This window comes from Bubalus kerabau, chromosome 10, assembly GCF_029407905.1.
Source record: "Bubalus kerabau isolate K-KA32 ecotype Philippines breed swamp buffalo chromosome 10, PCC_UOA_SB_1v2, whole genome shotgun sequence".
NCBI lineage: Eukaryota > Metazoa > Chordata > Mammalia > Artiodactyla > Bovidae > Bubalus > Bubalus kerabau.
In genome coordinates, this window is record NC_073633.1 from 85934552 (window position 1) to 85995499 (window position 60948).

At 40.6% G+C, this 60948-nt stretch overlaps 1 protein-coding gene across 6 annotated transcripts; it reads left to right on the forward strand.

Moving 5' to 3' along the window:
• The first annotated feature begins 8368 nt into the window (after nucleotides 1-8368).
• On the forward strand, nucleotides 8369-60359 carry EXD2 (exonuclease 3'-5' domain containing 2). Of its 6 annotated transcripts, XM_055538436.1 has the most exons (10): nucleotides 8369-9128; nucleotides 19596-19683; nucleotides 28587-28972; nucleotides 40806-41062; nucleotides 46991-47117; nucleotides 52760-53091; nucleotides 54251-54357; nucleotides 54612-54747; nucleotides 55841-56197; nucleotides 58539-60359. In XM_055538436.1, exons 3-10 carry the CDS (start codon nucleotides 28634-28636, stop codon nucleotides 58753-58755), a joined length of 1872 nt encoding a protein of 623 aa, XP_055394411.1. In that variant the 5' UTR covers nucleotides 8369-9128; nucleotides 19596-19683; nucleotides 28587-28633; the 3' UTR covers nucleotides 58756-60359. The 6 variants fall into 6 exon arrangements, with proteins under 6 accessions (XP_055394411.1, XP_055394410.1, XP_055394413.1 ...); XM_055538435.1 differs by lacking the exon at nucleotides 19596-19683 and having other exon boundaries at nucleotides 8370-9128; XM_055538438.1 differs by lacking the exons at nucleotides 8369-9128; nucleotides 19596-19683 and adding an exon at nucleotides 9285-10502 and having other exon boundaries at nucleotides 28587-28873.
• The last annotated feature ends 589 nt before the right edge of the window (nucleotides 60360-60948 follow it).

The following is a 60948-nucleotide window of genomic DNA, read 5'->3' on the forward strand; positions in this document are numbered from 1 at the left end:
TTCTGCAGGGGCCAGGAGGGGAGTGACTTGGGAGTAAGAGAGGAAGTCTGGTGTCTGCTTCTGAAGTTCATTTTTAACCAATTATTGTGCTTTTAGTCCCAACTTTACCCCTACTTCTTCTTCTTCTTTTTTTTTTTTTTTTAATTTATTTTTGGCTGTGCTGGGTCTTTGTTGCTGCTCAGGCTTTTCTCTAGTTGCGGTGAGCAGGGGTCACTCCTCCTTGCGGCGCATGGGCTTCTCATTGCCATGGCCTCTCCCGCTGCAGAGAACGGGTTCCAGGGTACACGGGCTTCAGCAGTTGCAGTTCTAGAACATAGCTCAATAGTTGTGGTGCCTGGGCCCAGTTGCTCCACAGCATGTGGGACCTCCCGAGATCAGGGATCAAAACCGTGTCCCCTGCACTGGGGACGTCTGCATTGGCAGACGGATTCCCCACCACTGAGCCACCAGGGAAACCCCTACCCCTGCTTCTTGAGGTACCTGGTGCTGCCCGTTTTCAAGTCTTTTGGTGGTTCTTTGGGGGCAAATGGGGCTTTCTCTTGGCCTGTCTGTTGATAGATGATGAGTTTGCTAAGTCAGTTCCCACCATCCTTCTGCTTTCCAGCTTCCAAAATGTTAGCAATTTCATCTCCTCTTCTGTGAAAAATCAACCATATGAATGGACAAATAGCCATTCCGTGTATGACAACAGAACACTGAACCAGAACCTCCACAGCAACCGGCCTAGGAAGCCAGGTGGTTAGCATCTAATTGGCATGAGAATGGTCAGAATTTATCATTGAGTCAATTTCCTTTTACCTTGCCCCCACTTCCAATACAGGACCAAACAGAGAAAGCCAAATCAATCACATAAGAAGCCTGGCTTCCAGTTAGCCCATCCCTATCTTCCCTTCCAAAATCACTGCAGATGGTGATTGCAGCCATGAAATTAAAAGACGCTTACTCCTTGGAAGGAAAGTTATGACCAACGTAGGCAGCATATTAAAAAGCAGAGACATTACTTTGTCAACAAAGGTCCGTCTAGTCAAGGCTATGGTTTTTCCAGTAGTCATGTATGGATGTGAGAGTTGGACTATAAAGAAAGCTGAGCATAGAACAATTGATGCTTTTGAACTGTGGTGTTGGAGGAGACTCTTGAGAGTCCCTTGGACTGCAAGGAGATCCAACCAGTCCATCCTAAAGATCAGTCCTGGGTGTTCATTGGAAGGACTGATGTTGAAGCTGAAACTCTAATACTTTGGGCACCTGATGCGAAGAGCTGACTCATTTGAAAAGACCCTGATGCTGGGAAAGATTGAGGGCAGGAGGAGAAGGGGATGCCAGAGGATGAGATGGTTGGATGGCATCACTGACTCAATGGACATGAGTTTGGGTAGACTCCAGGAGCTGGTGATGGACAGGGAGGCCTGGCATGCTGCGGTTCATGGGGTCGCAAAGAGTCAGACACAACTGAGAGACTGAACCGAACTGAACTGAACTTCCCCAGGCACCCATTCAGAATAGATCTAAAGCCTTCTTGTTTTTTTCATTATAAAGATTCCCCAATTCTCTGCCTGCCTTTGAGTCTTTGCCAAACACGAGTGATGGTGGCTGACTCCCTCCTATAGCAAGTTCAAGTTCTGAATAAATAGCTTTTGTTTTTTTCTCATTTAGGGGGTTTTCTTTTTTTTTTCTCTATCTTTTTACCTTGAAGGTTTGTGTTTTCCCATTTTTAAAGAGAGATTTCAGGAGGAAGTGGAGTTACATATGGCTCAATCCATCATTTAACTGGAGGTCTGTTTCTGTGCTCTTTTCTCTGTGACCTAGATGTTAGAGTCTACCCTACTTTTTACCCCCAGATCCAAAAACCCCCATAAATAACGTTTGTCTTTTCCTCCTGCAAACCTGGATGCAAAATTCAATTCCTGTTCAAATTCCTCTAATGAATCTCCTGGAACAAAAGCATTAGAGAATGATACAGACGTTATGGACATCTACCTACGAGGAAGAGATGAGGTTGCATAACATGCACACACTTCTCATAAGGAACTTAAAATCCCATCTCCGAACATTTTAAACACTCTTTCTCTCCCACAGTCTCTCCTCCCAGATGTCTTTCTTCCAGGAAGATTCAGCTTTCAACCCCTGTTGTTAGATGAACTTGCCTCACTGTGGGGGTGTATGTATCTCAGCCTTACTCTAAGGGGCCTTCATGAATTTCTTCTAAATGAATATGGGCATTTTCCCCAAGAGATAGTCTCATTCCACTTCCTTAGGAGATAAAAGAGTTCTGATTCTCTAAATCACCAAGAAAGGATGCCTTTTCTCACTTGCTGACAGTAAAGTCCTTTTTTTGCGTCCCCAGCTAGCTTGTAAACTTCTTGAGTGCATAGCTGCATATTTTTATAATCTGTATAATACCTAAAATATTAGAAAAGTTTATAGAAGGGATCAGTGGGCAGAAAGGAATGACAGAATTTCAATAGAAGGAAACAGGATACTGAATAAGCCTATTTAGTGGTTCCCTCTAAGTTTTGACCTTTATCTTCAACACACTAAACAAATCGAATAAATGGTTTTCACCTTTATTGTACATCTACTAGGCACTGTATTCAGCAGCTTTTAGTTGACCTGTGTGATATGCATTCATTATTAGTATCTTTCATTTCCTGTATCACTTAGGGATTGGGTTCTATTCGTAGTAGCAAAGATGACTGCATGACTTAAAAAAAAATTAATTTTCTCATGTAAAAGAAGTCCAGAAGTAACCTAAACTTAGAAACTGCAGAAGACATCAGAAATCCAGGCTTCTTCAACCTCTCCACTCCCCCTTTCTAGGCATCTGGCTTCCATCTTCAAGGTGCCCCTGTGGTGGCAGGGGGCTGTGGAGCTCTAGCCAACAGGTTTTAGTCTCAGCAAGAAGGATAAAGATAAAAAGCACCCCGTACCACCAAAAAGGACCTTTTTAATAACTTTACCCAAGGTCAAATGCAAAAACTCATTTATAACTTGTTTATACCTCATTGGCCAGAACTTAGTCACATGGCCACCATACCTAATCACAATGGAGACAGAAAAATGTATTGTTTAATACATGTAATACACTGACTACTGTTACTAAGCAAAGAGGAGAATGGATATTGGGTAGGCCACTAGCACTTTTGCCACAGTTCCTCTTGAATTTTCCGTACATGACATCCCTGTGCTTGGCATTAAGTTGTCCTTAATTTACATTTCAGATAAATCAAGCAGTTCACAGCATGATCACTCTTTTGTAACTAATTGACTTTATTTATAGAGCAGTTTTAGATTCAGAGAAAATTCTAATAGAGAGTACAGAGTTCCTATATGCCTTTCCCCCAACCCCTACAGTTCAGTTTAGTCACTCATTTCATGTCTGACTCTTTACAACCCCATGGACCACAGCACTTGAGGCTTCCCTGTCCATCACCAACTCCTGGAGCTTGATCGAACTCATGTCCATCGAGTTGGTGATGCCATCCAACCATCTCATCCTCTGTCATCCCCTTTTCCTCCTGCCTTCAATCTTTCCCAGCATCAGGGTCTTTTCCAGTGAGTCAGTTCTTCACATCAGGTGCCCAAAGTATTGGAGTTTCAGCTTCAGCATCAATTTTTCCAATGAATATTCAGGACTGATTTCCTTTAGGATTGACTGATTTGATCTCCTTGCAGTCCAAGGGACTCTCAAGAGTCTTCTCCAGCACCATAGTTCATAAACATCAATTCTTTGGCCCTCAGCTTTCTTTACAGTCCAACTCTCATATCCATACATGACTACTGGAAAAATCACAGCTTTGACTAGATGGACCTTTGTCGGTAAAGCAATGTCTCTGCTTTTTAATATGCTGTCTAGGTTGGTCATAGGTTTTCTTCCAAGGAGCAAGCATCTTTTAATTTCATGGCTGTGGCCACCATCTGCAGTGATTATGGAGCCCCCCCAAAAATAAAGTCTCTCACTGTTTCCATTTTTTCCCTATTTGCCATAAAGTGATGGGACCAGATGCCATGATCTTAGTTTTTTGAATGTTGAGTTTTAAGCCCACCCCACACAGCTTCCCTATTATAATATTAACATTTTCCACTGGTCTGGTATGTTTGTTACAATTGATGAACCAATATTGACATTATTACTGACTTAAGTCCATAGCTTAGGATTTTCCCATGTTGCACAATCCTATGGGTCTTGACACGTGCATCATATCATACAGAACCATACAGAATTCCATGTCCTTCAGTACCATACAGAGTAGTTTCACTGCCCTAAAAATCCTCAGTGCTCCCTCCACCTGTGCACCCTCTCTTCTTCCCCACCACTGGGTAGCCCTCTGGCCACCACTGATCTTTTTGCTGTCACCACACTTTTGCCTTTTCCAGAATGTCATGTACAGTAGTTGGAATCACACAGTATGTACCCTGCTCAGATTGGCTTCTTTCACTTAGCAACGTGTATTTAAGATTCCTTCTTGTGGGTTGATAGTTTTTTTTCTTTTTGTCATTGAATGATATTCCGTTGTATGGATGTAACACAGTTTGGTTACCCATTCACCTGTTGAAGAACATCTTGGTTGCTTTCAATTTATGACAAAAGCTGTTGTAAACATTTATGTGCAAGTTTTTGTGTGGATTACGTTTTCAACTCATTTGTGTAAATACCTAGGAGCATGATTGCTGGATTGAGTGGCAAAACTATGTTTAACTTTGTTAAGAAACTGACAAATTATCTTCAGAAGGAACTATTTTGCATTCCAGTCGGCAATGAATGAGAGTTACTGTTGCTGGGTATCCTCAGAAGCACTTGCTGTTGTAGTGTTTGGATTTTAGCCATTCTAATAGAATTTAGTGATTCAATGAAGTACTGGTATCTCATTGTTGTTTTAATTTATAATTCCCAAACAACAGGTAAAGTTGATAATCTTTTCATATGCTTACTTGGATATCATATAACTTCTTTGAGATGTCTATTTAGATCTTTTGCTTAATTGGGTTATTGAATTTCAAAAGTTCTCTCTATATTCTGGATAACAGTCCTTTATTAAATATGTATTTTGTTGAGATTTCCTTCAAGTCTGTGACTTGGCTTTTCATTCTTTTGTATAAAACATTTTTGAAATAAAGTTGTTCATTATATTTTCTAATTTCTTGTATCTCTATTGTACTTTGTTATATTTCCCCTTCTAGTCCTAACATTATTTATTTGTTGCTATTTCTCTTCTATCTGGATCAGACTCACACTTTTTTCACTAGTGTTTTCAAAGATCTGGGCTTCCCTTGTGGCTCACCTGGTAAAGAATCTGCCTGCTATACGGGAGACCTGGGTCCAATCCCTGGGTTGGGAAGATCCCCTGGAGAAAGCAAAGGCTACCCACTCCAGTATTCTGGCCTGGAGAATTCCAAGGACTGTATAGTCCATGCGGTCACAAAAAGTTGGACACGACTGAGTGACTTTCACTTTCAAAGATCTAATCTTAGTTTTGTTGGCCATATGAATCACGTCTTTTTCTATTTTACTAATTTATTCTATGATTTTGTTATCCTCTTCCTTCTAGTACTTTGAATTTATTCTCTTGTTTCTTTCTAATGTAGTAGCTGGTCACTTATATAATTGATTTTCAGGATTTCTTATTTTCCAGTGTAAAAAGCATATATTTACATGTATCATGTAAATTTTTAAAATATGTATAGCATTTTTTTACTCCTCAAATATTATATATTTTAATTGGGATTTCTTCTTTTAACTTTTAGTAGGATTTTTAAAAAATTCTCCAAATATATGGAGTTTTAAAAAATAATCATTTTATTATTGATTTTTAACTTAAGTGTAATGTGGTCAGGGAATCTCTGACCACATCACACTTAAGTTAAAAATCAATAATAAAATGATTATTTTTAAAACTCCATATATTTGGAGGGGGCTTCTCTGGTGGCTCAGACAGTAAAGAATCTGTCCACAACACGGGAGACCTAGGTTCAGTCCCTGGGTCTGGAAGATCCCCTGGAGAAGGGAATGGCTACCCACTCCAGTATTCTTTCCTGGAAAATTCTATGGACATAGGAGCCTGGCAGGCTATATTGTCCATGGGGTTGCAAAGAGTCAGACATGACTGAAGTGGCCTAGCACTAGCACATATTTGGAGAATTTTTAAAAAATCTTACTAAAAGATTTTTTACAGCATTTTTCTCTGTGGTCAGAGAATGAGAGCTGTATTCTCTGACCACATTACAATTAAGTTAAAAACAATACAAAAATGATTATTTTTAAAACTCCATATATTTGGAGAATTTTTAAAATATTTTACTAAAAGATTCTTACAGCATTTTTTTCAATATGTATAACATTGTTCAATGACCTAAATCAAAATTAATTTTCTTAAATCTTCTTTGTTTTTAAAGTATGTGCTCTCTCAAAATGCTGGGTGCAAGAGTTCTATACATATTCCTTCCCCTGGTGGCTCAGACAATGAAGAATCTGCCTGCAATTACTGTGTGTCTTAGATGTTTTTTCATATTTAAGTGTGCAGTAGGCTGAATGTTTTGTGTCCTTTGAAAATTCATATGCTGAAAACTATCTCCCAACGTAATGGTATCAGGAAGGGGAGGCCTTTGGGAAATGACTAGGACATGAGGGTGGAGTCACCGTGAGTAGGATTAGTACCTTATAAGGGAGACCCAAGAGAGCGCCTTATCTCTTAGGCCAAGTGAGGACACAGTCTGGTCCTGGTCTATAAAACAGGAAGCAGGCATTCACCAGACAATAAATCTGTTGGCACCTCGATCATGGACTTTTCAGCCTCCGGAACTGTGAGAAGTAAATTTTTGTTGTTTATAAGCTGCCCATCCAATAGGGACTTCCTTGGTGGCTCAGACAGTAAAGAATTGCCTGCAATGCAGGAGACCTGGGTTCAATCCCTGGGTCAGGAAGATCCCCTGGAGGAGGAAATGGCAACCCGCTCCAGTATTCTTGCCTGGAGGATCCTTTGGACAGAGGAGTCTGGGGTCAATAGAGTGGCAAAGAGTCAGACACAACTGAAGCAACTTAGCACAGTCAATAGCAATTTTAAATTACAGTCCAAAGGGACTAAAACAAAGAGTGAGATACTAACAAGTTGATTGGAAATTATTTATGCACAGATGGAGCTTGTTGACTAGACCTTAAATGTAGGGTGATTGCTTGTGGATATAGACAGCTTATTATGGGATCCTTCAAATGATGTATCCTTCCATTCTAATTTCTTTTAAAATTATACCGCTATTTGTCTCCTCTCCTGTTTTTTTTCTTCTTTGGTCTTATAAACTTTTCATTCCTTTACCTTCATTCTAAATAAAAGCCCCCCTCCAGCCCCCCACACAAAAAGCCCCACTTTTTATTGAAGTATAAATGCCTTCATAAAAGTGTCCACAAACATGCAACCTGAACACACATGTAAATCAGCACTCAGATTAAGAAACAGAACATTATTAGAGAGAAGCTCCCATGTTCTCTTCCAGTCATTACTCCACTAAGAGTAAGCGCTACATTTGTTACCAAAAGAAACTTCTGTCCACTCACCTGTGCACAGTAAAGTCCATCTACTGACACAGGGTTGTAGTGGAGCAAAGTGCAGCATTTATTGCAGGGCACCAAGCCAAGGAATCTAGGTAGCTAGGACTCAAAAGATCTGAACTCCCTGAAGGCTTTCAGGGAAGAGTTTTTAAAGATGGGTGAGGGAGAGAGATTGTAGGGGGGTGGTGCGTGATCATCTCATGGACATTCTTCTGACTAGTTGGTGATGAGGTAATCAGGAGTCAACATTATCAACCTTCTTTTACAACTGGTCTGGGATCTAATGCTTATAACAGCATATACTTAACTTCTTTACCTGCTAGGGGTTTTGGTATCTGCAAAATAGCCCAAAGGACATAGCTTAGAATATTATCTATAACCTTTGTTGTCCAGTTTCTAAGTCATGTCCGACTCTTTGAGACCCCATTGATCACATCACACCAGGCTTCTGAGACCTTCATTATCTCGTGGAGTTTGCCCAGACTCATGTCTATTGAGTCAGTGATGCCATCCAACCATCTCATCCTCTGTTGCCCCCTTCTCCTCCTCCTTTGAGGAGTAACTGAAGGTCCTTGACTTTGTTCAATGGCTAAATTATTATTATTTTGTCTTGCTTGAGTGTTTCCCCTTCTTTATGCATTTTCTCACTTCTGATTAATGTTATTCTTTAGAATTCAGGTAAAGTGTAGAAGGCTAAAGTTTTTCTACAGACAAGAGGCAGGCAGAGAACATGGGGATCAAGGGGTTCTTTCCTCGGAAGGCCCAATAAGATCCTGCTTATTATAAGGTCCTGCTTATTATAAGGTCCTACACACTGACTTCTAACAGCATGGATATTTGCATAGTTTCCAATTTAGTGCTATTACTAAGTATAAGCATAAGCTTTTTTGGTGCATGTCCTTTAAGTGAACATATGTACACATCTTTGGCTATGAATAGCTTCAGCTTTCGCTGATCCTGCCAAACAGTTTAACAAAGTGATTGGGTCAATTTATGTTCCCTTCAGTAGCCTGAGGGAGAAGGCAATGGCACCCCACTCCAGTACTCTTGCTTGGAAAATCCCATGGATGGAGGAGCCTGGTGGGCTGCAGTCCATGGGGTCACTAAGAGTCAGACACGACTGAGTGACTTCACTTTCACTTTTCACTTTCATGCATTGGAGAAGGAAATGGCAACCCACTCCAGTGTTCTTGCCTGGAGAATCCCAGGGACGGGGGAGCCTGGTTGGCTGCCGTCTATGGGGTCGCACAGAGTCAGACACGACTGAAGTGACTTAGCAGCAGCCTGAGAGTTCTGGTTGCTCCACAGTCTTGGCAGTACTTTGTATTTTCTCTCTTTTTCATTTTAGCCTTTCTGTTGGGTATGTAAGGGCTTCCCAGGTGGTGCTAGTGGTAAAGAACCCACCTGTCAAAGCAGGAGACTTAATAAACATGGGTTCAAATCCTGGTGGGGAAGATCCGCTGGAGGAGGGTATGGCAACCCACTCCAGTTTTCTTGCCCAGAGAATTCCATGGTCAGAGGAGCCTGGCGGGCTACAGTTCATGGAGGTCACAAACAGACACGACTGAATGGCTGAGCATGCACGCAGGTATGTGGGTGCGTAAAGGTGTCTCACTGCGGTTTTTTTTAAAATATGTTATTTGTGCGATCTTCATCTCCACATGCCAGATCTTTCATTGTGGCATATGGGCTCTAGTTGTGGTGCAAGGGCTTGCTCCATGGCATGTGGGATCTTAGTCCCCAAAACTGGATGGACCACAACCCTTGAATTGCAATACAGATTCCTAATTACTGAACCACCCAAGAAGTCCTTCTCTGAGGTTTTACTTTGCATTTCCCCTTTACTTTTTTGCTTTTTAGGTGTTTTAGGATGGAGCAGATGAAAATGCAGAGGGTTAATGCTGTATATCTGCCAGAAAATTTCCCTTAATGGGTCATTACGTAGTGGAACTTAGAACCTTTTCTCCTGTACTGGAAGCCACATGATATAGCGATGAGGGCAACAAGCTTTGCAATCAGATATACTGTTTTGATATATATATATATCAATAAATCTATATCTATCTATATATATATAGGAGCAGATATACCAGCTCCAATTCTTACTTGCTGAATTACCTTGAGAAATTTATTTAACCTTTCTCTACATTATGTAAAATGGCACTAATAATAGTACTCATGAGATTATGAGGATTAAATGAGATAAAATATGTAAAACGTTTTGCAAAGTTCCTAGCATACTATTAGCACAGAGTCCCCAAATGGCAGCTATTATTATCCCTTATATTGTTTATGCACATCTCATTTCTATTTTACACATTCTAGGACAAAGCAACAGCACATAAAACACACATAAGGTGCCTCACAATGACAGTTACTGATAAAGACTGGATGAAAGTTTTTAAATATAAACGGAAGGTATTGTGGTTCTTGTTGGCATACGTATTATAATGCATATAGTATAAAAGGCACTTCTAATGAGGAATGTATTATTTAAACAAGTGTCTCTTCTGTTTACCTTCCTCATTTAACAACTAAGAAAATCAGTGCGGTGGAGAAACACCACCCGAGCTAATTAGTAAGGACAGTTAGTTACAAATCCCATATTGCATTTGTGACGGTTACAGAGGCTTCCTTCCTTAAAACCAAGACAAACAAAAATATCACCCAGAAAAAAAAAAAAAAAAAAAAAGGGCGCCACTTATCCGAAAAGATGTTAAGCCTTTCTGATTTTAACAGAGCTTTTGTTCAGCACTGGAGAAACTGCTAAGTTACTAGCTACCCCAGCTGCTTCCGTACAAGATGGCGTCGCCCACTTGTACACCCCTGCTCGGGTTACGTCACGGAACCGGAAGTGGTTTCCGTCCTAGAGGATTCGGGTGGGTGCGCGCAGGTGGTCACAGAGGTTCCAGATATTCAGCGTGGGGTGCCGCAGGTGTTCGGGTCGGGTCCAGGGCCGCAGGTAAGTGAGGCTCGGCGGCCGGCGAAGCTTTTCTCCGGGTCTGTGCGAATGGTGGAGGCGGTTTCCCCTGCGGACTGAGGAGAGGGCTCAAGATGCTGGCGAGGTCACCGTGCGCGGGGGCGAATGATTGCGGGGACCTCGTTGTCCCCGAGCGACTTGGCCCTGCCCCTCTCCCCGCCTTCCTCGCCGGTGGCGGGGGCAGTTCAGCACCTAGGTGCGCCGCGGGGGCTGTCACCTCGATCGCTGGCTCCCGGTGGCCTTCCGGGGCCGCCTCCTCGGACCCGCGTCTGCTCTCTTTAAGGAGTACCTACCAAACCTTCCTGGCTTCCTGACCCAGTTAGCTACAAAGGAAGCACCGCTCGCAACATCTGGCAGCTCCTTAGGCGCTGCGTGTTGCACGCGTCCACAGATGAGTTTCGTGCCCTCGATTCGTGGGGACCTACGCCCGCCCCCATTGTTACCACCTCTTTCTTCCCAGACCACACCCGCTGCTATGGACCTTGTTGGGAGGCACCTCTTTTTCTTTTCGCAACCCTGGAATATAGATCAGGACTAGAACCGTAATGTTGATTTATTACAGAATTGATACATGCTTGTTAAAATATAAACGAAACCTAAACTTTTATAAGTTTTTGATATATTAATGGACACAAACTCCCTTAGACACTCATTTCTTGAAAACACTAAAATATTTACACCGTAGAACTGCACTGAAAGGTTTTGTAATATCAAAGTTGCGAAGTTCGAGAGAAAAGGGGTTATTTAAGAGAAGGGAAGGAATTATGAATTTTGGTCAAGTTGAGTTTGCTTTTAAAAAATGTATTTATTCTTTTATATTTATTTTAGCTGTAGCCCATGACATTTACACAAAATAGATCCTCTTTGACCTCTTTCCATCTCCATCTTTTCTTTTTTAATCTTTTGTCCCTAGGTAAAAACTGTTATCAGTTTGGCATGTTTTTTCTATTTTTTTTTTTTTTTTTGGTTTACATTTATTGATACGTGTTTGTACAGATACATGTGTAAAGTTTTGGGTTAAACCTTTACCAATGTGGCATATTGTACCTGTTCAACAACTAAACTTCTTGTGCTTAAAAATGGGTCTTGGAACTTTTTCTTTGTTAATATGTAGACATCTGCCATATTTGTTCTACTTGCTCTGTAAATTCCAGAACATGTTACAGTCCCATAATATGTGAGATAATTCCATAGGTTGCTTAGTTTTTCCGTCTTAGGCACAGTGTGGCAGAGAACATCCTCCCACAGCGTCTGTGAGCTTGAGTGAGCATTTCTCAAAGATAGAAACCTGCAGGTGGAATTGCTGGGTGGGAGGGTGTGGATATTTTATGCCAAACTGCCCACCAGCAGTGTATAATAATCTCTGCTTTCCCAGCTCTTTTAAACATTTGATGGTGTCAGCCTTTTTTGCTTTTGCCAATCTGATGGGTGGGAAATGACTTTAATTTGGTGTTTTAATTTGTATTTCCCTGGTTATTGTTGAGATTGAGCATCTTTTCATGATCGTTGGCTATTTGTATTCCTTTCTCTTTTGAGAAATGCCTCATTTCTTTTGGGCTGTCTGGTTATATATGGTAATGCTTTATATATTAATCTTTTATCATTCATATAAGTTTGAAATATTTATTCCCAACATTTTGAAGTTGTTTCTTATCTCTTAACCATGTGGCATCTTTGTAGAATCAATCAATCAAAGTCTGTGTTTAAATGTATCAGTCTTTCACTTTGTGTATTTAGTGGGGTTCATTCCTAATCCCAGTGGCTCTCAAATGGGAGCTGTTTTGCTTCCTGGGAGCCACTTGGCAATGTCAGGAGATGTATTTTGGTTCTCATCCAGTGGGTAGAAGCCAGGGATGCTGCTAAACACCCTACAGTGCCCACAAAGCCCTTAAGCAAAGAATTTTTCTGGCCTAAAATGTCAGTAGTGCTGAGGCTGAAAAACCCTGTGCTACCCTGGGGCCGGGTTTTCTCTTACCACCCTGTTTTCTCCTGTAAGTTGTTACATGTTAGAGGTTTTCTCTAATTCCTTTGTGTGTGTGTCAGAGAGAGAGAGAATGGTGTGTGCCTTTTTCTTGTTTTCCAAGCAATGTCACTCTGAATATCAGTCCATCCTTGCCCTATTAATCTAAAATACCACATTTATCACGTACTAATGTCTCACCCACACGGTGTCATTTCTGTACGCTCTTCTGTCCTATGTCTGAATTTTCTATTTTGCTGGGCCAATACCATAGCATTCTACATTAAGTATATATTATACTCTGGTATCTAGTAGGGTAAGTAGTCCCTCATGATTATTTTTATTGTTATTTTATTGGAAGTCATACTTTATCAGCTTACGTACTCATTATTTAATCAGTGTTTTGGGGGTAGTCTTACAGTTTCTTGCCCAGATTAATTTTAGAATCAGCTTGTCAAGTAGTTTTTTTCTTTTTTTAAGTGAGTTTACTGTGGTGACCTAAATGGGAAGTGGTGGGGGGGCCTTCCCTGGTGGCTCAGTGGTAAAGAATCTGCCTGCCAATGCAAGAGACATGGGTTTGATTCCTGGGTTGGGAAGATCCCCTGGAGAAGGAAATGGCTACCCACTCCAGTATTCTTGCCTGGGAAATCCCATGGACAGTGGAGCCTGGCGGGCTACAGTTCATGAGGTCCCAAAAGAGTCAGATACGACTTGGTGACTGCAACAAAATGGAAAGGAAATCTAAGAGAGTGGGCATATGTATACATATGACTGATACACTTTGCTCTACAACAAGAAACTAACACATTGTAAAGCACCTGTACTCCAATAAAAATTAATACAAAAATAATTGCATTTAAAAATAAGATGGTCTTATTGAAATGTAATTCACATAATTTGTTTTTTAAAGTACACAATTCAGTGATTTTTTAGTATATTTCCAGTTAAGCAGCCGTTGCTATAACCTAATTCTATTTTATTTTTAAAAGTTTATTTATTTGGTTGTGCCAGGCTTAGTTGCAGCATGTGGGATCTAGTTCCCCAACCAGTGATCAAACCCTGGCCCCCTGCATTGAGAGTGCATAGTGTTAGCTACTAGACCACCAGGGAAGTCCCTACAGCCTAATTTTTGGACATCATTATCATCCCCCAAAGACAGTTGCTTCAGTCATGTCCGATTCTTTGAAAGGACTCTAGCTTACCAGGCTCCTCTGTCCATGGGATTATCCTGGCAAGAATACTAGAGTGGGTTGCCATTCCCTTCTTGAGGGATCTTTCCACCCAGGGATTGAACCTGTGTCTTCTGCAGCTCCTGCATCGCAGGTGGACTCTTTACCACTGACCCACCTGGAAAGCCCAAAGAAGCCCATACCTATTATCAATACCCATTCCCCAATATCCTAGCCCTGTGCATGCTAAGTCGCTTCCGTCATGTCCAACTCTTTGTAGCCCCTATGGACCATAGCCTACCAGGCTCCTCTGTCCATGGGATTCTCCAGACAATACTGGAGTGGGTTGCCATTTCCTCTTCCAGGAGATCTTCCTGACCCAGGGATCAAACCCAGGTCTTCTGCATTGCTGGCAGATTCTTTACCATCTGAGCCATCAGGGAAGCTGCTAGCCCTAGCCCTCAGTTCAGTTCAGTTTAGTCGCTCAGTCATGTCTGACTCTTTGCGACCCCATGAATTGCAGCACGCCAGGCCTCCCTGTCCATCACCAATTCCTGGAGTTCACTCAGGCTCAACGTCCATCGAGCCAGTAATGCCATCCAGCCATCTCATCCTCTGTCGTCCCCTTCTCCTCCTGCCCCCAATCCCTCCCAGCATCAGAGTCTTTTCCAATGAGTCAACTCTTTGCATGAGGTGGCCAAAGTACTGGAGTTTCAGCTTTAGCATCATTCCTTCCAAAGAACACCCTGCTGCTGCTGCTGCTAAGTCGCTTCAGTCGTGTCCGACTCTGTGCAACCCCATAGACGGCAGCCCATCAGGCTCCCCCGTCCCTGGGATTCTCCAGGCAAAAACACTGGAGTGGGTTGCCATTTCCTTCTCCAATGCATGAAAGTGAAAAAGAACACCCTAGACAGTCACTAATCTTTCTGCCTTTATAGATCTAAGCATTTTGTATAAATGGAATTGTACAATTTTTGTACGATTTTGTGATTGGCTTCTTTCACTTGGTATAATGTTCTCAAGGTTCATCCATGTTGCAACATGTGTTCATTCCTTTTTATCTCTGAAAAAGATTCCATTCTGTGGTGTATTTGTTTCCTAGGGCTACGGTATCGAAGTAACGGAAACTGGATGGCTTAAAATAACAGATATATTCTCTCACAGCCTTGGAGGCTATAAAGTCCAAAATCAGGTTGCCAGCAGGAGTGCGTTCTCTCGGGTCTCTACGGGGGAATCCTTTCCTGCCTCTTTCTAGCTTCTGACTTTGCCAGCAGTCCTTGGCATTGTTTGGCATGCCTTAGCTTGCAGCTGCGTAACTCCCAACTTCTGCCTCTGTCTTCACCTGGCCTTCATCCCAGAGTGTCTATCTTCACGTTGTAATTCTCTTTGTGAAAGTCTGTCTCAGTCTTTTCTCCCCTTCATATAAGGACACCAGTTATTGAATTAAAGGCCCACTCCACTCCAGCAGGACCCTGTTTTAACTTAATTAGGTATGCAGAGGCCATTTCCAAATAAAGTCATGTTTATAGGTAATGGGAGTTAGGACATTAACATATCTTTTGGGGGAATCACATAACATTATGGATATACCCCATTTTATTTATCTGTGCATCAGCTGATGGACATGTTGCCACTTTTGGCTATTATGAATAATGCTGCTATGAACTGTTGTGTGGACACGTGTTTTCATTCCTCTTGGATATATACTTAGAAGTGGAGTTGCCGGGTCATGTGGCAACTCTGTGTTTAATCATTTGAGCAACTGCCAGATTATTTTCCAAACAGCTGTACCTTTTTATGTCAACATCAACAGTATATGAGGATTCTAATTTCTCTGCATTATTGCCAGCACTTATTAGCTGTCTTTTTAATTAAAGCCATCCTAGTGGGTGTGAAGTGGTATCTCATTGTGGTTTTGATTTGCATTTCCCTAATAGCTAATGATGTTGAGCATCTTTTCACATGTTTATTGGCCATTTGTGTATGTTCTTTGAAGAAATGTCTATTCATATCTTTGCCTGTTTTAAATTGGTTGTTCTTTTTTTATTGAAGTGTAATAGTTTTTTATATCTTCTAGATACACGCCCTATGAGATAGATGATGCAAATATATTTTCTTCCATCCTGTGGCTTTTTTTCACTTTCTTGATCGTCAATTCATTAAAAAAATTTTTTTTAATTAAGTTTGCATTTAATTTACATTATTCTGAGTATTTCTTTTTTCAACATTAATTATTTTTTTGTTTTGGCTGCGTTGGGTCTTCATTACAACATGCAGGCTTCTCTAGTTGTGGCGTGTGGGCTCTAGAGCACATTTGGAGTATCTCTGTAAAACATCTGCTCTTCTTTATTAAAGAAAAATGCAGTAATTATAGTACCTTCTGTAGAGGATTGTTAAAAAGGATTAAATGAGTAATGTATTCATAAATATATAGGCATATGTGTGTAAAGAGCCTGGCAGTTGATAAGATGCTCTGTAAGTGACACCTGTCACATCCCTGCTCTTCCAGTCTTCTATACCTTCAGTAAGGTTTTCTTTGTTTCTTCGTACTCATTTCAGATCAGTTCAGTTGATCTTACATATTTCTTGTTGAGTTTATACTTAATGTTTGTGTGTGTATGTTTGTTTAAAAACATGTGGCTTGTAGTTTTAAAATAGTGTATATTTCTATTATGAATGAGATTTTCTTCATATTTTTATAATGGGCCTGGGAAGCTATTAGTTTTCTATTCATCACACTTTCAAAATTCTAAGTTGTAAAAGTTGTGACTTGTTTACCAATCCAGGTTACTCCGACGCCAGTGTTCTGATAGGAAGTGGTGTTCTTTTCCATTCTGCCTTCTTCTGCCCTGATTTGAATCTTCTTCTCATCTTGGCTCTGCTATTGTGAGTCTTAATCTAATGGGTCTGCCTGCCTCTAGCCTTGCCCTCATCCAGTCTAGTGCATGCACAGTGACCACAGTGTTCTTTGAAATATGAGCCTAACCTTGTCACTTCGATTCTAAGTCTGTTATTCGCTCTCCATTACCTGTAAGGTCTTATCTTACCAGGTAATATAGGGCTTCTCATGACTTGACCTGTATCTCTTCCCTCTAGCATCATTCCTCTCTGTCTCCTTACTTACACATTATGCTCTAGCACAGTGCTATCCAGTTGAAATATCATGTGAGCCCCATACATAATTTAAAGCGTTCTACTAGCCACAGTTAAGAGTATAAAAAGAAACAGGTGAACTTAATTTTAACAGGTATTGTTTAACCCAGTAGATCCAAACTATCATTTCAACGTGAGATATAAAAACTCAGTATGGAATTACTTGAGATAGGAAGTATAATAGAGGTTACCGAGAGTTGGGGAGGGAGGAATGGGAAGTTACTGTTTAATGGTACAGAGTTTGTTTGGGATGATGAAGTAGTTCTAGAAATGAATAGGGATGGGACTTCCCTGGTGGCTCAGTGGTTGGGCATCTGCCTGCCAATGCAGGGGGCACAGGTTTTATCTCTGGTTGGGAACTAAGATCCTATAAGCTGCTGGGCCACTAAGCCTGTGCGCCACAACTAAGACATGATGCAGCCAAATAAATAAATATTAAAAAAAAGAAAGAAATGGATAGTGGTGATGATTGCATAACCTTGTGGATGCAGTTATGCCACTGAATGATACTCTTAAAAATGTTAAAATGTAAATTTTGTGTTATGTATGTTTTACTACAATGAAATAAAAGGTCACCTTAAAAATCAGTATGGAAGGGCTTCCCTGGTGGCTCAGTGGTGAAGAATCCACCTGCCAGTGCAGGAGACACAGGTTCGATCCCTGGTCCAGGAAGATCCCACATGCTGCAGAGCAGCTAGGCCCGTGTGCCACAACTTTGGAGCCTGTGCTCTAGAACCCGGGAGCTGCAGCTACTGAAGCTCGAGTGCCCTGGAGCCCGTACTCCGCAACAAGGGAAGCTGCTGAGATGAGAAACCCTCGCACCACACTGAAGAGTCACCCCTGCTTGACACAGCTAGAGAAAAGCCCGTGCAGCAGCTTAGACCCAGCACAGCCAAAAATGAATATTAAAAAAAAATAAATATGGAAATTATCAATAAGATAGTTGTTTTTTTTTTTTAAAGTCAGTCTTTGGAATTCAGAATTTTGCGCTTATGGTGCATGTTAAGTTTGCTTGAACTTTTCCACTTGTGCCATGACGCTTCGTGCCTTTCATATCTTTGCACGTGCTGTTGTTCCCTCTGCCTGGAGTGCCCTTCTCTCTGCCTGGTGCACCTAGAGAATGCTTGCTCATTAAAATTTTTTTTTAATTAAAAAAAATATTTATTTATTATTATTATTTTTGGCTGTGCTGGGTCTTCGTTGCAGCATGCAGACTTCTCTAGTCGGGTGTGAGGGCTTAGTTGTCCTGAGGCATGTGGGGTCTGAGTCCCACGACCAGGGACTGGAAGGTGTATTCTTAACCACTGGACCCCCAGGGAAGGCCCTGGTTTGCTTGTTTTTTAACACCAGTACCAGTCTCAGAGCTCACCCCTCTCAGCAAGTGTTTCTCTTAATAATTCCCACTCCTCTTCTTGGCCATCCTGTACTCGTGTGCGCGTGTGTGCTTCTGTGGTTTGTGTTACCTCACTATATTGCAAATTGTTCAGTATACCCATTTCTGCTTTTCTGAATCCTGCATTTTTGAAAGCAGATTGGCCTTTTAACTCTTTTTACTCAGAGTCTGGCACAGTGTTTGGTTTATTGAAAGGGTTGTGTACATGTTTACTGAGTTAATCCCTTGACTGGGGGGAAAATACCCCACAAAGTTTCTCCATATAAAGATGAATTAAGAACTGTTTTGAATGTTGCCAAGAGTTCCTTCATATGGAGGTACCCTACTTGCTCCTTCAATTTCCCTATTAGGATTTTCTTTTTCACAGGCCACATGATGGTAAATAATAAGTGGGAACCTGGCTGCTTGGGAATTCCAGGTCTGAGGGAGCCCTTCTCAATGGAAGCAAATCAATAATGCTCTGTTTTTTTTTTTTGTTTAAGTATTCTGCTTTAACATAACCTGATTTTAGCATTATTAACCATGGAGGTAGTGTGAAATACAAAAATAAATTTGAAAAATGAATTAATAAAAACACATGTTAGAAGATGTTATTTTCACAGAAAATAAAAATTCACTTTTCTATACAAAAACTTGTAAGTTGGGGGGGAAGGCACAATCAAGATGAAAATTGAGGGGCTTCCCTGGTGGATAAGTGGTTAAGAATCCCCCTACCAATGCAGGGCACACGGGTTTGATCCCTGCTCCAGGAGGATCCCTCTTGGCCACAACTGCCGAAGCCCCCATGCCCTAGAGCCTGTGCTCCACAAGAAGAGAGTAGCCCCCACTCTCCCCCTGCTTTCAACAACTAGAGAAAGCCCTTGTGCAATAAATAAATGAACAAATATATATATTTTTAAATCCAAATTAATCTCAAAGGATAAAATGTTTGGTTGAAACATACAAGAAGAAATTTAGAAGAAAGAAACGTAAAATTTTGGATTTGAGTGCGAAGTATACAAGTATATAGAATGGGGAATTCAATATGATTTCAGTGAACTTTATTTACCACAAACTCTGTATGAATCATCAGTGTGATTCTGCTGTTCAAACACCTATCATTTCGTCCAGCATAAATAAAATATAGGGCCAACAGCCTGGGAAGTAATAGTACCAATGTAGTCTACACCAATTAGACCATGTCTCAAGGATTGAATATAGACCTGGATGCCACATTTTAAGAGATACATTGGCAAGCTTGGAGCCATTCATAAGGATCTAGCCATAATGGCGAGTGGTCTGTAAACTAGGTCCCAGGAAGACTGACTGGATTAAGTAGAATGTACCAAGGAAAGTCGTAAGAGCTGTCTTCACATATTTCACAAGCTCTTAGGAAAGAGTAAACACTTTTGTCATTTCAGAGGCCAGACTGAACATCAAAGAGAAAAATTTCCATGTAGGGAACTTTTACAGAATGCAAGAACATTTCAACAAAAACTGCCTCTTAAGGTAATGAACTGTTTCTGGAAGTATTCAGGTAGAGATCAGGTCATGATCTGTCAGGATTACGAAGGAAAGAAATCTTGAACTGTGTGAGAGCTGAATTTGGCTTTTAGATTTTAACTCTATAGTTCTTTGTTTCCCTTTAATAAGACTGCTGTGGTTTTAGCACCTAGTAGTAGTCATATTGAACATTTATTGAACTCTAAAGTGCTAGCCAATATGCTAAGTCAAGCTATTTCGTCATCTTACTTAAGCCTTACAATAATCTGACATGGTAGGTACTATCCTTCTCATTTTACTGATAAGGCAACTGAGACTTAGAGCAGTTCAGTGAATTGCCCAAGTTTATATAGCCACCAGGGCTTCCATGGTGGTTCAGTGGTAAAGAATCTGCCTGCTAATGCAGGAGGCGAGGGTTCAATCCCTGGGTCAGAAAGATCCCTTGGAGAAGGAAACGGCAACCTACTCCAGTATTCTTGCCTGAAAAATCCCTTGTACAGAGGAGTCTGGCAGTCCAGGGGGTCACGAAAGAGTCAGCACAACTGAGTAAAACAACAACAACAATAGAGCAAGTGGCAGAGGCACAGGGTGTTGACTCTGGGGCTTATGTCTTTATCCTTTACCTTCTGCTGCTCTCTGAACATTTTAACTTATTGTTTAATTCATTAAAATGAGATTTCTTTCAGGAATATAATCATAAGTCTTAAGTGTTAAGTGGGAAAAAGTGGGAAACTTACTTTGCCTGTCTCTAAAAGTGAAAATGAAGTGTTAGTCACTCAATCATGTCCAACTCTTTGCGATGCTGTGGTCTGTAGCCTGACAGTCTCCTCTGTCTATGGAATTCTCCAGGCAAGAATACTGGCGTGGGTTGCCATGCCCTTCTCCAGAGGATCTTCCCAACTCAGAGATTGAACCCAAGTCTGCTTTGCAGGCAGACATTTTTTTTTACAGTCTGAGCCACCAGGGAAGCCCATCTTTAAAAAGCACCACTTAAAAAAACGTGCTTCTCCAGAATTGAAAGAGACACGTGTACCCCAGTGTTCATCGCAGCACTGTTTATAATAGCCAGGACATGGAAGCAACCTAGATGTCCATCAGCAGATGAATGGATAAGAAAGCTGTGGTACATATACACAATGGAGTATTACTCAGCCATTAAAAGGAATACATTTGAATCAGTTCTAATGAGGTGGATGAAACTGGAGCCTATTATACAGAATGAAGTAAGCCAGAAAGAAAAACACCAATACAGTATACTAATGCATATATATGGAATTTAGAAAGATGGTAACAACAACCCTGTATGCGAGACAGCAAAAGAGAAACAGATGTATAGAACAGTCTTTTGGACTCTGTGGGAGAGGGAGGGGGGGATGATTTGGGAGAATGGCATTAAAACATGTATAATATCATAAAATAAAATAAAAAATCAGTCCTTAAAAAAAAAAGTCTTTCTAATTGGAGTCGGAAAAGAGTTGGACGTGATAACAGTTATTTTATGCAATTATTTTATATAATTTTTAATACAGTTTTTAAAAAAATAATGGCAGATCCTTTGTCACTGAAGATGGTGAAGCATTGAAAGCTTTGGATCCCAGAGCCCAGTCCTTAGCAAAGTGTCTTAGTCTGTGTTTATAGAATACCACAGACTGGGTGGCTTAGAGACACCAGTTCTAACAGTTTTGGAGTCTGGAAGTCCAAGATCAGATTGCCAGCATGGTTGAGTCTTCTGGGCTGCAGGCTGCTAACAACTTCTTATTGTATCCATAGTGGCAGAGATCAGAGAGAAACAAGGTCTCTTTTTCCTGGCACTAGTCCTATTCACTGGTGGCTCAGACTGTAAAGTGTCTGTCTGCAATGCAGGAGACCCGGGTTCAATCCCTGGGTTGGGAAGATCCCCTGGAGAAGGAAATGGCAATCCACTCCAGTACTATTGCCTAAAAAATCCCATGGACAGAGGAGCCTGGTAGGCTACAGTCCATGGAGTTGCAAAGAGCTAGACACGACTGAGCAACTTCACTTTCACTTTCAATCCTATTCACTAGGGCTCCACCCTCATGACCTCATCTGATCCTAATTACCTTCCAAAGGCCCCAGAGTTTGAGATTTCCTCATGAATTTCAGAGGGACACAGACATTCCATTTTTAACCCAAGATTTGATTTTTCTCACTCCTAGCCCAGTGTTGAACCATACTGCTTGTTTATAGTATCATAGCTCAATAAGGGAAGACATTTTTTTTAGTTTCATGTGAATAAACAGTTTTGTAGTCTGATAATTGAATTAGAAATATCTATCATAAAATGTTAGCATATAATACCTTGAATTGTTTTATTCATCCAGTAAATGTTTATTGTTATCAGCTCTGTGCTGATTGCTGGAGATAGTTATATATAAATGAAGAAGCCAGTTAAGGTGAAGAAGCATTTGAGGTCCCTATTTTCATGGGAAAGATAGACAGTGAATGAACCAGCAGTCATTAATTCATAAGTTAAGCCAACAGGAGGAAAATCAGAAATATCCCTAAGTTTAAAAAATTGCATACACTTGTGTAACCCACAGCTCCATCAACATATGGAACTTTACCACAATTTCAGAAATTTCCTTCCTATCTGACGTGCTTTTCCCTGGAATTGGGTGTAACTGGCTCCTTTTTGTCATGAAGCGTATGGCTTATTCCCTGCACCCACCTCTCTCAGAGGCAACTATTGTTCAGATTTTTTTTCTACCATAGATTAGTTTTAGCTGTTCTAAATATATATATAAATAGATGTTCTTTATATATAAATAGAACTATACAGTATCTCTTTTATATCTGTCTTCTTTCACTCAGCCTAAGGTCATTTGAGATTCATCCAGGTTGCATGTATTAGTAATAAGTTCCTTTTTATTCTTGATTAACATTGCATTGAATGGATGTACCACTTGGGCTGTTTCCAGTTTGGGGCTATTATGAATAAAGCTGTTATGAATATGCTTATACAAGTCTTTTTGTGGATATATTTAATTTATCCAACTTTGGTACAGAGAACTGTACCAAATCTGACCTCCTTCATCTTCCAAATCTTCCTTTTGTGGATATTGAGTTTCTCAATCCATCCTTTGTGTCTGTTCTTATATTTTTTAATCTCTGTCTTTGTGATGCATTCTGAGTGACTTCCTCAGATTTATCTTCAGTTCAGTAACTCTTCCTCTCTGTCTGATCCACTGTTTGTTGAGTATTGAGTTTTTAAAAAAATTTTAACAAATGTTTTTCGTATCTAGAAATTCTACTTTTTGTTGTCTCCTGTTCATGCTTTAGATTTTATTTTCCTGAATTTCCCTGTTACTTTGAAGTCTCTTTCACATCTCAGATATGATTTTTTTTTTTTTAGCTGGTTCTGTGAGCGATTTTTATTGGTTTTAGGGTTTGGGGTTTTGCGTTGTTTTCTTTCATCTGTGAACACTCTTGTAGGGACTGATCTTCCGTGCCAATTCTGCATGTTTCTTGCATGGTGGAAACAGTTTTATGATCAGCTCTGTCTTTTTCTAACAGAACTCATCTTTGGTTTTAGTTTCTTGGCCAGGAGTTTCCTTTTGTAAGTATAACGTGAACTCAGCCCCTGTTTTCAGTCCAGAGTGCAGATTTGAGGGGTTGTCCTCTTAGGGGGAACTCTGTTCATATTCTCTTTTCTTAAATTGAATGAAAGATTCTTTATATTCTATAGTACTTTACAGTTTTCAAAAGTTTTACACTTGTATTCAGGTATATATAGCTTTTCCCTTATAGATTATTAGAAAATACTGAGTATATTTTATGCACTATGCTATACAGTAGATCCTTATTAGTTATCTGTTTTATGTATAGTGATGTGTGTATATTAATCCAAAACTCCTGTTTTATCCCTGCTCCCCCTTTCTCTTTGGTAACCATGTTTGTTTTCTCTGTGGGTCTGTTTCTGTTTTGCCAATAAGTTCATTTGTTTCATTTTTTTAGATTTCACATTTAAGTGATATCATATGGTATTTGTCTTTCTCTGTCTGACTTCACTTAGTATGGTAATCTCCAGGTGCATCCATGTTGTTGCAAGTGGCATTATTTTATTCTTTCTTATGGCCAAATAATACTCCATTGTGTATATATACCCCATCTTCTTTATCCATTCCTCTGGTGATGGACATTTGGGTTGCTTCCATGTCTTGGCTGTTGTACATACTGCTTCACTGAACATTGGGATACATGTATCTTTTCAAATGAGTGTTTTAGTTTTTTGGGAGTATACACTCAGGAGTGGAATTGCTGGGTCATATGGTAGTTCTTTTTTTTTTTTTTTTCAGATTTATTTATTTTTACCTATTTATTTTTGGCTCTCCTGGGTCTTTGTTGCTGAGGCTTTCTCTGATTGTGGTGAGCAGGGACTGCTCTTCATTGTGGTGCCTGGGCTTCTCATTCCAGTGGCTTCTCTTGTTGCAGACCATGGGCTCTAGGTACGCAGGCTCAGTAGTTGTGGCACACCAGCTTAGTTGCCCTGCAGCATGTAGAATCTTCCTGGAGCAAGGATTGAACTCATGTCTCCTGCATTGGTAAGCAGACTCTTAAGCATTGGACCACCAGGGAAGGACACCACCCCACCCCCACCCTTTTCAGGGAATGAAGTTTTTTTTAAGATATTTTTAAAATTAATTTAAAAATATTTTTATTTACTTGGCTGTGCCAGATCTTAGTTGTGGCACATGGGATCTTCAGTCTTCTTCGTTGTGGCATGCTTGATCTTTAGTTGGGGCATGCGAACTCTTGGGCTTCCCAAGTGGCACTAGCGGTAAAGAACTTGCCTGACAGTGCAGGAGACTTAAGAGATGCAGGTTCAATTCCTGGGGTGGGAAGATACCCTGCAGGAAGGCATGGCAACCCATTCCAGTATTCTTGTGTGGAGAATTCCATGGACAGAGGAGGCTGGTGAGCTACAATCCATAGAGTCACACAGTATCAGACATGACTGAAGCAACTGAGCACGCATTCAGTTCAGTTCAGTTCAGTTCAGTCACTCAGTCGTGTCCAACTCTTTGCGACCCCATGAATCACAGCACACCAGGCCTCCTTGTCCATCACCAGTTCCCGGAGTTCACTCAGACTCACGTCCATCAAGTCAATCGTGCCATCCAGCCATCTCATCCGCTGTCGTCCCCTTCTCCTCCTGCCCCCAATCCCTCCCAGCATCAGAGTCTTTTCCAATGAGTCAACTCTTCGCATGAGGTGGCCAAAGTACTGGAGTTTCAGCTTTAGCATCATTCCTTCCAAAGAAATCCCAGGGCTGATCTCCTTCCGAATGGACTGGTTGGATCTCCTTGCAGTCCAAGGGACTCTCAAGAGTCTTCTCCAACACCACAGTTCAAAAGCATCAATTCTTCGGCGCTCAGCCTTCTTCACAGTCCAACTCTCACATCCATACATGACCACTGGAAAAACCATAGCCTTGACTAGATGGACCTTTGTTGGCAAAGTAATGTCTCTGCTTTTGAATATGCTATCTAGGTTGGTCATAACTTTCCTTCCAAGGAGTAAGCGTCTTTTAATCTCATGGCTGCAGTCACCATCTGCAGTGATTTTGGAGCCCAGAAAAAGAAAGTCTGACACTGTTTCCCCATCTATCTCCCATGAAGTGATGGGACCGGATGCCATGATCTTCGTTTTCTGAATGTTGAGCTTTAAGCCAACTTTTTCACTCTCCACTTTCACTTTCATCAAGAGGCTTTTGAGTTCCTCTTCACTTTCTGCAATAAGGGTGGTGTCATCTGCATATCTGAGGTTATTGATATTTTTCTGCAAAAATGTATTTTAAGAGCAGCATAGCCATTTTATTGTTTTCATTAGTACTGTAATAACTGTTGTGATTCCATTTTTTCTCCAGTGCTGAATGTCTCTGTAGGCATAATGATCAGTTGTTGTAAATATTAAAGTATTTAAAAAAAATTTATTGTTGAAACTTATAAAAATTGATAAAAACAGTACACATTGGGAGTTCCTTGGTGGCTTTTCGGTTAGGATCCTGGGCTTTCTTTGGTGGCCCGGGTTCAATCTCTGGTCTAGAACTGAGATCCCAAAAGCCATGTGGTGTGGCTGAAACAAAATCAAGTACATGTTGAATGGAAACCAAGAGTCACAGAGCAGTATTGTTGTTCAGTTGCTAAGTCCTCTTCGACTCTGCGACCCCATGGACTGCAGCACGCCAGGCTTCCCTGTCCTTCACTATCCTCTAGAGTTTGCTCAGACTCATATCCACTGAGTCGGTGATGCCATCCAACCATCTTGTCTTCTGTCACCCCCTTCTCCTCCTGCCTTCAATCTTTCCCAGCATCAGGGTCTTTTCCAGTGAGTCGGCTCTTTGTATCAGGTGGCCAAAGAACTGAAGCTTCAGCTTCAGCATCGATCCTTCCAATTCAGGGTTGATTTCCTTTGGAATTGACTGGTTTGATCTCCTTGCTGTCCAAGGGACTCTCAAGAAGCTTCTTCAGCACCACAATTTGAAAACATCAATTCTTTGGTGCTCAGCCTTCTTTGGGCTACTTTGGTGGCTCAGAAGGTAAAGAATCCGCCTGCAATGCGGGAGACCTGAGTTCGATCCCTGGGTTGGGAAGATCCCCTGGAGGAGGGCAGGGCAACCCACTCCAGTATTCTTGTCTTGGAGAATCCCCATGGATAGTGGAGCCTCATGGGCTATAGTACATGGGTTTGCAAAGAGTCGGACATGACTGAGTGACTAAGCACAGCAGCCTTCTTTATGGTCCAACTCTCACATCTATACATGGCTATTTGAAAAGTATAGGTGGGGTCTAGCAAATTGCTGTGTCTTTGAACAGTATAGATTTTAGGTCAGAGACTACAGATGGGTAGCCCCAGAACCCAAAATAGTTTAAGTTTTAAATTATTTTTAAAATTTATTGAAACCTCAGACTTTTTTTATTTTGCTGGCAGTGTTTCAGAAACTAAATTTGTTGCTGACACTTGAAAATGGTGACATTTCACATAAAATTCAGGTATCTAACTTCTTTTAAGTCATCAAGATAATCTGAATATACTGGGTCTACTTCGCAAATAGGTGAGGAAGAGCACAGCAGCTGGTGCTCGATGACTGCTCTCCCACGTTTTTCCTCCATTACAGAGGCCAAAGGCCACTTGGCATTTATTGTTAACCTTGTGAAAGGGAAAGTCTTCGTCGCTCAGCCGTGTCCTACTCTTTTCGACCCCATGGACTGTAGCCTGCCAGGCTCTGTTCTTGAAATTCTCCAGATAAGAATACTGGCGTGGATAGCCATTCCCTATTGTTACATTTTTACTGTTGTTTTAAAAATAGTACAGAAATTGTAGTATATACCTATGTTTTCTATCAAAAATAGGAAAGCAAAAGATAGGTGGTCAAAAACTATATTGTAAGTATCGGTAAAAAAGTTAATCAGTTAATCCAAGGAAGAAATGAAAGGTTTTATTTGAGCCAAATTGGAGGATTGTAACCTGGGAAGAACATCTCAGAAAGCTGAGAATTGTTCCATCACTGAGAAGTCAAGTTATAAAAGTTATAAAAGATTTAAACAGTTATAAAAGATTTTTGGGACCGAGGGCTGTACATCAGATGTTATATTATTGCCCGTTTATATTACCAAGACCTAAGTGCCATGTGATCCCTTGTGAGATCAAGAAGGAATGTTACCTCTGAGGAGTTGTCCTGTTGATACTAGGAGAATATTGCTCTTTATGACTGAGCAGGTATTTCTGCCGATGGGCAAGTTTAGGTTAATGCATAATGCAGATATATAATGCACAGTGGGGAGAGAGAGGAGGCCAAAGGACAGAAAAAATTTTTTGGTTTTCTTGTCTTGCCCTAAAATAATGAATTTTATTTCACATATGAAAAATGTAGAAGAAACTATTTTGTGATAGAAAGGAAGACAGTGCCTACATATTTAATAGGACATCTGTGTCAATTTTCTCTTGCACTTGGCTTGCTTCACTTATTTATCTTATCCTGTTTTGACCTTGTGAACATTTCAGATTGCAGCCCCTCTTGGCTCTCTAGGTTCTGCTCTTTTTCATTCTAGTCTGTCTTCTCTTTTGCATTGCCCTTTACCCTCAGTAATTGAGTGTGTTTTCTATGGGAGAACTACTGAGAACTTCTGAAACAACAGGAAGTCCACATTTACTCAGGCCTGTGTGTTCCATCCCCTACAGCTCACACCTTCTAGAAAAGTAAAAGTCTCCCCACCAACTCGCTGGTGATTAGATTTTTCAAATTGCAAAGCAGATGTTTCTGTTCAACTGTTAGAAATTGAGGGTTTAAGCACAAACAACCCAAGGAAGACCCATTAACTAAAATTTACTCACATTACATCAGCAAGTGGAAGTAAGAGTCTAGATTTTTTCTATTTTGATTTTGTAGGATTAAGAGAGCCCTGGGCAACTGATAGAGGGCAGGGTTTTTTCCTTGGATGAGGATGGAGATACAGGTAGAGCACCTGCATATGTGCTCAATCGCTCAGTCCTGTCCGACTCTCTGTGACGCTGTGGACTGTAGCCCTCCAGGCTCCTCTGTCCATGGGATTCTCCGGGTAAGAATACTAGAGTGGGTTGCCGTTTCCTTCTCCTGCTTATCTTCCCTACCCAGGGATCGAACCCTTGTCTCCTGCATTTTCCTGCAATGACAGATTCTTTACCACTGAGCCATCTGGGAAGCCCAGAGGTAGACTACAGGACATACCAAAAGGGGGAAAAATTAAAATAGCACTGTTTCACATAGAAATTTGTAGCGATTGTTTAAGTTTGTGGTTACATGGATTGTGAATGGAACCTTTTTTTGTGTGCGTGGGGTGGAGGGGGTACTTGTTTCCGTGTAGCTTCAAATTCTGTTTGTAAATATAGTGTTGCCATTTGTTTTGCAGATTGCGGGGTTAGTGATATGCTTTCCTAAACAGCAGGAAAGTTGAAGATGTCTAAACACTTAGTGGCCTTGACAGTGACCACCCTTCTTGGTGTGGCTGTCGGAGGGTTTGTCCTGTGGAAGGGCTTCCAGCGCCGGAGGAGTAAATCGAGCCCGGTGACCCGGCGGCGGCTGTCGCAGCAGCAGCAGCAAGTGCCAGGCGGGAGAGAGCTGCCCGCTCCAGGAGAGGACCAGCCGCACTCCATTGCCCCCAGAGCCTCATGGGAAGAGAGGATCCTCGGAGCAAAGGTGATGACTGTGTCTCAGGAGGCAGAGTGGGATCAAATTGAGCCCTCACTTAGGAGTGAGATAGAAGATTTTCCAGTGCTTGGAATTGACTGTGAGTGGGTAAGTTAAAAAGCAAAACTGAAACAAGTATTTTCCACTTTTCCAGAGGTCTTGAGTAGTCAAATAGAGGATAAGATTAAAGGAGAATTAGCTTGTTCTTAGTTCAGTTCAGTTGCTTAGTCATGTCCGACTCTTTGCAACCCCACGGAGTATAAAACGCCAGACCTCCCAGTCCATCACCAACTCCCGGAGTTTACTCAAACTCATGTTTATTGAGTTGGTGATGCCATCCAATCATCTCATCCTCTATTGTCCCCTTCTCCTCCCGCCTTCAATCTTTCCCAGCATCAGGGTCTTTTCAAATGAGTCGGCTCTTCACATCAGGTGGCCAAAATATTGGAGTTTCAGCTTTAGCATCAGTCCTTCCAATGAATATTTAGGACTGATCTCCTTGAGGATGGACTGGTTGGATCTCCTTGCAGTCCAAGGGACTCTCAAGAGTCTTCTCCAACACCACAGTTCAAAAGCATCAATTGTTCGCCACTCAGCTTTCTTTGTAGTCCAACTCTCACATCCATACATGACTACTGGAAAAACCATAGCCTTGACTAGATGGACCTTTGTTGGCAAAGTAATGTCTCTGCTTTTTAATATGCTGTCTAGGTTGGTCATAACTTTTCTTCCAAGGAGTAAGCATCTTTTAATTTCGTAGCTGCAGTCACCATCTGTGGTGATTTTGAAGCCCCCCCAAATAAAATCTGTCACTGTTTCAACTGTTTCCCATCTATTTGCCTTGAAGTGATAGGACTGGATGCCATGATCTTAGTTTTCTGAATGTTGAGCTTTAAGCCAACTTTTTCACTCTCCACTTTCACTTTCATCAAGAGGCTTTTGAGTTCCTCTTCACTTTCTGCCACAAGGGTGGTGTCATCTGCATATCTGAGGTTATTGATATTTCTCCCGGCAATCTTGATTCCAGCTTGTGCTTCATCCAGTCCAGCATTTCTCATGATGTACTCTGCATATAAGTTAAATAATCAGGTGACAATATACAGCCTTGACGTACTCCTTTTCCTATTTGGAACCAGTCTGTTGTTCCATGTCCAGTTCTAACTGTTGCTTCCTGACCTGCATACAGATTTCTCAGGAGGCAGGTCAGGTGGTCTGTTATTCCCATCTCTTAAGAATTTTCCACATCTCTTATTAATTCAGCATAATACCTTGCCAAGATTCTGTTATCTCTGTGTTCTGGATATCTGGAGTACAGTTAGGAGCCAGGAAATGTAATCAAAGGAGGCCCCAAGCAGAATAGCTGCCACCAAATCAGATCACAGGTGGTAGGAGGAACTGAAGATGCCAATACAGTGATGACCAAGAAGAGAACACCTGATGCTGTGGGAAAAGTTTAGTATTCACACAAGGCCTTACAGAGCTACTGAGGGTATTTCTTTATATCAGCAATAGTTGAGTAGTAGTTTATACCAGTGACCTTGGGCCATCAGGAAAGGATTGGGGATTTTTAGTTGATTGTGTATAAGAATTATGTCATTTTAGAAATATTAACATATTTCTATGTTATTTTAGAAGTGTTTACACCAGCAACAATAGAAGAAAGCATTAGTAATCATTGAGCTTTAGTAGATTAGGAAAATTCTCATTTGTCAAACACCTTGATTATTCCAACCAAATGAAGTATAACTGCAGAAACAATAGGGTAGGATGAAGTGAATAGTTAGTAACAGCTATTGATTTAATAATGATATGTTTACTATAGCAGAGTGAGTTAAAGTGGCAAATAATCCAAAACCCCTTTCATTTTAGCTTTCAGTGTATTGAACTTCCGCTGATGCCACACCTCCCTTCGGGTGTGATTGCTTTTCCCTGATTGCTGCCACAGAAAAACCTTCATCCCTCCTCCTTCTTTCCATTCTTCCATCTCCGATTCCCTTTCTCTTTCATTTGCTTTTGTGTATTTGCTTAGTTATTATTTTTGTCCTTGTTTTATACAGTCAGTATTTGTTTAGATTTACTGAAGTGTTTACCTTTTTCTTTGCTCATCTTTCCTTGTATCTCAGAACTTTCTGGCATCATCCTCTTTAAGGCTGTTGTTTAGAAGTTCACTTTTTGAGGGCTCATTGATGGTAAATTAATTATTATTATTCTGTGAAAGAGAAAGTGTTAGTTGCTCAGTCGTATCTGACTCTTTGCGACCCCATAGACTGTAGCCCACCCAGACTCCTCTGAACTTGGGATTCTCCAGGCAAGAATACTGGAGTGGGTTGCCATTCCCTTCTCCGAAGGATCTTCCAGACCCAGGGATTGAACCTGGGCCTCTTGCATTGCAGGCAGATTCTTTACTGTCTGTGCCATCAAGGAACCCCATTGTTCTGAAAGTGTCCTTATTTTGCTTTTGATCTTTGAAGATATTTTCACTGGATACAAAATTCTCGTTTAGCAGCTTATCAGTTTCAAGGTCGCTTTCCACTGTCTTCCGGCTTCCATTGTTGCTGTTGAAAGTAACTGTCTGTCTAAATGTTGATTCTTTATACCTACTCAGATTTTTTGTAGACACTTTTAAGATCTTCTTTTTGAATTGCTGATTCTGAAGATTCACTAATAATCTAAGAGAGGCTAAGTGTTGTCGTCTTTCTGTACTTCCTGCTTGGGATTCAGAGAGAGATCTGGATATGGTGACTGGTGTTGCACCTCAGTTCTAAATTGTCTTTGAAGGCTGCCTTCACCCTGTTTTTTCTTCTCTTCCTCCTCTTCTCACCCCTCCTCTTCACCTCTTCTTTCTTGCTGAAATTTGATCAGCTATATTCTGAACTTTTTTGCTCTCCTACATGTCTTGTAATCTCTTTTATATTAAACATGTCTTAATCTCTGGATTTATTCTGCACAATTTCTTCAGGTCTCTTTTCAGTTCCCTTTTTATTTCTTTCATTTTGTGTAATCTGCTATTTAACTTACTCCTTGAATCTTTTTTTAAACCTTTTTTTTATTGTGAAATAAAACACATCAAGAAAAGTGCCTGAAACAAAAATATTAATATAACAGCTAGATGGTTTATCTAAAGAGAACAGTGTATAACTGGAAACTAGGTTAAGAAACAGTATTTGCTAGCCACCCCAGAAGCTCCCCTTGTGGCCCCTTATAATCATTGTCCCCCCCACCAGGGTTACTATTATCTTGATTTTATGGTATTTACTTTCTTGTCTTTCTTTATACTTTTACTACTTAAACATGCATCCCTAGACACTATAGTTAAGTTTTGTCTGCTTTTAAAATTTAATGTAAATGAAAATATCTAGTATGTATTTTGTGTCTGGCTTCCTTTGTTCCAACATTATGCTTGTAATGTTTACCCATGTTGTGTGTGACTGTGATTTCATTACCATATGTCCATTGTGTGAGTATATCCTGATTTGTTCATCCATTTTAATGTTGATGAACTTTTGGGTTGTTCACGGTTTGGGGCTGTTTCGAAGAATGCTGAAGTGAACAAATGCACTTATTATTGGGCATACAGTATTTATGAGTGGAGTCCTGGGTCTTGGAGTTTTATGTTTATCTTTAACTCTTATAAATAATGCTAAATTGTATTCCAAGATGGTTTTAACTAGTTTACCCTCATCAGTAGTAATGAGTGTACCCGTTATTTTCAGCTGTTTTCAGAAGTGGTTCTAAAAATTTAACTTCTCACTAAGACTGTATGAAAATTGCCTTTGTCCTATATCCTTGTCCACATCTGGTACTGTCAGATTTTAAAATTTTAGCTCTTCTAATGGCTGTGTAGTAATATTTTATTGTGGTTTTAATTTGCATATCCCTGATTAGCCCTGAGATTGAGCATCTTTTTAAAAAAAATTTATTGATCATTTGGATATCTTTTTTTAATGGAGTAGCTATTCAAGTCACTTGCCTCCTTTTTTTTTTTAATCGTTTCCTTTTTCTTACTGATGTATAGGAGTTCTTTTATATTATAGTTATGAACCCTTTGTGAGTTAAATGTGTTGTAAATGTCTTCCCCCATTCTGTGGATTGCCTTTGCATTCTTTTAAAGCTTGATGATCAGAAAATCTATATAGTGCTTTATAACAAGCCTTACCTTATCTCTCTAGTCATGAGTATACTCTCCTATATTATTTTCTTGGAGTTTTGTAGTTTTAACCTTGCATATTTAGATTTTATACTCTATCTGGAATTGAGAGTGTGTGTGTTTGTGTGTGTGTGTGTATGATGTGAGGTATAGTTGAGTTTCATTTTTTACCCTCATGGATATTCAATTGTCCTAGCACCATTGGTTGAAAAGATAAAATTTTTTCTCACTGCTGTGCAATGATACTAACTACTGCTACTAAGGATTCGCTCAGTCGTGTCCAACTCTCTGCGACCCCATGGACTGTAGCCCACCAGGGTCCTCTGTCCATGGGAGTCTTCAGGCAAGACTACTGGAGTGGGTTGCCATTTCCTTCTCCAATGATACTTTACTATAAAACAAGTATCTGTATATGAGTTTATCTATTTCTGGACACTCTAGTAATCTAATTTTCTATTCTTCCACCAGTGGTCACAAACTGTCTTAGTTATGGTTGCTTCATAATGACTCTTGATATCTGTGACAGCAAGACTTCCTTTTTTTTTTGTCCTGATCTTAAGTTCTCTGACCAGAGATTGAACCTGTGCCCCCCCTGCAGTGGAAGTACAGAGCTTAACCACTGGACCTCCAAGGAAGTCCCAGCAAGACTTTCTATCTTGTTATTTTCCCAGAAGGTCTTGGATATTCTCGGTCCTTTGCATTTCCTTAAATATTTTAGAATCGACTTTTCAAGTTCTAACAAAGAAAAATTCTTGATATTTTGAATGCATTGGATTTAATAGATCAGTTTGTGAGGAATTGACCTTATTCTAATATTGAGTTTTCTAATATAAAAATATTTATTTAGATCATTAACTTCTCTTAGTAATGTATTTGTAGTTTTCTGAGATTTAATAAATTCTATTATAAGTGAAATCTTAAAAGATGTTGTTTCTGATAGATAGACATGTCATTTTATTAAAGAACTTAACTAAACCCACTTATTAATTCTAATTACTTGTAGATTCTTTTTGATTTCTGTGTAAACTGTTATGTCATCTGTGAAGTGAGAATTTTCTTTCCAGTCCTTACACTTTGTATTTTTTTTCCTGCCCTACTGTATGAGTGGTGATAGTAGGCATCCTTGATTCATTCCCTATCATAGAATGACAGCTTTCAACATTTTCGCATTGAGTATATTGGTTGCATAGCATCATCAACTCAATGGACATTAGTCTGGGCAAACTCTGGGAATAGTGAAGGACAGGGAAGCCTGGCGTTCTGCAGTCCATGGGGTCTCAAATAGTCGGATATGACTTAGCAGCTGATCACAACAAATGTTATCTGCAGTAAGGTTTGTTTACAGATTAAATATATTCAATTCTGTTCTTGGTTTCTTTTTCTTTTTAATTTATTTGGCTGTGCTGGGTCTTAGTTGTAGCACTTGGATCTTCCTTGCAGCGTGTGAGATCTAGTTCTCTGACCAGGGATCAAACCTGGGCCCCCTGCATTGGGAGCACAGAGGCTTAACCATGGGACCACCAGGGAAGTCCCTGTTCTTGGTTCTTAAGATTTTTTATGTTGTTTTGTTTTTCTGGTCGCTTGCGTGATCTTAGTTCCCTAACCAGGAAGTGAACCCAGGCCCTTGGCAGTGAAAGCATGGAGTCCTAATCGCCAGACTGCCAGGGAATTCACTAGAGGTTTTTTTTTTTTTTTTGAAGAATGAAATATTGTTGTTGGAGCAACATAGATGGACCCAGAGGATACTGAGTCAGACAAAGGCAGATATTCTAGGATATCACCTAATATGATACAAATGAATCTATATACAAAACAGAAATAGATTCACATACATAGACAACAAATCAGTTTTCTGTTTAACAAAGGGAAAAGGGGGTGGAGGAGGGATAAATTAGGAGTGTGGGATTAACAGATATAAATTGTTATACATAAAATAGATAAACAACAAAGGTTTATTATATATCTTGTAATAACCTATAATGGAAATTAATCTGAAATATATATATATATATAACTGAATCACTTTGCCCTACACCTGCTAACAATTTTATAAATCAATTATACTTCAGCTTTTTAAAAGTTTTTTTTTAAATCATGAATAGTTGTTGAATTTTATCAAGTGCCTTTTCTGCATTTCTTGAGATGAGTATGTGGTTTTTCTCCGTTAGTCTGTTGCTGTGATGAAATACATTAATTTTTAAATTCCTGGAATAAATCCAACTTGGTCATGATGTCTTATTCTCCTTATACATTGCTGATTTCGTTTTGCTAGTGTTTTTTAAAAAAATCTATATTCATGAGTGATACTGGCTTATAATTCTACTTTCTAGAAATGACCTTGTTGGAGTTTGATTAAAGTATGAGGCTGGCTTCATGCAATAGGTTAGGGCTGTTCATTATTTTTGTGTTCTCTGGAAAAGTTTGTGTAAGATTGTCAATTCTTTTTTCCTTAAATGTTTGATTAAAATCTACTGGTGAAACCATCTGGAATTTTCTTTTAAGGGAGGTTTCTGAATTATGAATACAATATTAAGATAGTTTGGAGGCTATTCATGTTTCCTATTTCTTCATGTCTGTTTTGATAAATTATATTTTTAATCTAAATCTGTCTTTTTTTTTCAAAATTTTAAATTACAGATGTATTGTTTATAATATCCTCTAACAATTTTTTTTCCCTATCAGATGGATATGTGAGGATGGCTCCTTTTTCATTTTTGACATTGCTTATTTGCGTCTCTCTTTTTTCTTGATTACTCCTTCCATGTGTTTATCAATGTTATTAGTCTTTTCAAAAAATCAGCTTCTGGCGTTGTTGGTCTTTATTGTTTGTTTGTTCTATTACACCAATTTGTGCTCTTCATTATTTCTTCTACTTGCCTGAGTATAATTTGCTATTCTCCATCTATTCTTCAACCTACTCTAATCTGACATCCTATCATACTGCTGCACTGAAAGTGATGAAGTTGATGGCTTTCTTGTTTTCCAATCCAGTGGACACCTATTTGGAATCATGTTATGCTAGCTCTCCAGAGCATCTGTGTAATTCCTGCACGAGACATTCTCTCTGGCTTTCATGCCTTCACACTCTACAATTTCCTATCTTACTGGTCTTTCCTCTTTAAAAAAAAATTTTGTTTAATTTATTTTTATTTTTGGCTGTGCTGAGTCTTTGCTGCTGCGCAGGCTTTTCTCTAGTTGCAGTGCAGGGCTTCTCACTGCGGGGACTTCTCCTGCTGCGGAGCACGGGCTCCAGAGTGCATAGGCTTCCATAATTGAGGCACATGGGCTCAGTAGTGGCAGCTTTCAGGCTTCAGAGCACAGGCTCAATAGTTCATGGGCTTAGCTGCTCCAAGACATGTGGGATCTTCCTGGACCAGGGATCGAACCCATGTCTCCTGCATTGGCAGGTGGATTCTTTACCACTGAGCCACCAGGGAAGCCCCTAGTCTTCCTCTTTTTCCTTTTCTGATCCCCCTTCTACCTCATATCTAAGTATTGAGATGACTTATGCTTGGTCTCTTCTGTCCCACCCCAGTTCAAACTCAGATGCCTACAAGGTCCAGATAGGAAATGTCAGTGAATGATGTAGAGTGATTGTTTTGCATTTTTGAAGGCATAGGAATAGTTTTCAATTTCCTAAAGAAATATGTTCCCTTCCTTTTTTCTTTAAACACAAGGTCTATGATCTATTTCCCATTTTCCTAGTTTTGATAGGGACATGGACTGAGAAATATTTCTCTGTATTGGAGAAACAGTGGTTTACAGCTATCATGATAAATGGGAAATGACAGTTGGCTTCAGTGTTGAGAAGACATTATGGTGAATTAGAGAATTTGTGTCTTATGTAAATGAAGAAGCTGCTGTGCAGTTCAAGCCAAGTGTTGCCAGATTGTCCAGTTCTTTAAAAAGAAACTCAACATAATAGATTTTTAAAAATGTGAGCTCCACCAATTTAAAAGTTCTGACACCGTTTTTAAAATGTGGAGACCAAAAAAAATAATATTAAACATATCTGTGGGTCAGCATCTCTAACTTATGTCCTCTATATTCTTTTTCTAAGGGATCTCATGTAGTTTTGTGGCTTTAAGTGTCATGAGAAGCTGAAGACTTTCAAAATTAGAACTCCAGCTCTTTATATCCGTCTATCTACTTGAATCCTCCCTTGAATGTCTAATAGTCATCTCAGACTTAATATGTTCCTAACAAAGCTCTTGATTTTTCTTCCCACACTTGTATTATCCCTAGTCTTCTCCACCTTTAAGATTAAAATCAGAGAGACATCCTCCCCCTTACAGGTTGTTTAACAGAAGTGATATGATTGAAAGTCAGACACAAACAGGCAGTTATAGAATGTTAAGTTTCTTTATTGGCAAAATATATGGAAATTCAAAGAAGCAGTTATAGAAAGCAGGAAATAACACAGCATTCTCCCAGATAGAGGTATATGTTTCCAGATTCCCCTGAGTTACCTGTGGTGGTGTGCAACTATGGATAAATCCTGTACAAAATGAGGATTCTGCCATGCTTTAGAAGTTATTATTGCCTTTCTCCTGGAGGCAGGGGATGGAGATGTTAAATATCTTTCTGACTCCTGACTCCTGCCTGATTTTTTCTGGAGTCTCTGGCTATAGACAACCTTGCTTAACAGATGCAAATAATTAGTGTAATACAGACTGAATGAAGTGAAGGTCATTTTCCCAAGAGCATCCCTCTGCAGGCCTAGGCTTCAGGCTTGCCTGAAGTCACCTCCCTTTTCCTTACTATTAACCCTTCCCTTCCATTTAGGAAGTATTGCCAATGCTGACTCTGAAATAGATTTTATATCGTCTACATCTTTACATCTCCTGTATTTCCTTCCTAGTCCAAGCCTCAAGTATTTCTTATCTGCACCTTTGCAATGCCTCCTGACTGGCCTCCCTACTTGGACTCTTATATACCTATGATCCCTTCTCCATAGAGTTAGCAAAGTGATCTTTTAAAAATGCACGCTTGATCATCTCAGTTCCCTGCCTAAAAAAAGCCTCCACTGCATTGTATAAAACCAAGATGTCTTATTTACTTATGTGTTCTTAATGACTCACGTTCTTTCGCCTCTCAGCATCTCTCATTTTGTCTCCTGTTCTCTTTCCATCCTCTTTCTTACTACTTTCCAGCCTCATTGGGCCTTCATTCTGTTACCTGAATGGACAAGCTCATTCCTGTCTCAAAGCCATGGTCTAATTTAACTGATACATTAACTCCACAGATGGGGTGCTCGATGTGTGTGCATGCTAAGTCGCTTCAGTCGTGTCCTCTTTGCGATTCTATGGACTGTAGCCCACCAGGCTCTTCTGTCCCTGGGATTCTTCAGGCAAGAATACTGGAGTGGGAAGAAAACAAAAAAAAGAATACTGGAGTGGGTTGCCATGCCCTCCTCCAGAGGATCTTCCCAACCCAGGTATCGAACCTGCGGCTCTTGCATTGTAGGCAGATTCTTTACCGCTAGTTAACTTTGTTCCAGCCCATAAATATGGTTTCAGATTCTTCTTTGCTCCCTGCTGCCATCGTGGGGTCATTTAAAGAATCACAGACTTTTCCATAATCTCTAAACCAATTCTAAGTAAATCACTGAAATATAGAAAAAGTGTTAGAAATTTTGTTTACAATGATTGATGGCATTATCCATGTAAAATTTTTGCTCTTGTGTGTATTCAATAACATCTATATCATTAGTATAGCACCACTTTTATACGATTTAAAATGCATGTGTATATTTATTGTGTATGTCTCAAATATTTTTTATGAGTTGACTAATCCAAAAAGAAGAAAAAAGACAGTGACCACTGGATTGCATAAGACTAACAAAATTAAAATATGGTTTATTTTTTTCGTATTAAATATAGCATTGGTAAACCAAGAATTTCATTGTTTTCCATGGGTAGTAAGTGATGTCAGGGCAAAAAGATGTTGGCAGAGGATGAAATATAAGAAATTAAAACTAGATAGCTTATTCTTTATGTCAAATTGATTCTTCTAGAAGCATTATTCCTCCAATTATACATTCAGTATAAATTGGGTACCTATTGGAATCATAAACATTTGGATTCCTAGTGGAAAAACCTTAATTATCATTCAGTAGATCTTAAATACAATCCAGAAACAGTATTACAAAGATAACTTATCTGTTTATTTAATGTATTTTAGACAGTGGAACTTGATTGAAAAGATTTTCAAAGATCCCTGGCCTTAGGAATTAGCAGTGAGTATTATATCAAATTAGCAGTGCTAACGGAGAAGGCAATGGCACCCCACTCCAGTACTCTTGCCTGAAATCCCATGGACGGAGGAGCCTGGTAGGCTGCACTCATGGGGTTGCTATGAGTCTGACACGACTGAGCAACTTCACTTTCACTTTTCACTTTCATGCATTGAAGAAGGAAATGGCAACCCACTCCAGTGTTCTTGCCTGGAGAACCCCAGGGACGGGGGAGCCTGGTGGGCTGCCGTCTATGGGGTCGCACAGAGTCGGACAAGACTGAAGCGACTTAGCAGCAGCAGTGCTAAATATTAGAAGTGGAGATTTTCTACTGTTTCTTGGAGAAACCTTATACATTGAGGGAATTCTGTACTAATAAAAAAAAAAAAAGGTGATTTGGCCACATCCAGGTGAATTATTATAGAACAGGAACCAGTAGTTGAATTTCTTCTAGATCTTTTTGACTTTGGCTGAGCCCCAAGAAACAGACACATTGGAGATCAAACTGGCCTGGTTTCATTTGAGGATATGGAGTAGTGCTCACTGATAAAGCAGTGCCTGAGAAGGAACTCCTAAAGCTTTTGTGAGTTAAACCATGGTTTTACTTAGCATAGAAGTAGAAGCCGAGGATGAAGTCCCTCCTAATTTTATGATTCTTGATCTAGGCTATTTCTTCTACATTCTACAGATTGGGAAACTCAGGTTCCAGTTCTGACTTTGCCCCAATTTCTCCATGTTTAGGCAATTTACCTCATTTGTAGGCCTTAACCTTTCTTCTCCTGAAAAATGAGAAGGATTGAAATTTATTGAATGCTTAACTTGGCTTCCGTGGATAGCTTTAGGGGGCCTTGAATTAATGTGAATTTTGTATGTAAATTTTTTTAGGAATAATTTCCTTAGCTGTAAGCATTTTCTCCAATATATCTATTACTTCAAAAAAAAATTAAAACTAAATCAGTTAATATGTAAAGTTATTTTTATCTCTTAAGATATAAGCATCCTAGCTTATGCTCAGTATACATTTTTATGAACAGCTCATGAACATAAAATGCTGAGAAAGCACTTTGTGCTACAAGGATTTATTATATTGGCCAGTACCCACTTATTGTTAGTACTGTATTTCCTGCCTCTTTGTGAAAATCAGCTTCAGCCCGTGATGCCCTATAAATGAGTCAGTTTACTAGCACGCACGTTAAAGAGTCTAGAAAATGAAGACTGTATTCTCATTTGGCCCTCATTTCCTTAGCTCTTTAAAACCAATGTGTCTCACATGACTCTGCCAGTGTGTGTGTCCCACTGCTCCTCCAGGTCAGCTGGTCACTATTTAAGGCCTGCTCATATTTCAGGCTCATGTTTGGGCCCTCAGGAACCTGTTCAGGCTGCTGCTTCGGAGTCCATTGCATTTGTTAGCAAAGGCTCATCCTTAGGTCTGAGCCAGACTGGTCAGCTCTTCTCTCTGGGAAGTCAAGGAGGTGCCTCTCAGACGCTTTTGTCGCCATGTCACGTTGTTCCTGGTGCTGTGCTGGGTGTGAGTGTGGCCCTGTTTTCCTCTCTTGCAGGTGAATTCAGAAGGCAAAGCCAGTCCTCTGTCACTCCTTCAGATGGCCTCTCCAAGTGGCTTCTGTGTCTTGGTTCGCTTGCCCAAGCTGATCTGTGGAGGAAAAACACTACCAAAAACATTACTGGACATTTTGGCAGACGGCACAATTTTAAAAGTCGGAGTAGGGTGTTCAGAAGACGCCAGCAAGCTTCTGCAGGATTATGGCCTCGTCGTGAAGGGGTGCCTGGACCTCCGCTACCTGGCCATGAGGCAGAGGTCTGGTTTGTATGAACACTTGGCTTCCTGTAGCTGTGGGGCGAATATTTTAGCAAAACCTGTAGGTCACTGAGATTCAATAACGAAGCCTCTAAAATTCTTTAGAAGCTTAGAGGCATCCGAGATGCCTATTGAATTTGTGAGGAAATATTCCACCTTCTGGGAAAACTTTAGCTACCTAGAACTGGTCTTTTTAGTGAAACATTAATAAGGTGTCTCTATAAGCTACAGGTTGTAAACTGATGAGCTCCTTGGGCAAATTAGAGTTGCAGATTTTTTTTTTTTGGCCTGTATGATATTTGGGGGAATTTTAGTATAAGTCCAGAATATTTAATGTAAAAATCTGTATTTCTAGCTTCTCTTGGGTGATTTGACTACATGAAGTCAGTTCTGGGTGGTAACAGTTGGCAGGCAGCACTGTCCTCTTTAGATGAGCGTGTTTTGTTCAATTTGCCAGAGTCCCCATCTCTCCTGCTGTAACCCCTGACTCATCCTGATAAACATTGGAATGTACAAACCATGCTTTAGGCCAAAAATAATGAAACCTAATGCTGCACTGAGAGGAAGAGATTGTCCTTTCCCTTGGCATTCTGTTATTAGGGAAATTCTACCTTCTTTTAAAGGTATATTTTCATGTATATTTGTGGTCCACATTTTAATAGTGTGAACTGAAACAGCCTTTATCCCTGACTTTCTTCATGACACTGATACTAAAAGTTTGGAGGATTTGATAAATCAAGAGAAATCCTGATTAAAATCTATGTTTATCATAATTTTTTAGTATTAAATGAAATTCTATTTTGGCTTAGTAAGTAAAACTCATAAAGTGTCAATTTTTTCTAGTAATATATTAAAATATTTACTGTATAATTTTTTTTAGCTCTGTAAAAGTATTTGGAGTTTACCAGCAAAAGCTGCTTTTCATCAGGCCTTCCTCCCCCTGGCACTGGCTCCCGAGAGGTGCCTGTTGTGGTCCGGGTGTGGGTTGGAAAAGAATTTTTCCAAACATGAGACAGAATGAGAGGGAAATAAAGTTTATTAGAGTGGGAGACGCTGTTAATGGACCAGCTCAAGGGAACCGACGTTGATTGGGGATCCTTAGTCCACTTTTATATCCAGGGTACAAGGAGTGGGATAGGGGTCTTGCGGGTCATTTGCTGATTGGATGAGGCACATATACTGGGTGGGGGGAAGATTAAGGCAAATACCTCCTCCCTATGGGGTAGGGGGGAGACAGGTTATACTGCTCCATTAATAGTTACCTCATGGGGGAGGGAAAGGCAATAAGGGCCTGATTTTTCCATTCCTGCTTTCCAAGACCCTTCTTGGTTTTATCCGCTCTTTTGTCCTTGCGTCACCATAGTGCCCACAGTTACTGCTATTAGAGGACGTGTGTATAGTGGCCAGGAATTGACTCTGGAGCGGACTCTGTGGGTGGGAGTCCCCATCTTCCTCTTACCAGCTGTGTTACCTTTGGCAAGTTCCTGAGCCTCACTGTTCCTCAGTTCCCTTGTCTGTAAAAAGTAGAAATAACAATATTCCCATCTCATAGGATTGGTGTGAGGATTGAACGGGTTAAACTATGTAAAGAATTTAGAAATAGTGTTTGACATATAGTCAGAGTGCTGTGTAAATTTCAGTCATCATCCTTATCATTACTACCACCTTCAGCATTATGATCATTCAATTGATTTGTCCTTCCAGATCACTTTCTATCCAGTTACAGTCCTCTTTATGAGTATATGGGCTTCCCTAATGGCTCAGCGGTAAAGAATCTGTCTGCAATGCAGAAGACGTGGGTTCAATCCCTGGGTCAGGAAGATCCCCTGGAGAAGGAAATGGCAACCCACTCCAGTATTCTTGCCTGAAAAATCCCATGGACAAAGGAGCCTGGAGAGCTACAGTCCATGGGGTTGCAAAAGAGTCAGACACGACTTAGCAACTGAGCACACACCCATGCATTGTGAGTATATAGAAGTTATAAGTACCCTTACTTACATGGCTAAATGCAGAATGGCCAAGTGTCAAAATAAAAATTTGGCCAAAGTGGAATATTACTGTAAACTTCTCTAGATATAAGAATGAAGCATTCAGCTTTTTAATTTTTAATAAAATCTTACAAAATTTTAAACATTCTTTATTATTGAATACTTTAGTAGTAAAATATAAACATTTTGACATTATAGTAGAAGAAATTTGACATTATACTTAACACTTTTAGCTATAGGTTGTCCCTGATGTCGGCTGTAAGAGGTTGATACTTTCATTTGACTTTGGAAAAGAACAAAAATTTTCTTGGTAATGTTGTTCTCTTTTCTTCATGCTCTTTGCTGCTGCTGCTGCTGCTAAGTCACTTCAGTCATGTCTGACTCTGTGCAGAAGATAATTCATTATTGAAACTGTTGTGTATGATTCTGGAATCTTTCCTAGTGAAACTTTGAAGTGGCAGAGATGGCCTCTTGTTTTTAATTCATCCTCAAAAAATGTGAAGCTTGCCCAAATATGACATTTAAAAAAAGATTAATGACCTAAATGGAATTGAATTAATAAAAACCAAGTGCTGTCTTTCAGCGAGGGTAATGATTTCAAAAATTACAAAATACCAAGGCTTGATAAATTAGATAGATGTTAAAAAGATTGAAATAAGGATTTTCCTGGTGGTCCAGTGGCAAGAATCTCCCTGCCAATACAGGGAACCCAGGTTCAATCCCTGGTCCTGGAAGATCCCATGTGCCACAGAGCAACTAAGCCTGTACCCCACAACTGCTGAAGTCCATGTGCATAGAGCCTGTGCTCCACAACAAGAGAAGCCACTGCAGTGAGGAGCCTGCACACTGATCCAGCGAGCAGCCCCTGCCCGCAGCAACTAGAGAAAGCCCATGCGCAGCAACCAAGATCCAGTGCAGCCAGAAATTAAATTTAAAAAACTAAATAAAATGAAAAAGGATAAAGTAAGTATTTACTGTCATGGAAGGAGGTCCCCGATGCATTAAGTGATAGAGCAAGTTTCAGAACAACACCCTAGCAAATCTAAAAAACTATATCTGCTCTTCCATCTAGCCACCTCTTTGCTTGTTTATCTGTAGAATGTGTCTGGAAGGGCCACAGCATAACTCATAAGGGTCATTATTCTTGAGGCGCGGAAGTGTGGGGGTGGAGGACTTTTACTTTTCACCAATTACTCTTCTCTGTTGTCTGTATTTTTAACAATAAGCATTCATTTCTTTTATAATTACTATTATAAAGGAAAACATGAAAAGATTTTAAAGAGGAAGTAGTTTGTCTACCTCAAAGTCTTCATTTCCGTGAATTGAACCGTGACCTTATATATTTTACTTAAGTATATCTGGATCTTTTTTAACTTTTTACTCAGTGCTGCTGTTAGGGGGTGATGAAATCCATCACGTTACTGCTTGTTTTTGTAAGGAAAGACTTCCTTTTCTTTATCTTATAATGATTTCATTTTTCAGAGTAACCGAGGGAGTCCTGTATATTTTAACACTGATGGGAACCTCATCTCCTAGCTTCCTCTAAAACTTCTAAGCTCTCACCTGGTAACCAGGAAGTCAGCTCCACTTGTGTAGACTGATTTGTTCTTTTTATTTTTGGACTGATATATTCTTAATTTTACATTAACCTTTATTTGAACTCTCTGATCTTTGGCTAAATTAATTTTTTTTCACCTCCCTGCAGCTATTTTAATCAGAAAGTGTTAAAAGAGTAGAAGATTATTTGATTTTATGGTATCTTCACTCCCTCAGTGAAGGATCATATTTTTCAAATTTGAAAAATAATGCACAAACACTAGCCAATTCAAATATAAAAAATAAAAGGATTTCTGATCACCCCAAACCCTACACCTAGAGATAGCATCACTAACATTTGACTAATATCTTTTTACTTAACTCTTTGTGCTTCTTCTATCTCACATACCTAGAGTCACATACACACATTTATTGTGTACTGTATATATATTAATACAAAGAGTTCATAACATATGTTTTCTTTCATAATCTCTTTTTACTTCGCTAATATGTCATGGACGTCTTTTCACATGAATATAGATCCACATCCTTATTTTTAACAGCTATATGGAATTTAATTGCATGGATATTTAATTAGTCTTCTATTGAGGGTGTTAGATTGTTTCCAGTTCTTTGCTACTATAAATAGTGCTGTAATGAAGATTGTTTTATGTACATTTGCCTGAGGATAATTTACTAGGGGTAGAATTATCAAATCACAGAATACTCCTGTTCAAAATTTTGATAGCTAAAAAAGCCTTGACTATGTGGATCACAACAAACTGTGGAAAATCCTTAAAGAGATGGGAATACCAGACCACCTTACCTGCCTCCTGAGAAATCTGTATGCAGGTCAAGAAGCAACAGTTAGAACTGGACATGGAGCAACGGGCTGGTTCAAAATTGGGAAAGGAATCAAGACTATATTGTCACCCTGCTTATTTAACTTATATGCAGAGTACATCATGTGAAATGCTGGGCTGGATGAATCACAAGCTGGAATCAAGGTTCCTGGGAGAAATATCAACAACCTCAGATATGCAGATAATACCACCCTAACGGCAGAAAGTGAAGAGGAACTTAAGAGCCTCTTGATGAAGGTGAAAGAGGAAAGTGGAAAAGCTGGCTTAAAACTCAGCATTCAAAAAACAAAGATCATGGCATCCGGTTTTATCACTTCATGGCAAATAGATGAGGGGAAAATAGAAAGAGTGACATGCTTTATTTTCTTGAACTCCAAAATCACTGTGGATGGTGGGTGCCGCCATGAAATTAAAAGATTGCTTGCTCCTTGGAAAATGGGGAAACCTAGACATTCCTAGGTTTATGACAAACCTAGACAGCATATTCGGAGAAGGCAGTGGCACCCACTCCAGTACTCCTGCCTGGAAAATCCCATGGACGGAAGAGCCTGGTAGGCTGCAGTCCATGGGGTCGCTGAGAGTCGGACACGACTGAGCAACTTCACTTTTACTTTTCATGCATTGGAGAAGGAAATGGCAACCCACTCCAGTATTCTTGCCTGGAGAATCCCAGGGATTGGGGAGCCTGTTGAGCTGCCGTCTGTGGGGTCGCACAGAGTCGGACACGACTGAAGCGACTTAGCAGCAGCAGCAGCAGCAGCAGACAGCATATTGAAAAGCAGAGACATCACTTTGCTGACAAAGATCTGTACTGTCAAACCTATAGTTTTTCCAGTAGTCATGTACAGATGTGAGAGCTGGACCATAAAGAAGGCTGAGTGCTGAAGAATTGATGCTTTCAAACTGTGGTGCTGGAGAAGACTCTTGAGAGTTCCTTGGACAGCAAGGAGATCAAACCAGTTGATCCTAAAGGAAATCAACCCTGAATATTCATTGGCAAGACTGATGCTGAAGGTGAAGCTCCAATACTTAGGCCACCTGATGGGAAGAGCTGACACTGGAAAAGACCCTGATGCTGGGAAAGATTGAAGGCAGGAGGAGAAGAAGGTGACAGAGGATGAGATGGTTGGATATGATCACTGACTCAATGCACACGGGTTTGAGCAAACTCTGGGAGATGGTGAAGGATAGGGAAGCCTGGCGTGCTGCAATTCATGGGGTCACAAAGAGTTGGACACGACTTAGCAACTGAACAACAAACAACATTTATTGACAAACTTTTTCATAAAGATTGAACAAATGTTCAGCTCACAAATTTTAGATTAGACTGTAATTCTTCATGTTCCACAATACTAGATTTAGTTATTTTTAAAGATCTTCGTAATCTGAGAGAGTTTAAAATTGTATATACTTTTTGTTTTATTTGATGTGGTGAGATTGAGTATCTCATTTGTTTATTGGCCATTAATATGCCTTTTTTTGATTGTCCTATTCTTGTCCTTTGCCCATTTTTGACACTTGATTTTATTTATTTCTTGTAGAAACAATTTGCTCTCTAATGGGCTTAGCCTGAAATCACTCTCTGAGACTGTTTTGAACTTTCCTCTTGACAAGTCCCTTCTGCTTCGCTGCAGCAACTGGGATGCTGAGAATCTTACTGAGGACCAGGTACTTCTCTTATCAGAGTAGTTGAAGAGTGGAAGAGTCATTGCTTGTAAAGTATAATTATTTAAAAAACTCTAAGCCTCAAAATGATATATGTTGGGTGGAAATGCCTTAAAATAGCTTCCTTGATGATACTCAAGATAAATGCTCTATAATAATGTACATGCTGCTTGAATAAAAGGGTAAGACTCCCTGTTCTTTTTTTTTTTTTTTGAGCATTTACTATATGCCAGGGATTTCAGAAAAATATAAAATTTTTATCATGAATAAAAATGCATTCTTTAAAAAAACAGTGTTATAAGACTTATTATAAGGAACAGCAAGTAGTTCTCCTGCCTTCCTCCCCCATTCTTAATTGCTCTTCCTTCTTTTCAGAGGCAACCAATTTCATTTTTTTCTGGTAATTATCATTATATTTTAAAATTGCATGCATATATTACTCTTTCCTTTTCTACATATTATCTTCTCACTTCTTGCTGTGGAAATCGTGATTTAGTGCTCTTGCAATTCCTGTATCCCCAGATACTTATTCCCTCCCCATGCTCCCAATAGAGGTAAATCGTCATTTTTATCACATTAATATCTACTTATATTGATATTATTTATAGCTGCTCCACATAGTCAATTGCAGTTAAGTATTTTTCTTATACAACTCTTTGATTTCCCAGGAGTAGTAATTTATATTTTCATTTGCTTAGTTTTCTGTATACCTGTTAACTATGTCTACTCCAGACTCTCCTCTCTGCTGGTTCAGACACAGTCGGGTAACTTAGTCATTTAAGTTTCCCTTGGAGCTAGCCCTCGTGGAGGCCTTGGTCTTCCTGTTGCTTTCAGGACCGGTTGCTCTGTAGCCCTGCCTGCCAGACTCTCATCCTCTCTGTGTTTACCGTCAGAGTGGGAATTCTCATCACCTCTCTGCTATAGCAGGTCCTCTGTTTTACAAATCTTGTCTTTTTACTTTCTTGTCCTGGTGGAGTACATTGAAAATAGCTTCCTGAGAAAAGGAGAATGAGAAGTTAATTTATGACACCCTGCACGTCTGAAAAGATACTTGTTTCCTCTCTGTTAACTGATACTTTGGCTGAGGATAGCATTTTAGGGTGGAAATCATTTTCCTTCAGAACTTTGAAGACAGTGCTTCTTGTAGCTTCCAGTGTTGATGTTGAGTATGTGACTTGTGTTTCTTTCTGGAAAATCTTCTTTATTCTTAGTTTTTAAATTCATGATGATATACATTAGTGTGAGACATTTTCCCCTATAGTCTTAGAATTCAGTGGACCCTTTCCATCTGGAAGCTCATGTCTTTCAGTTCAGGGAATCATTCTCATAACATTTCTTAGGAAATTTCCCTTTCTTTTGTTTCTAGAATTCGTATTGTATATATATTGGATCCCTTGAATTAATCTTCTCATTGTCTTAGTAAAATGTTTTCTCTTTGATTTTCCATCTCTATATTTTTTATCTTCTGGGAAATTTCAAGTTTATCTTTCAATATGTCACTCAAATTTTTAATTATCCCTATTGTTATAAGAGCTCCTGGTCTTCTCTGAATATTCACCTTTAAAATAACTTTTCATTTTTGTTTAATAATATCTTCTATTATCTTAGAGTATTGAAGGTTCTGAAGTTTTTTTTTTTCCTTCCTGAATTGCCTCCTTTTCCTCTGAATTTCTAATTTTAAATGTTTGATTTGGTCTTTGTCTTTCATGTTAAAGATTTTTTTTGAAATGTTTAGATCCTTGCGTATCCATTTTTATTTATGAAGGAGACATTAAAGCACCAATCAAATCTACTGGCCAATTGAATCAAGTGCCAATTGATGAATGAATAATAAAATACAGTATATCCATACAGTAGAATATTATTCAACAGTTAAAAGGGTACATGCTACAACATGGATGAGTCTTGAAAACATTATGCTAAAAAGTGAAAGAAGCCAGTTGCACAAGATCACATATTGTATGAGTCCATTTATATGAAGTGTTCAGAGCAGGCAGATCTGTAGAGACAGAAAACAAATTGGTGGTTGCTTAGAACTGGAAGAAGTAGGGGATGACTGCTAAAGGATATAAGAATTTTTATTGGGCTGATGAAAATGTTCTAAAATTGATATGATGAAGGTTGCACAATTCTGTAAATATACAAAAAATCCTGAGTCATGCAGCATCTCTAAAAGACATATTTGGGACAGTTGGAGACATTAGAATGCAACCGTGTATTATTGTATTTTGTCAGTGTTAAAGTTCTTGGGTGTGACAGTGGTGTGATTATGTAGGAGAATGTCCTTGTTCTTAGAAGATATGCACTAAAGTATTTAAGGATGAAGTATCATAGTAGCTGCAACTTAATATGGAAATGTGTTCAGCCAGAAGAGAAGTATTTGGTGTATGTGTATAAAGAGAGAAAGCACATGTTGGCAGTTGTGAATGTCAGTTGCCATTCTTTTCTGTAGGTTTGAAACTTTCAAAATAAAACACTGGGGAGAAAAGGTTAATTGCCACCAAATTTGAAACCAGATTTGTGATCCATATTATTATGAAAATTGAGAATTTCCAGAGACTCTTATTCATTCAAAATGTTTATTGTTTTTTTTTTAATTATAAGCATAATGACATTTAAAGAAATGGAATGAGAGCACAGCACATATGGCCAAATTTTTTTGATTAGTGGGTTTTATTATCAGTAACTATAAATTATAATCAAATGTCAGTAACTGTAAGACTTTTCTCTCAGGCCACTCAGTTTTTCCAGACATGAATCTTCTAGTCTTCTACCCAAGAAGTATAAGCCCACAGCCTATATTCTGGTAGCTGAGTGGAAGAGGTGGTGCTGGTTATCTCATTACCTAATATGTAGATTTTCCCATAATCCCTCTTTTGCCTGATGACACTTTGCCCCCAACCCTCTGCCACCCCTGATATTACTAGGTTCAGATCCTCTGTGATTTAGCCACTATGTAACGTACACCTGTCAAAACCCAAACTCTGTACACTGAGTAAAACAAAGCAGTAATATGAGTTTATTGCAGTAACTCATGTGACCTGGTACTTCGTTTTTTTAAATTGCTAAATAATACTTCATTGTATGGATAGACCACATTTTGTTTATTCGTTCATCATTTGGTAGAGTTTTGAGTTGCTTTCCTTTTTTTAGGCTGTTATGAATAACGCCACTCTGAATATCTGTGTATAAGTTTTTATGTGGACATACATCTTCAGTTCTCTTGGGTAAATAACCTACAATGGAATTGCTGAGTCATATGGTAACTTTATGTTTAACTGTTTGAGGAATTGCCAAACTATTTTCCAACGTAACTGTATCATTTTATAGTCCCACCAGCAATGTATGAGGGTTCCAATTTTCCATATTGTGTTTGATTTGGTTTTAATTTATATTTCCCTAGTGACCAATGATGCTGAGCATCTTTCATGTGCTTATTGGCTAATGTTATATCTTCTTTGGAGAAATGTCTATTCAGATCCTTTGCTCACATTTTAATTGTGTTGTTTGTTTTTAAATTGTTGAGTTTTAACAGATCAATGTGTGTGTATGCATACATATTCTTTATATATTCTGGATGCTAATCTCTTATCAGATATATAATTTATAAATACTTTCTCCCATTTTCTGCAAATTTTCCTTTCATTTACTTGATGGGATCATCTGAAGCATGAAAGTTTTAATTTCGATGAGGTCCAGTTATCCATTTTTTCTTTTATTCCTGATGCCTTTGCTGTCATATCTAAGAAATTGTTGCCTGACCTAAAGTCATGAACACTTACTCTTATGTTTTCTTTGAAGAATCATATGTGTTAGCTCTTACACCTAGGTTCATAATTCATTTTGAGTTAATTTTTGTGTGATGTCTGAAGTAGGAGTCCAAATTTGTCCTTTTGCATGTAGATACCCAGCTATTCCAGCACTGTTTGTTGAAAGTGCATTGGATTCCTTATCATTTGAAAACAATTTGTTAAAAAAGTACTGTTCACTCTTCACATTCAAACACCTTCTTTTCCAAGACTGCTTGCTGACAGATATGTAGATGGTTGAGTCTATGTGGAAAATTTTATCCAAATTTCTTTTTCTAGTATTCTATTTTTTTTTGTTGTTCTAAAAGTACACACAGAAAAAAGATCCATACTAATAGTGTTATCTGCCAGGCTTGATTATTAAAGGTGAATTAAAGGAATTTTAATTAAAGTCCTTACATGCTTTGTTCAGTTCAGTTCAGTTCAGTCGCTCAGTCGTGCTCGACTCTTTGCGACACCATGAATCACGGAACGCCAGGCCTCCCTGTCCATCACCAACTCCTGGAGTTCACTCAAACTTACATCCATCGAGTCGGTGATGGCATCCAGCCATCTCATCCTCTGTTGTCCCCTTCTCCTCCTGCCCCCAGTCCCTCCCAGCATCAGAGTCTTTTCCAATGAGTCAGCTCTTCGCAAAAGGTGGCCAAAGTACTGGAGTTTCAGCTTTAGCATCATTCCCTCCAAAGAAATCCCAGGGCTGATCTCCTTCAGAATGGACTGGTTGGATCTCCTTGTAGTCCAAAGGACTCTCAAGAGTCTTCTCCAACACCACAGTTCAAAAGAATCAATTCTTTGGCACTCAGCTTTCTTCACAGTCCAACTCTCACATCCATACGTGACCACTGGAAAAACCATAGCCTCAACTAGACGGACCTTTGTTGGCAAAGTAATGTCTCTGCTTTTGAATATGCTATCTAGGTTGGTCATAACTTTCCTTCCAAGGAGTAAGCATCTTTTAATTTCATGGCTGCAGTCACCATCTGCAGTGATTTTGGAGCCCAAGAAAATAAAGTCTGACACTGTTTCCACTGTTTCCCCATCTATTTGCCATGAAGTGATGGGACCGGATGCCATGATCTTCGTTTTCTGAATGTTGAGTTTTAAGCCAACTTTTTCACTCTCCACTTTCACTTTCATCGAGAGGCTTTGCTAGGAGGAGCTATTAATAAAATTAATAGTTTTGACTACTTTTATTTATGACCAGCTTGCCTGTGTCTAGTTGCTTGAGAGAATGACTTACTATTGTTAAATACATAAATTCCAGAAATGGACCCTTGCGACTTTTGATCTGAGGTCCATGTTTGAAGCTGTTTTTCTTGTTTTATACATCGTATTGATATGTACAGCAGTTTGCTTCTGATCAGTAGTCACACAGGCCTCTTAATGAATCTTGGTGGTAGTTTTTCTAGATGATCACCATTTCTGAAGTGAAATTCATGTACTAGCTGTCAGACCTGTGATAAGTACCCTACCCCAAGCTGGAAGAAAATCTGTCCAGCAGGTTTGGGCAGATAGAAGATAGAATACATAGAAGATAGAAGACAGATAGCAGATAGAAGGAAACTTCACTGATTTATATAGATAGGACTTTCAAGCATGTAGAATAAGTCATTATTTTATCTGTGTTACATGAGGATTCATTATACCATTTGATTTATTTTTGTCTAGTTTTAATTTTTTTTGTAATGAAAAGGTTTTAAGGAGTAGATGGTGCCTGAGTAACTGTGCATCTTGAGTTAGAATCTGGAAGCGGTCTCTTGTCTTTGTGACTGACTTTGAACTTGCTCTCTCTGGTTCACCTTCTGGATTCTACTGATCTCTGACTTTTCTCTTCAGGTAATTTATGCTGCCAGGGATGCCCAGATTTCAGTGGCTCTCTTTCTCCATCTTCTTGGATACCCTTTCTCTAGGAATTCGACTCTAGAAGAAAACGATGACCACATTGTCTGGAGAAAAATCTTAGAGAAATGTCAGGATGTGGTAGATATCCCATTCCGAAGCAAAGGGCTTAGCCGATCAGGAGAAGAGGTTAATGGGGAAGCAACAGAATCTCAACAGAAGACAAGAAATAAGAAGTCGAAAGCTGATGGAACGATGCCAGGCAACCACCAAGGGAGAGACCCCAGAAAACATAAAAGAAAGCCCCTGGGAGTGGGCTATTCTGCCAGGTAACTGAGTTGTTCTGTGTCTGGTAGATTCAGTGGCCCAGCCTTCAGCAAAAGGCATGATGCTTTACCCTGGGTCTGGGAAGAAGGCTTGTGTGGAAAGGTGGCAGAGGCTCTCCAAGGATTTTTATTTTTCCTTTCTTTCAAGGACATTTGGAGCTAGCCTTTATTTGTGTACTTTTCCCTTTTACCCTTCCACTGTTTTATTTTTGAGCAGTGGAAGTGGAAATGAGGAGTGCTTAGCCTAGCTTTGTCACTGACCTCGATATAACCTTAGATCTGTATTTCTATTATAGATGAGAAAAGTGAAAGTGTAGTCACTAGGTTGTGAACCCTATGGACTGTAGCCCTCCAGGCCCCTCTGTCCATGGGATTCTCCAGGCAAGAATACTGAAGTGGGTTGCCATTCTGTTCTCCAAGGGATCTTCCTGACCCAGGGATTGAACCTGGATCCTCCGCATTGCAGGCAGATTCTTTACCATCTGAGCCACCAGGGGGTATAATTATTATTCCTTGCTTGCTTCAGGAGAGCAAAGTAACATGAAGTGCCTCAGACTTTTCAGGAGAAATGCGTCATCCGATTTCTTAACTCATTTGGTATTTGATTATTTAGAATGGTATCCAGGCCCTAAACTTATGTTATTCTCTAGTCAATGAGAATTTTCCTGTACAGCTTATGTCTCTATTGCAGAATGATGACTAATAAATACTTTGGAGTGGAAGTTTGGTTTCTCTAAGCAAAATGCCTTTAGGAATTGGATGATTAGATTGAAGCGAGTATTGCGTATGGGCCAGAAATAAATCCACAAGGCATTCATCATTTTAGCTTGAATTTTAATTGACTTGGTTTAATCAAGGGATTACAGGGAAGTTTCTTCATGTTCTGTTCCTGCTTGCTTTCATGGTAGAACCATGTAAACACTAATTTCCCAATCTATAAATATAAAAACTAATGGTATAAACTAATTCACTTTATTCTCTCTTTCCTAGCCCATTGTAGATGGAGGAATAAACATGGTTTCTCACCATGTTTTTTTTCCCCCCCATAAATGTAATGTATGACCCTATGAATGGCTTGGGTCACTCAGAATATAGGAAGGTAGCTGATACCTTGATCAATAGTTTGCTCCAAATTTTAGATTTCTCTCTCCCTTCCCCCTAGAAAATCACCTCTGTACGATAACTGCTTTCTCCACGCTCCAGATGGACAGCCCCTCTGCACTTGTGATCGAAGAAAAGCTCAGTGGTACCTGGACAAAGGCATCGGAGGTTTGAGATTCAGCCATCATACTTGATTTATAATTGGGGGCATGTGGGTACTGACTGGAGTGGGGCTGAGATAAGGGAGGGGGTTGCGATGCATAGAAGGCAGAGAGCCCTAGAGACACGTGGGATGGAGCTGTTCAAAGCCCAGAAATAGTGATCTCTGCCCAGAATACAGCAGAGAACCACTGAGGTGGTGCTTCTTCCTGGGGGAGAGGTGGGTGGGCGGTCATGCTCTAACGCTGCCTCTTTACTCTAAGAGCTGGTGAGTGAAGAGCCTTTTGTGGTCAAGCTGCAGTTTGAACCTGCGGGCAGACCAGAATCCCCGGGAGACTACTACTTGATGGTTAAAGAGAATCTGTGTGTGGTGTGTGGCAAGAAAGACTCGTACATTCGGTAAGTGTCCAGCAGGGTGGGGCTGCCCTCTTGTCTGCCTCTGATGGAAGTTGCCCTTCAAGCCACATGCAGGGCCCTCGGCGGGCTTGGTTGAGGCTGCCCCTTTGGCTTAGAGACTTGTCCCCAGGGGGCATCCCAGTGTCCCTGAGAGCTTCGACACTCTGCCTGGCCTTGCCTGCCACGACCCCCTGCCCCCCACCGGAGCCAGTTTTTGGTTTTCAGAATGAAACACTCTTGTCAAAACAGTTTGCCATGAAGAGAGTCGTTCCTTTTTGCTCATGAAGGAACGGAGACCAGTTCCTTCAGAAGCTGCCTTTGTGTGTCCTTGCGATCCTCCCCTGAGTGGCTCACAGGCTTTGTGACCCTGGGTACATCAGTATCCAGGTGACCTGAAGGCACCCTCTGGAATAGTCTGAGATTATTCTGCGTCAAGGTCCCCAGGCAATGAAGGTGACGTTACCACTGGGCCCGGGTATGCAGACACCTGGGCTTTCTCCCTGGCTACTGAGGAGTGGTAACTCACTTGGCTCCTATCTCTCCTTGCAAAGTGAGACAAACAGTTGTGGCGGCCAGGAGTCTTCCCTGAGAGCTTAGTTCTCCTTAGAAGACAGTGATGGACTTCGATGAATAACCAGGGAAATAATTTGAGAGTAAAGGATTCTTCAGATGAAGGACACGGGCTCTGCTTCCAAAATTTCGGGAGTAGCGGTTACCTGCTGCGTGCTTTGAGAGAGTTATTTTCCAGATGTTAAAGGCCATTAGAATTTCTTTTCATTTCTCAGATACTTTTCCGTTGGGGAGCACAGCCTTCCTAGAGGTGGCTATTAGCCTCTTCCTACCCCTGGCTTGCCAGAGGAGTTGGGGAGCCGGTGGTCTGCACTCACTTCAAGGAGAGGGGGACCCAAGGGCCGTAGGCAGGTGGGCGGAGACTGGAATAGGTAGTCGGGCCTTTATGTCATGGCTGTTGGGTTGCGGGGCCCCAGCTCCTCAGTTGTGTTTAGGCCCAGATCAGAATCCCAGTGGGGCACCTGCCGACTCCGTGCTCGGTCTGTGTCGTCGGCTAATGCGCGCTGCCTTGTGCCGGCTCCCTTAGGAAGAACGTGATCCCACACGAGTACCGGAAGCACTTCCCCATCGAGATGAAGGACCACAACTCCCACGATGTGCTGCTGCTCTGCACCTCCTGCCACGCCATCTCCAACTACTACGACAACCACCTGAAGCAGCAGCTGGCCAGGGAGTTCCAGGCCCCCATTGGCTCCGAGGAGGGCTTGCGCCTGTTGGAGGATCCTGAGCGCCGGCAGGTGCGTTCGGGGGCCAGGGCCCTGCTCAACGCCGAGAGCCTGCCTGCGCACCGGAAGGAGGAGCTGCTGCAGGCGCTGCGAGAGTTTTACCGCACAGACACGGTCACGGAGGAGATGCTTCAGGAGGCAGCCAGCCTGGAGACCAGGTATGGTCTGCGGTCCTGCTCAGAGGGGAGTGAGGACTGGTCTAGAGTCTTTACGCCAGCTGCTCGGTTTGAGTGCCTGTAGGGCAGAAGCAGGTGCCCTGCGGCAGCCTCGGTCTCACCCCACTGAGTCTGTGTGGCTCAAGATAACCAAGCACGTGGGACAGAGCAATCTGTTTGCTGATTAACTTTCTAGAGGAGACTTGCCTTCTGTCCTTGACCTTTTAAGATCATATCCATATGTCCAGCCATTTTCATAATGAGCAGGAGAGTTCAAAGGCACTGGAGTTGAACCTTATGCATTCTCTGCAGAAGGAAATCTTCTGGTCAGCACATAAGAGGAAAATCAGAGTTAAGAAATACCCCTCCAGTCTCTGGAGTCGCCTGTGAAGTACAGTGTGTGTGGTTTTGCATCTTTTCCCGTATCCAAGTCGGTGGGAATTGAGACACAAGGGTTCATGTTTCTTGTCTCTAACCTACCCTCCAGGGTATTGGCCTGCTGAATGGCATGTTGGCCAGGATTGCTGTTAGTATTTAAATTACTTTTTACGTTTTTGCTTCCTTGCTTGCTTTCTCTCTCTTTCCCCCTGAGTACCTGGTCGAATTCATTGAATTCATATCATTTAATTCAGTGTCCATAGATGAGAGGCATTTTATAGTCCTGAGAAATGAATGGCAACATGGCCCAGATGATTTAAACTCTGGGCTGCCTATTATAGTTTGCTTCCCAACTTCTCAGTTCTTTCCAGGGATTGAAGTAATTGATAAGTTCACAAATCCTGATAGTGCTGCTGGTTGCCTATAGTGTTTTGTTATTTTTAAAAAATACCCCCATAAACTTAATTATAGCAACAAATATTTATTGAACAAATTTTTATAGATATGCTAATCTATTTAGCCCAATTAATAAACTATATATTAATTGCCTTAATTATTTCTTATAACAACCCTGTGAGGTAGGATTTAGATTTCTTATTGGTTTCTGGTAACATCATATCCTGTATTTTTTTAAATCTTTCAAGATTTAAAAATTATTCTTAAGACTATTTGCTAAACTTTATTTTAGATACCTCAAAATTAAGGTTATGGTTATATTACAAATTAAGGAGACAGGCTCCTTTAACCAGTTCCCAAATGTATTTCTTAAAACAGCTACATTTCCCCTTTCGGTGACCAGCCTATCTAGTAAATTCATCTTGCTGCCTTGGATGGGAGGGTGCTGGGCTTGGATGTCTAGGACCAAGAAGAACAGCTGTTTGGGGGAAGTTAGGCAAGTTAATGGTATACTTGTGAGCTAAATAAGAAAATGCCCCGCAAATACCCGGAGGGCACGAACAGGCTTGACAGGGAGGATTGAGAGTGGGGTGTGGACACAGGGAGAGAAACTGAATCCCAGACAGGGAAAGCCTTTCATTCACAGGAGCTGGCGGCACTGTTCACAAGGCATCTTAGTGAGAAAGGAGTCAGGGCTTCATCTTCTCATTAAACACCACGAGCTGTGCAACTGAGCAACCACGGTAGCATTTCGTTGTGACCAAAACACGTCTTGTGGATGTGGTTTGGCATTTCTTTGTATGAGAATGAAGGCACCAAAGAAATATGTCGCCTTTATTTTACATTCAGGTATTACACTGTGATGAAAACCCGGAACACGTGGGCTGATTGAAGAGCTCATATAAAGACTAAGTATCGATCAGAATGAGTAGCTTAAAAGAAGGGTGAGGGACTTCCGTGGTGGTCCAGTGGCTAAGACTGCGCTCCCAGTGCAGGGGCCCAGGTTCTTTCCCTGGATCTGATAGAAGTAGATCTGAACCCGAGTCTCCTGCACTGCAGATGGATCCTTCACCATCTAAGCCACCAGGGAAGCCCTAGATCCCTTAGGCCGCAGCTAAAGATTCCGCATACTGCAATAAGATTGATGATCCTCCGTGCTGCAACTAAGACTCAGTGCAGTCAAATAAATAAATATTAAAAAAAAAAAAGAAGGGTGAGCCGATAGGAAGGAAACCCTTGAGTAAATGAAAGACCTCTGTTCTCCACCCATCATCCACTAGGCAGTGGGTCCCCGCTAGTAGGGTTGAGCATTGTGCAGTGGCCTTCCCATAAGTATAGCTCAGAATCCCCAGATGCCTTCTCTGGGATTGATTGTGCTTAGTATGTTCGAACTATTTTTAAAAGTCAGATATGGGAAAGATGGTTTTAAAAGCATCAAAGTAGCCACCTCTCAGGAGTCCACAGCCTCTCTGTGTACCCCATGGCAGCCCCTTGGCCCACAGCACCTGGAGCCGTTGAGATGCTGTCCTGTGCTTGCTTTCCTCAGACCCTGTCCTTCGTATCTTGGCAGGATTTCCAATGAAAACTACGTTCCTCACGGGCTGAAGGTGGTGCAGCACCACACGCAGGGCGGGCTGCGCTCCCTCATGCAGCTGGAGAGCCGCTGGCGGCAGCACTTCCTGGACTCCATGCAGCCCCGGCACCTGCCCCAGCAGTGGTCGGTGGACCACAACCATCAGAAGCTGCTCCGGAAGTACGGGGAGGACCTGCCCATCAAGCTGTCGTGATCGCCGCCTCCCTTCCGGGTTAGGACGCCTGGGAAGCTGGAGCCGGGGGTGCCCAGTCACCTCGTCCTGTTTTAATGTCATTGTCAGATTCTGGTGACACAACTCACAATACTAACCCGTCGTGACCATCCCAGGATGCTTCTGGTGGAGCAAGGCTGTTGCTTTCAGGGGTGCTCCCGGTTTTGAATTTCAGCTGGGCAGAGTGAGAATTCTCTATTCCGCCCTTTTCTGGACAAACGGGAACCTTGGCCTTCATATTTTTCCCCTCTCCCTATAATGCTTTCCCTGTACAGGTGACACATGAAGGATTCTTCCTGAAGTGTCTGGTCAAGACTCTCAAGTTTTTAATATTTTTTTCTTCCCTGTCCAACATGTTGGTTTATCTCAGACAGGAGCTGTCAAGTATTTCAATCCCATCTGGTTAGGAGGGAGAAAAAAACGTTCTTCTAGAGGTTGGAGAGGTGGAAAGGGGTTGGATTCATATTCCCAGTTCAGCCTCATGATTAGAAGTTCTTTGGCTTGATGCTGTGCTGGAGCTCACCTGGATGGGGATCCGGCCCAGCTGGGCTGCTTCGGTTTATTACACATCCTTGAAAATGCTCCCCTTTACTCGTTCAGGACCAAGGCAGCAGCTTCCTGCCATGTGTTTTCACCCTAGCCCTGGAGGGGATTCTTTTCGGAAGGAGGCCTGGGTGGGCTACAGAGAAGCACGAGCACCATCTCCCTAGAGAACTTGGATGATTTGCTCAGCTTTTGGCTGTTTGTTGAAATCCTGCCCAGAACATCAAGGTTTTTAGCATAATCCCTTTCTGAGAGGAAGATTATCTTTTCTCAGAATCAGTATCTGGTCCCATCAGTGTTCTGTGTTCTGTCACATTTGCAATACTGACCTCTTTTAAGCTCTTTAATTCTCTCGCAGAGCCATTTGGTCAGGTTGCAGTGAGAGGATTTCTCCATCTCCCATCTTGCCCGGGACACTGGGATTAATTAATCCATTTTGATGTTCAAAACGGTGGTGTTTCTCATCTTTCTAAATGTGAGGCCACCACTTTGAGCATGAAATCAACTTATTAGTGATTAGGATCTTTTTTTAAAGTATAAGGAAAACTTTCTTACCTTACAAGATTTTAACAAGCTTTAAAAAAAATTTTTACGGCCATAATTCAACAGGAACTCTGTTTTGGAACTGTGCCTGAGTTGGCGATGGCTGCTCTAACATTGATAAGTAAAACAACTTCTAAGCACAAAGTTCATGAATTGTAAATGTAAAACTTTTTGCTTTATAACTTTGTAAAATCAGTGAATACTCTTGGGGAAGGAGATCTTTATCCTATAGGTCCCTGCTGTGTGGCAGCCCATGGTGTGTGCTAAGTCACTTAAGTCGTGTCTGACTCTGTGCGACCCTATGGACTATATAGCCTGCCGGGCACCTCTGACCGTGGGATTCTCCAAGCGAGAATGCTAGAGTGAGTTGCCATTCCTTTCTCCAGGGGATCTTCCCCACCGAGGAATCGAACCCACATCTCTTATGTCTAACCTGCATTGGCATGCAGGTTCTTTACCACTAGTGCCACGTGGGAAGCTCATGGTATGTATGCACAGACTCCCCTATCCCATCCCACCCCACCCCACCCCGCGGCCCACCCCACCCCACCCCACCTCCCACCCCCACCCCTAGCTTTGACCCCTGGACAGCAGCCCACCACACATGCACATCTTGCATTTTTTTCCTCTTCCCTTCCCACTCGCCCTCAAATAGGTGTTTTTGGGGTCTAAATCAAAAAGTCTTGAAAACAAATAGTACCAGCTTCTTTGGGGGCCCTGTGTTCAGCACACTAGGTTGTTATGGGGCTGTTACTGGACCGGGAAACGGATGGGCGGTCGTCGTAGTAGTCAGGCTTGCCACAAGGGGGCGCCTGTAGCTCTTGCTTTATAAGCATTCTTGAGAAATAAGTGGCTTTTATACCCGGTCCTTGGACATAACTCACGACTTACGTTTCAGATTGTGTATATCTGGTTTTGAGTCATTTTGATAAGTTTTATAAGAAAAACCTCTTTCTCTTAAGAGAGTAGGGCACTCCCTTTCTCCTTCCGTGTATCCTCACACTTAGAGGTGAGAATCATGTCCTAAGAGGTCGTTTAAGGAGCTGTGGTTGCTGCGGGTAGAAGGAATGGGTTCTCCAGTAGAGCTCC

Excerpts from the sequence above, each read along its gene's own strand:
- EXD2 (XM_055538436.1), top strand. The coding sequence starts at position 28,634 with ATGTCTAAACACTTAGTGGCCTTGACAGTGACCACCCTTCTTGGTGTG. Across the intron at positions 47,118-52,759 it reads AGAATCTTACTGAGGACCAG|GTAATTTATGCTGCCAGGGA; the intron begins GTACTTCTCTTA and ends TTTTCTCTTCAG. Across the intron at positions 54,358-54,611 it reads CCTGGACAAAGGCATCGGAG|AGCTGGTGAGTGAAGAGCCT; the intron begins GTTTGAGATTCA and ends CTTTACTCTAAG.